The 72,089-nt window shown below is 35.6% G+C and overlaps 1 long non-coding RNA gene across 1 annotated transcript; it reads right to left on the bottom strand.

The window, feature by feature from the left end:
• Positions 1–18,381: 18,381 nt before the first annotated feature.
• Positions 18,382–43,708, bottom strand: LOC131802856 (uncharacterized). Its single transcript, XR_009342405.1, has 3 exons — positions 42,412–43,708; positions 29,933–29,962; positions 18,382–18,459 (listed from the first exon to the last, which is right to left on the bottom strand). It is a non-coding gene; the product is annotated as an uncharacterized LOC131802856 (long non-coding RNA).
• Between the last annotated feature and the right edge of the window lie 28,381 nt (positions 43,709–72,089).

Consider the following 72,089-nt stretch of genomic DNA (forward strand, 5'->3'; position numbering starts at 1 on the left):
TCTACTTAATTATAGCCTCGGTCGTTATGATCATTCATCATATATCTTTAACATTCTCTTGTTATTATAAAGCCATATTTGTTGTTGATACTGTTGGAATCTTCGGTGGAATGGAATGTTTTTTCCATAAAGTAGAGGAGGCCACTTACTGGAAAGCACGCACACACCCACATGCACATACACTTAAATATTTGCTGGTCTCCTTTTTACCCCAATGGATTTTTTGTGTGCGTGCCTTGCTACCTCGTTCTGGTGTACTGGTCCTTTTTCTCGTCATTTAATGCATTCTTTGCCCATATCGCGTTTATGGACTCCATTCATGGTGTTAACATTCAGCCATATTCATAAATATGTACATTTAATTATTTATTTAATAATTAAGTAAACTTTTGCTTTAGTCTGTTGCCAATGATAGCGAAAGAGTTCACATACACATAAACACACACACATACACACATGTACACGAAGAAACGCCAAACTACAGAGATATTCAATGAACGAAAACATTTCAATTTTTGATGGCTTGAATATTACATTTCCTCTATCAACTGGTTGTCGGATGATTCGCTTTGTGTGGGTGTTCTGCACTTTTTGTAACCAATGGCAACTAGGCCATGATTTTAAGCAGATCCTTCGATTTTAAAGATATGTATATGACCGAGCACCTGCATGAAGATTATTATGTTAATCGTCCGATTCATTTCATGTGAATAATCAGAACAATTTCTCTGAGATTTTCTCCATACATTAATTCCAAGCGGATTTACGACTGCCTACTGTTGCTGATGACATATTATGCACACATACGTAGAGCTTGATAATTCCATTAACTGGTAGGTGGTGGTGTTCAGAGAATTTATCTGAAAATAATAACAAGAGAAATAAATTATTCACTTTTATTGTTCGAGCATTTAAAAAAATACACATCAATAAGATTATATTTTTAGAAGAGACAATGCAATGTAATAAATGTGTCTTTGTCGGTTCTAATTAGAGGGTATTCACGGTAAGAATTTCGTAGAAATTGGGGTTGAATATGGAGAACGTTTTTTAAAGAGATGTGGTTGTAGATGTTGAAGCAGATCAGTAATAGACCGGACGGTAATGTGCTGAAGAAGTCTCTCTAGATACTCTGCAAATACATGTTGAGTTAAGACAAATTAAAAGAGTAGAAGTTATCTGAAAATATGTGTTTAGGCAGCTTTTATTTTTGTTTTTCATACCAAATGAGAAATCAATATCCGATATCAGGTTTTGCATATCCTGATATTTTGGACTATTATGTCTCATATAAAAAGAATCAAGTACTCGATTTAGTTCAATTTTTTTCCATGGAAAGTATTGGTCCACGGATTTTCGTACCTCCTACCAAAAGTAAAAAATTGAATACAAATAATCTGCATATAACATGTGTTGTGTCTAATTTTCTTCAAAAATCACATAACCCAATTAGATAACATTACATATCGCAAGATTTTAATAATCATAACTCTAATATCTCATTTAAAACGAAATTATTCTCTTATTAGAACACCAATCGAAACTTTCTAAGCTATTCGATTGGAAATTGGGATAAATCCTTTAAATATTCCGAAAATCAGGAGGTATGGAGTGCATACCGAAAAGTGTAACTATATTGAATATGTTTGTGCGACGAGTTGAACTACATTCCATGAACCCAAAATGTCGAAGCACTAACGGACGGATGGACTGCTAAACTGACATTTTTAAATCGGCATAAAATAATATACTTTTCTAAGTCTTCTATGAATATTTTGAGGTGTTGCAAAGGGAATGTAAAAAATGTAACATAACCATTCATTGTTCGATGGAGGCTATAGAAAATATTCATAAATATTGAACTTGTTGCATCATTCCAAAACATTTATGGACAAATTTTTCCTTCTGAAAATAAGCAAAAGCCAGTGATGGAGGTGGGCAATTCAGCCGGGAGCGATTGTTTGATTTTCTACGTCATTCTGTTTATTTACAAAAATGTATTAATGACTCTAGACTGATTTTGATTAAAATTCACTGAGTAATTGTTGCGGGTTTTTTAGATGACTCGGAAAACAACTCATACATAGTAGTTATAGATATATATAAATTGATATTCGAAAAATTCTACAGACTTCTGAATTCTGCCTCATATGATAAAATCATGGCTCTGACTTGGAGGAAAGTGCATTAACTTTGTCCTTCCATTTGTAACATCCCTAAATATTCATCGTAGACCTCATAAAGTATATATATTCATAATCATAAATAAGCATACAATTCTAAGTCGACATAATGATGTCCGTCTGTCTGTCTATCTGTTGAAATCACGATAAATCCTACACTATTCGACGTAGAACTTAAAAAAATAACATAACAACTTGCATTGTTTCCAGGATGGTTGGTATTGAAAATGATAGACCTCCCGACATTTGGTATTTTCATTATTAGTGTCACATTTTTCTACGGATTTGTCTAAAAATTGGTATTTATTGGTCATAATAGGTTCTAGCTTCGGTGGTGAATCAACAGGTCCACGTTTTCGTATAGCCCCCTCATTATGGTACCTCCGGATATTTGGTATTTTGATGAATTGTGCAACATTTTTATAAGGGGTTCTAGCCCCGGTGTCCCCGTTTTCGTAAACTCTTCTGTCCGTATAAGAGCGAAAAACTAAAGCTAAAGTATTTTATTCATTGGAAATCCCATAAAATGAATTCTATCCATAGAGGACCACATACATAGCACAAAAATATAGAAATATCATCAAAGTTACCAACAAAATACTTTAGAAATTCCCTTAATGTCTTCCTATCCACATAATTCCTATTATCCTATATCGCAAGGTCATGAACTAATAGAAAAATTCATAAATGTCTCTATTTGTACAAATTTATAAGTCCTCAAATCTGAAGAAAAATTCAAACAAGTTTTTTGTCTTTTGTATGGTACACTAGAAGACACTTAAAGGTCTTTGATTAATAAACTATCGCTAGGGTTCATAAGGGTCTTATACTACATTTAAACGTGTGAGCAAACGCGAGCAAAAATCTCCTTACCAAATAATATGTTTATTAAGTACATTTCGACACCAGCAACTACAAACCATTTATTCTAACATGGACATAACATAAGAAGTACAGGGTTGCCCATATTCGACGGACCCATCTGGCAACGCCATAACTTTTGACAGAGATGTCACATCGCTTAATGACATACCGCGTTTGAAGCGTCAGTCCAAGCAGATTTTTACTATGAACCAATACACGCCACGCGAAATAGTTGAAATTTACATTCAACAGAAGAAGTCAATTGTGAAAACTCAATGTGCCTTTAAAACATTAAAAAATGTGAGAAGTGCGCCTTCTAAGATCACCATTAAGCGTTTATACGAAAAATTTTCGACTGGTAAGGCTCTTTCTAATCCGAAGAGGCCATATAAAAGTCGACCAAGGCGATCGGCCGAGAATATCGCTGCCGTACGAGCCAGTGTTGAGAGGTCCCCAAGAACATCCCAAAAACTCGGTACACTTTACAACGGATTTTTCGCATTGATTTGCATTTGTTCCCGTACAAAATTCAATTGACGCAAAGAATGTTGTTTGCGGACAAGCCTCGTCGATTGGAATGGGCCCAAAGGTCCGTCGAAAATGCGCAACCCTGTATTTACATTCCCGACTGCCACCAAAAGCTAGCAAATAAGTTGAAATAAGAAGCCGAACTATTTTTAGAACACTCAAGTAGAATTTATATATAATTTAATGATGTAGGGAATGAACTTGGAACATTTTCATGGAAAGTTAGACACTCCATGAACTGAGTTACTGTTACGAACGTGAACTGTTGTTTACCGATGCACGTCGTATTTTCTTCTCTGTTTGCTGTCTCCGAGATTCTAATCTTTTCTGCCATTAGTCATTCTAAGTAACAACGATTCATTATTTTTTTCGCACTGGTAATATGGTGTCTATGTTGCTATCATTATTTTTGGCCTACTGGTGATGTAGTTGTCAGTAATAGTAGAGTTAAAAGTGATATATATGCTAACCAATATTTTGCTTGGTATGTACTTCTATTGTATTTATCACATTGCCTCATTCAGGTATAAGAATTTCAACATTCAACACAGCTTTTTACAGTATTTGATTAACATTAATAATACTATAAATTAAAAGGACATTCAAATTAGCATGAAATTATTTATTTAAATATTTATCATATTTACTTTTGTTCAATTTCCATTAAAAATACCAAATATAATAAATTAAATAAGCTATGAACAATTCCTATACTATACATTAAGTGGATAAAATTGGCAATCCTTTAAAATTGGAACTATCTTCAAAAATATTTTGCTACTGTTATTGTTGTTGACTCGGGCAAACAACGTGCAATTTGCATAAAGAAAGATATACACAGAACGATTGTTGGAAAATAACAACACATTGGAGCTGAACTCGATACATAGAAGAGAGCAACTCGGACAAAGGAATAGCTGCATTCAAAGATTCCCCCCCGCTCGCTCGCTCAAAGCTGTAGCAGTTGTGCAAGGATATGTAAACTCTGTATTGGTTTGCTGCAGTAAATTCCTTAAATGTCTATTGTCAATGTTGCAACAATGCAAGCAAAACAAAATTCATGATTGTGGTCTCTGCTGCTATTTGCCGGAGAAGAACTGTCGCATCTGCTGCTGCTGTACAGATCATTTGTTGTGTTAGTTTATTTGTTGCAAATGACTTCAAAATGTTGTTTAAAGTTGTTGCAGTTGTAATTCGTTTTTATTTGGGAGCTTTTTTCTTCGTTTCTTGAATATCGTTGATTTGTATTCTATGGTGCAGTTGTTGGTGCTGGGAATGGAGTTTCTTCCCCAATTGAAAAAATATGCATTAATGGAAAGGTTGCCAACTTTCAGAGTAAGTTGGTCACTACCAACTAAAATGCGATTAATATTTTATAATACCTAATATCACACTATTTCTCCCCAGTGTAAAATGTTCTTAAACAATCGTTCTGTCCATATATTTATTTACACAAATCGTTTGCCAGAATCAACAACAAATACAAAAGGAGTAACATAAATTTCTTGAAGATAGTTGTAAAGATTGTAAAAGGATTGCTCATTCTTTGAAATTAATTTATAATATAGCTATTGTTAATAACTATTAAAATTGATTATATTTGTTATACTTAATATAAATGAATAACTGCAAATATGAGAATATTTGCACAAATAATTTTACGCTTATTTGATTGTGGTTTTAATTAATAGTATTATATTATGGGAAATTAAATTTGACACATGTTTGGGTGTAAACGATATACACCCACCAGAATGGGTGAAAAATAAAATACACGTGAATAGATATCGAAAATACCATTTTAGATTCCACAAGGTATTGTCTTGATTATACCTTTCACCACAAGGTGGTCAGGGTATTAGTCTTTGTGCATTTGTTTGTAACAGGCAAAAGGAAACGAGATAGACCCATAGTTCCTTTTGATGATCTGCATAGAATCACATTCTGAGTTGATTTATGCATGTCCGTCCGTCCGTCTGTCCGTCTGTCCATGTATTTTTGTAAACAAAGTACAGGTCGCATTTATTGCCCGATCGAGATGAAATTTTGCACAGATCATTTGTTTGGTCCAAGGATGAACCCTATTGAAATTGGAGATAATCGGTCAAAATTTAGATATAACTCCCATATATATCTTCGTCCAATTTGCCTTTTATTGTGCACCAAACGTGTAATATCAGCTCGAATTGTATGGAATTTTGCATATACACCCAAATTCGGCCTGAAAATAAGTATGCCAAATTTGATCGAAATCGGTTCAGATATAGCTATAGCTCCCATATATATTGTTCATCCGATTTGTTATTTTTGCCCACCGCAGCCGTAATATGCACTCTGTAACAACAATATTTGGGGAAATATATCAAATACATCTCAGAAATACATTTGCTAAATTTTATCGAGATCGGTTCAGATTTGGATATAGCTCCCATATATAACTTCGTCCGATTTACCTTTTATTGTACACCAAAATTCTAATATTTGCCCAAATTGGATGAAATTCGGCACTTACGATCGAATTGAGTCTAGAAGCTAGTATGTCAAATTTGGTGAAGATCGGTTCAGATATAGCTATAGCTCCCATATATACTGTTCATCCGATTTGTCTTATTTGTTACCCACAGCTGTAATATGCACTCCGTAACAACGATATTCAAGGAAATATATCAAATATAGCTCAGAAATATCTTTGCCAAATTTTATCGAGATCGGTTCCGATTTGGATATAGCTCCCATATATATTTTTATCCGATTTCAAATTAATTGTCCACCAAATGGGTAATACAAGTCCGAATTTAAAAGATACAAATGCTTCGGCATATTTAGCCCTTTGAACTTTAAATTATATTATAATCATAGCATGTGTGATTGAATTCTCCCACAAAAACTTTTAATTATTATGCGCAGCTCTACTAAATTAGCAAAGTGGTGTAGGGTATCAAAAAGTCGGCCCCGACCGACTTTAAGACTTTCATTACTGGTTATAATATTAATCTAGCTTCCGACCGTAATGTTTTTATACAGTCCCATATAACGTAACAACAAGATTTACTGTGTTTTGGGTTAGTTCAAAATTGGTTTTTGGCTATCCCAAAAAATACCATTTCCCCAACGGAAATTATTTCAGTGTAGAATTGTATATAATTGTACACCAGATATTTGATCAAAATAGATGATTCTGAGGTTAAGTATACGAATTACCTTGTTACCTCAAATTTTTATTTAGAAAGGATGTCCATCGACTTAGCGGTAAAAAACGTAAACTTGAAAATTTCAATTATAATATATATACAAGTTTCGAATGTGATTTTCTTAATAATTGTTATGTCGAGATAAATAGCTTATGCAGAGGTTTATAGTGAAATGCTGTGTAGTTTTCTTTTTTGGCGCCGTCTGCAAAAAAAACCAAATTTTATGTTACTTTTATGAATTAACATGAAAGAAATCGGTGAAAAATTGATAACAAACCAATAGGGAAAAGTCAAAAGTCGGTTGATGCAAACATCGTTTGGAAAATTTCATCTCCATCGGATAATAAATTCGATCTGCAATTGGTTCACAAAAATACATGGACATACGGACGGACCGACGGACTGACATGCATAAATTGACTCAGTAAGTAATTCTATCCTCAAAAGTAACTATGGGTCTATCTCGCTTCCTTCAAACCCTAGAAAAAAATGCACATAGACATAATAACCTTACCACTATGTGGTGTAGGAAATAAAGAACCAGGAAGATTAATTTAGTGTTTTTTTTTTTTTTTTTTTTTTTTTTTTGGGAATTGGGCCGAAACATTCGAAGTTCCGAAATCGGGGGAACACTTATGTAGAGGCTATAATTTGACATGGTTCCAATATCAAACATCAAATTTTAACCTCCATTAAGATTTTAACTGAAGGATGGACATAGTTATTGAATTGAATGTACGAAATCGAAAGAGATTTCGATTTCATTCTGATCGAAGGAAGGTCTCCTATCTCTGGAAAAAATCTTCGTTGTAACTTTTCAAGGGTTCTTTCTATATAAATTTACGATCTGCAAAAAACCTGAGACCTAAAAAAGATCTTAAAAGATAAAGGAATCAAAGAGCATTTTTATTTCTAGAACTCTGATAGAGGTTGTATTTATAGAACAAACTTTGGATTTTTTTTTGCAGTAGCAACGCTCTGAACTGTGTTCTATCTTCTGAAGATTTCACAGAGGTTTTTTATCATTGAAAAATTATGCATATTTTTATCGATAGCTTTTAATAGAATACCTTTTTGTTTGTTGACACCTCATATAGGCCTTCTATCTAAATAGGTTTTCCATAACGAAAGTATACTTTAAACTAATATTAAATGTAACAATTAAATAGTTTCTGCCTATTTAATCATTATCTATCTCTTAAATAAGCAAACCCCTATTTACACTGTTTTTAATTTCGGGACATATTCCTATATTCCTTGTTCAAATTTATTACATATTTCCATGATGATGACACCTATGACTTCTTCTGGCGTTGCACGACAGTTTCAATATTAATCCAGAACCTCGGATTATTATTTACTATTCACTTAATATCCCAATTTTCTATTACCTTGTGAACTGAAATTTGACGTTCGGTTTTTGGTCGTTTTTTTTTTCATTATTTAAATTTGGTCGGCTTTCATAATTATTTTGGTCATAAGAAACAAAGTATAATACAGAACTAGTATATTCAATAGAAAATATCCATTCGCATATTTATGCTGACCGAATTTCCTCGCAAACAATGGTTAAACCAAAAAGGAACAGCACACAATGTGATCTATGAAATGACAAATTCATGGCATGGGCAAGGAGGCTAAAAAGCGGGACGCTGGAGTAAAACTAAATCAGTAAAATTGAATAAAAACTACGGGTGGTTTAGAATTTTTGTATTGTAATGTTGTTTGTCCTAAAACCCACAACCGAAAAAAATCATATACAGCATCCTATTTTTTGCAGTGAGGCGATGTTCGGTTTCCTGGCTAACTGCATGTGCGAAATCTTTTGTATTCGACAAAGAGAGCCATCGAACAAGTGAGAGAGACGGGAGAGAATTGTATTTTGTGGCAAACAAAACATCCTCAGCACCATCTCATCGTCGTCCTTAGGCATCTTTATTTGTTTGTATTGTTGCTGTTGTTGTTGTTTGTATGACGCGGCGAGGGCATAAAAAGCTTGTACTATTGTTGACTGGGTACGAGATGTTTTCTTTTTCTGCTTGTTTGTGTTGTTGTAGTTGGAACATTATTATGGTTTTTCATATGACAAAAATCTCAAGCTGTGTCATTTCTCTCTGTAACTGTCTGTGGGTTAGCTTCTCTACCAGTGCAAATGTTATGTGAATGATTTCTATTCTGGTTGTTTTTTGTGAGTGTGTGTGCGTTTTGTTATTTCGAATTGTTGTCTCGTTTTTGTGTGTGTTTTGCTGTAGCGTTTTGTTTTCTGTAAAAGAACATTTAAAATGCATTCATTTGTGTAAAATACCCACTCACCCATGCTGAATCGTACAATCACCAAACGTATACATACACACCTACGTACATTTAAACAGTAATTGCAGTTGGCATTTTTTCGTCGTCGTAGTCGTCTTCTTGTGGCATTGGAACCGAGTTTGATATGTCATGTTGGTCATGACTTCTACAAAAGGGGCCAAGGGCCTTTGTTTATTGTGCTCAATGTAAAAAATAATATTATATTAAGTGTCGGTATGCATTTTTGTATAGCTGGAAGACATCTTCAAGGTCGGCAATATAAAGAAAGATAAAGAAGTTATTTTATCTTTTTAAGAACTTTAAAAATATCTGGTCTCTGTCTTCGTTTGACTTTTTTTTAATAATTTCTTTCTACTTAAGACTCAATAGATATTCTCTATTTAAAGAAGATCTAATTAATATCCTTTATTTATGTAAGATCTCAGAGAGATCTAGCAATGCATGTCTCCCATCAGAGAGATAGCCTTTTATACCTCCACCATAGTATGGAGGGTATATTAAGTTTGTCATTCCGCTTGTAACACCTCTAATACACATTTTAGATCCCACAAAGTATATCTATTCTTAATCAGCATAAAATTCTATGTCGATTTAAGGATGTCCGTCCGTCTGTCCGTCTATTCGTCGGTGGAAATCACTCTAGCTTCCGAACTAATTGAAGTAGATTGATAAAATTTTACTCAAATGTATGTTATGTAGGTCCATGTTTTGGTATAGCCCCCATATAACGGTACCTCCCGATGTTCGGTATTTTGATGATTTTAGCGACACTATTTATCGGAATTGTTTCAAAATTGGTATTTGAAGTTCGTAATGAATACTACAGCCTATGACAGAAAATTATATGTGCAGGTCCCCGTCTTCGTATAGCCCCCATATAACCGGAATTGTTTCAAATTTGGTATTTGAAGTTCGTAATGGATACTACAGCCTAAGACAGAAAATGTGCCATATAGTCTACGTCTTCGTATAACCCCCATATAACGGTGCCTCCCGATATTCAGTATTTTGATGATTTTAGAAATATTATTTACCGCAACTATTTCAAATTTGGTATTTCAAGTTCGTAATGAATATTACAGCCTATGACAGAAAATTGTCTGTGCAGGTCAACGTCTTCGTATAGCCCCCATTTTAACGACATTATTTACCGGAACTGTTTCAAATTTGGTGCTTGAAGTTCGTAATGGATACTACAGCCTATGACAGCAAATTGTCTGTGCAGGTCCAAGTCTTCGTATAGCCCCATATAACGGTACCCCTCGATGTTCGGTATTTAAATGATTTTAGCGACATTATTTACTGGAATTGTTTTAAATTTCGCATTTGAAGTTTGTAATGGATACTACAGCCTATGACAGAAAATTGTCTGTGCAGGTCAAAGTCTTTGTATAGCCCCAATATAAGGGTACCTCCTTATATTCGGAATTTTCATGACTTTAGCTACCTTATTCGTCAATTTTTTTATTTATGTTTCGCATTTGAATATTGTAATTGTTTATGACAAAAGTTTCCTATGCAGGTCCACGTCGTCGTATAGACCCTAATATACGGCTACTTTCGGTATTTTTAAGATTTTAACAGAATTTTTAACGGATTTTATTTTATTTTTTTTTTTTTTTTGTACCAAGTGGTGGAGGGTATTCAAAGTTCGGTCCGGCCGAATTTACAGCTTTTTTACTTGTTATAGAACAACTCTTGCAGATTATCTTGCAATAGCAAGCCTTTAAATGGTTTCCTATCTTCTAAAGATTTCATTAAGACCTTTTCGCTGTGTCTCTGTGAATAAATAAAATTAAATCAAGTACATTTGAATTGCTATGCCATTCGAATAAGAGCGAACAAGCTTTGCTCGTTTTCGAGTGGAAAAAATTCTCTCGAAATTGAGTAGATTGTAGTCTTTCAGTACTCTTTTGGTTTTGTCATAACGTTATTTTACTTGTATGTAACAAAAACAAAAAGCATTGTCGTCAATCTCTAAAACAAAGCAAAGTGACTCATTTTCGAAAAGATCTCTTTGTAAGTTACCCACTAAAATTTGACATCCCGAACTTAATTCCTTGCAAGTGCCAATTCACGAGCGCTCCCACATAAAATAAAAAAGAAGAATAAACTAGTTTTACAACATTTATTCCTCCAGCACTGCTGTTGGCGAGTATTTTTCAATCTCGTGTAATATCGGACAAATCTGAGCTATGGTTTTAACTAACGAATAATATATATCAGCTAAATATTTTCTTTCACTTATAACAGCATACCTCTATTAACACTCTTCTTCATTTTCCATACATTTCCTAATTTTACTTGTTCAAACTAATTACATACTTCGTTAAAGATGAAATTTGACATTGGCCCCCGTTGACACATCCAATTTTCCCAAACAGACTAATGTCGAAAAATCCAGCACTGTTTAATGGTTTACTGCCTCTTAGAAAGATTTTTACTTCAATGGTTATGATATACCCAAATTACTGTTACTCTTGGAGTTGTTGGTCTCCCCCTCACTTTTTATACCCTACAACACTTTGTGTTGGGGGTATTATAAGTTTGATTGGGCCAGAATTTATGTAACACCTCGAAATATTGGTTTCCCATATAGGAAAGTATATATGGATCTTCCTAGCTCGCCGAGCTGAGTCGATCTAGCTATGTATGTCCGTCCGTCCGTCTGTCCGTCTGTCCATGTTAATTTGTAATCACTCTACAGGTCGCAATTATGGCCCGATCTTCACGAAATTTAAAATGTAGGTGGGGTTAATGTCAGAATAGAACCCTATTTCTTTTGGAGATGATCGCCAAATGTTTAGGGGTTGAAATGGACCAAATACTGAAAAAATGTCGGATTTTGCAGTGGCTATACAGGTCGCAATTATAGACCAATCGACGCGGAATTTCACATGTAGCTAGAGTTTAGGGCGGGGAAGAAGCCTACCAATTTGGGTGGTCATCGGATAATATTTAGCGGCTAAAATAGACCATATCTTTTTTGTTGAAAAAATTGAAAATTTTTCATTAAACCGCGAATATTTTAAATTCCGGCGAAATCACAAAGCCATAACAAGGTTACTTCTGATCTTTACATTGATGTTAAGATCCAACAAATCGAATATATAGCAAAATATGTGCGATATATATGTCTATCAAAGAAGATATGCTTGAAAGATCTATTTTATGTCGAGAACGGCTGAACTGATTTCGACAGTTCTCATTAATTCAGAATGGCCTCTTGGCAGGAAACATAAAACGTCTAAAAAAATCGCATAAAAATACCTCTCTAAAGATGAAAATATTGATTTTGTAAAATTTTCTCATATTTTTTCAATTTTGTCATATTTTTGGCATATTTTCATTTTGAATTAAACATTTGGTAATATTTCTACAGCTAACAAAACTAAGTAGTTAGGATATCAGGATATCATATACAGATCGCATTTATGGCCCGATCCTTACGAAATTTTGCATGGGGATAAGATGAGGGTCAGAATAGAAGCCTACTCTTTTTGGAGATGATCGCCGTATATTTAGGGGTTGAAATGGACCAAAAACTGCAAAATTGTCAGCAGGTCGTAATTATCGCCCGTTCCTCACGCACATTTGAATGGGGGTTACCGGACATTGCAAAAGCCAAGCAGTTTTGGATGGCCATCCAAAAATATTCAATGTTTGAAGGAGTTTGTCAACTTTTATAGACAAAATACGAAAATGTCCATTCCAGTGACTTTTTGGAGAATTCACAAATACAGGAAAGACGCACTTCTGACTATTTCGTTAACGCTGATTTCGTTGAAGAATATAGTCAAATGGCTGTATCTCATATAGATGTGTTTCAGTCAAAAACCAATAATAAATGTTAATCTTTTGCCACTTCTGAGAGATTATGGGTCTTTGGGAAATATTGGTTCCAGATCTAGGAAGACCATTTACGTGCAACATCTACCAATAAATTGGAAATGAGCAAATTAGTTTAAGTTGCTATTATTCGAAAATTAGAGAACGAAACCTGATGGTTTTCTTTTATTATTTGTCACAATATCTTGTGGAATTCTTTCGAGTATCTCGCCTATATAAACTGTATCGTTTATTGTAGTGTTGTAGGGTATTCAACGGTCGGCCCCCCTCGACTGTAGCCTTTGCTTACTTGTTTTGTACTTGTCAAGGATACAGAGGCAGGTACGCACATTTCATTCGAACAGTTTCCTGTATATGGTGCAGCACCCAACACTTAATACTCCGTTACATGTTGTTACACATACAAACATTAACACACACATACCTACATATGCATATTTACAAAAAGGGTGTAAGTCGCCTGCAAAAAAAAGAGGAACTCAAACAAAGATATTCACACACCGGAGAAGAACAATGGAACCGTAATTATAATTACATTTTAATGGTTTACGTGGTAGTGGTTAAACGTTAATGTTTTAAGGTGTACCAGCAGCGAACGACGTCTGTACCAAATGTTCACATTTGTTGGAATCTATCGAAGCTATGGACCACAACGACTTCAATGGGGGGCATACCATTTGGGATGTGCATTACTGAAAGCCTTTTTATATTGATGCTTGGGATTATAATTAGCTGGATCATTATAGAAGTTTTAGGGATAAACGGGGGAGAAAAAGAAACACAGATCTGAGGATGAATTTATTTTGAAAATAGTCAAATTATTATATAACACGGAAGCTTCGGCTTAAAGCGTCCGCTGCCGACACTTTGGGAAAGTTATTAGAGATCGCTACAAATAACCCAGGTCCATATCACAAGCACAAAGTGGAAGATAAAAGATCTACTGAAATTTTTCCTATTTTTGGCACAAAAAACTAACTCCAGTCAAACTCTTCTATTAAGATTTGTTCTGTTCGTCTTGGGAGTTACCCAAGGGAAAGGAATAAGGTGGAGCCAGCGAATAGTAAATATATGTAAGTGTCCTTTATGCATAGAAAACCAGTAGAGGGATCTCTAAATATCTGAATAGGGACCTCTATATGTTAATTTACATGATACAAATAAAAGGTCTAATATGCATGGTGACTACCTTAGGGTCTTCTATCTAATACAGATCGCTAGGGGGTACCCTGTATATAGTAGAAAACTAGAGAGCTCTCCATATGAAATACCACAAATTGGTTTATCTTAGTGTTATCGCTAGCGGGTACTCTATATTACTCTCTCTCTCTCTCTCTGTAGTACTCTCTATTGTTATGTGCAGAAGAAGTCTTTGGTCTTTTATGACGTCTAGAGGGTATTTTATGTATGGAAAACCTATCGAATATCTCCTAGGTATGGAAGCCCTCTTGATGGTCTTTGATGTATGCATGTTCTATGTATGGAGACCCTCTAGAGGGTCTTCTACGTATAGAAGACCTTTCAGGGTCTTCCATTTATAGAAGATCTCTAAAGGATCTTCTGTGTATGAAAACAACTAGAGGGGTTTCTATGTATAGAATACTTTTAGAGGGTCTTAAATGTATAGGAGACATTTAGGGGGTATTCTATGATGTGTTATGTATAAAACGCATATAAAGTTTTATATATACAGGATGAGATGGAAAAAACTGCAACCAACCTCAGACTGCTGTTATTTCTAAGCCACTCGTTCACAGCTCGTTCCAGTGACTCATTATATTGTCTACAAGGGTATAAAAATATTTTGGTGAGTATTTTCCAAAAAAAAGGTATTCGTGATGGAAATCAAGCGTGTGATTTCTTTATATTTGCCTGGAAAATCACAAGTGGCTATCGTTAGATTACTCCAGCATTTAAATGTGAATTAATCTTTTGTATCTCGTAACATCGCTCGTTACCGTGATGCTGGTAGCGTAGCCCGACGCCAAGGAAGTGAACGGAAGAAAACAGCAACATCTGTAAAAATGGTTCGAAAAGTAAAGAAGCGAGTTGATCGAAACCCGCGTCGATATTCCTATCGACAAATATTGAAAAATGAGCTCGGCGTAAAGCCATTGAAATTAAAAAAGTACAAGAACTTACACCGAAACAGAATGAAAATAGACTCAAAAGAGCTAAAGAGTTGCTTCGCTTGGCCGAAAGTGGTGAACTGCCGAATTTGGTTTACTCCGATGAGAAAACATTCGTTGTCCAGCAGTTTGTAAACAAACAAAATTATCGTATTTACTTGCTTTATATTTAAAAGAGGCCACTATGGGGATTCTAGAAGATAACAATGGTTCGATTCTTCTTCCGCTAAATTAGAAAATTGTCAACTCAAATATACACGACAAAATTAACCATATCTCTCGCTTCGTGTTACATACCTTTTGACTCACATACTATTTCTTAAAATTGTTCACGTAAATCATAGATTTTTTTTGGCTTGGGCATCCACAGCCAGCAACGTGCAAATGTTTTTTGACTTTGACTTTAACAAAAGTGAAAATTACTGCACGAATAACTAAGGGTAGCTCATGGTATGCACGCAAAGGTATGTAGCAAATTTGTTTTTTCGAAGTACTTTCCTGCATCGATACTGATGGCCTCCCCAGATAGTTGCGTACCTTAAAAAAAGTGAAAAAATGGGAGGGGGCGAAGGTGTAACACCGATTTTTTTATATCATCCTATTGCCCTATAACAAATTTGTGGTTTCATTGTTGCAGGGAGGTGTTTTTAACATTTTAATTTCGCAAAAAATGTGTATCAGTGAAAATTTGTATTAAATACTGCTGTATGCCTGCATGTGTATTTGATATGGTGGTTTTCATTTCATTTGTGGTGAGTATTCACATCATCATCAAATGTAATTTCATTTCAATTGAAGAAAATCTCTCAATATTTTATAAAAATGATTATCAACTGTTGTTGTTGTAGTTGTGAGCAACATATTCATAAAGTATTCATTACACACAAAAAAGAGCTATAAACATTTGTGGTCACATTTTTTTAAATGCCATTGTTTGAATAGTTCTATTGATTTTTTCCTCCTTTCTTTCTTCAATACTGTTTAATATAAGCATATGTTATGTCAATGGGCTTCATTAAATTTATTTGTTGCTGTAAATGTGTAAACATTAACTGTCAATTGGATTAATATTGAAAATAAATTTCGTATTATATGCCATTAAAATTATAATATGTTTTTATTATCTCTCATCGCATAATTTTCTGCGGATTATCATTCAGCGTGTGAGATTATAAGAAATTAGTGGCAATCCATGTGTTCCATACATATGTTTGCATATATGCAGAATTTTCAAATATTTAGTTCAAGAAAAATCAAAGGAACGTGGTATTTTCAAATTTTCAATGATGGAAGCCACGGGTGCATGAAAAAAGATCTCGAAATTTAGACTACTCTGATTCAAGTGTTTGTGAAACGGGTTTCAACCACAAACACAGCATATACAGGGTAAGATGAAAAAAAACTGAAAGTTTTGGTTTTCTCCGATGAGAAACATTCGTTGTCTGTGTTTACTTGCCAAAGGGGTCAGCTGAAAATGTAAACCTTCGATTGGCCACCAGAACTCAAGCGCCGACCATGGTGATGGTGTGGGCCGCCATTACAGCCGATGGTCGCTCTACGCTCGTATTAATCGACGGTGGCATCAGAATAAATCAGAATAAATGCCGAATATTATCGCGAAAACATTCTGGAGGGAGTATTCAAGCCCTCGGACACGCAAACATTTTGAGCACCTCAGCACCATCTCACTTAGCACGCGTCAGCCAAGAATGGTTACAATATGAGGTTCCTCGCTTCATTTCCAGCGCACAATGCCCGCCAAAATCTCTGGATACCAATCCGTTGGACTATTGTGTCTGGAGTATTTTGGAAAGCAAGGTGAGAGCTAAAAACCAGTAAAGAAAGTCTTAAAGTCAGGCGGGCCGACTTTATGATACCCTACATCACACTTAAGTAGAGCTGCGCATAACAATTAAAAGTTTATTAAATTAAAGAATTCAATCATACACGCCATGATTTCAATTATAATTTAAAGTTCAAAGGGCTGAATATGCCGAAGCATTTGTATCTTTAAAATTCGGACTTGTATTGCCCATTTGGTGCACAATCAATTTAAAATCGGATAAAAATATATATAGGAGCTATATCCAAATCAGAACCGATCTCGATAAAATTTGTCAAAGATATTTCTGAGCTGTATTTGATATATTTCCCTGAATATCGTTGTTGAGGAGTTCATATTACGGCTGTGGGTAACAAATATGACAAATCGGATGAACAGTATATATGGGAGCTATAGCTATATCTAAACCGATCTTCACCAAATTTGACATACTAGCTTCTTTGGTCGTAAGTGCCAAATTTCATCCAATTCGGGCAAATATTAGACGTTTGGTGCACAATAAAAGGTAAATCGGACGAAGTTATATATGGGAGCTATATCCAAATCTGAATCGATCTCGATAAAATTTAGAAAATGTATTTCTGAGCTGTATTTGATATATTTCCCCAAATATTGTTGTTACAGAGTGCATATTACGGCGGCGGTGGACAAAAATAACAAATCGGATGAACTATATATATGGGAGCTATAGCTATATCTGAACCGATTTCGATCAAATTTGACATACTTATTTTGAGATCCAATCTGATCGTACGTGCAAAATGCCATACTATTCGGGCTGATATTACACGTTTGGTGCACAATAAAAGGCAAGTCGGACGAAGATATATATGAGAGCTATATCTAAATTTTGACCGATTATCTCCAATTTCAATAGGGTTCGTCCTTGGGCCAAACAAATCATCTGTGCAAAATTTTATCTGGATAGGGCAATAAATGCGAACTGTACTTTGTTTACAAAAATACATGGACAGACGGACGGACGGACATGCATAAATCGACTCAGAATGTGATTCTATGCAGATCATCAAAAGGAACTATGGGTCTATCTCGTTTCCTTTTGCCTATTACAAACAAATGCACAAAAACATATTACCCTGACCACCTTGTGGTGAAGGGTATAAATACCATAGTGTCGATCACCTCAAGCAAGCGCTTCGCTGGGAATGGGCTAAAATACCGCGAAACAACATTCGGGCAGGTGTGACGGTTTCGTTGGCCGTTTGAAGACCATAATTTGTGCCAAAGGTTACCAATTCTATCAAACGTAAACTTGTTCTAAAATTTGATGCTATTTCCCACATTTTTTGCCCCCATCCAATAAAATTTAAAAAAAAATGTAAAAATTATGGCGTTTGACTTTGTTGCAGTTTTTTTTATCTCACCTTATATATGTATTTATTTATTTAATTTTTTTTTTTTTGAAAATTTCAATTTTATTATTATTATTATTATTTTACTTCTGCGCCAGTTACATACCTTTTTTATTATAATTTATATCAAATTTTGGGCAACGGATCTTCTACAATTCACATTATCGCCAAGCAAACAGAATCAACCTAGAATAAGAATTCTTCTATTAATACATGGCATTAATTTTCTTATTGCTACTTGAAAAAAAAATTAAATTTTTTTATAGCATTCACTCAATCTTTCCAAATCGTCCACAGCACTTCGTCACGAACATTCTGATAACTGCTGACTAATGTGAACAAATGTTAGACAAACAAAACATTAAAAAAAAAAACACATGTACATATGTACTTCTAAATATGGGGGTCAATTAAGCCAATTAAAATTTAATAAAATGAAAATAAGCGCGCTACTAAGCCAACAGTTATGAAATAATGACGCAGACACAATTTTACTAAATGGCAGCTCAACAAATAGAAGAAAGAGAGAGAGAGAGAAAAAACTCTGAAAACCAAGGAAAGGAAACATAGATAAGCGAATGACATTTGCATGAGACCTTACATGGCATAAAAAGGCATAAGGAAAAAGAACATTGTTACACAGTTCCAGTTAGGTTTTGATGGCTGACAAAAATTAAATTAAATTACAATTATGACAACAGGTTTAGGTCTTTAAGGGAATTTGTAGAATTATGGAAGGGATTCGTGAATAATTTTGAAACACAACATCTATTCATATAAATGATCTATTAAAAGTGAGGTGAAATAACTGACATACTGACCTAATTGTAACGCCCAGATCAAAGCCTAGATGAAATGGCTGAAGCTAGAATATTGAAATTGTTCACGAGACCAAGTGTTTTTGTTAGTTTGTTTTTTTTTTTTTGTTTGAAAAATCGTACGAAAAGTACTAAATTTCACAAAAAATGTAATACTTTGCATTAGACAAGCGAAGTGACATAGAATTCTGAAATTTGATGGAGTGCAAAAGTTGGATTTCAAGGTTGGAAAGTAAATTTTAAATATGAATGTAGTTTTGGAAATGTGTACTAAGTGTGCGAACTGTACTAAATGGTACTAAATTCAATACAATTTGGATTAGACTGAATGGATGAAGCTGGAATTTTCAAATTTTATATTGGAGTTCCTGTTGGGGGTATTTGCACGAAAAGTACATTTGGTAATGGGTGAAGGGAATTTTATAAAATTCTGAAGTTTGATATTTAGGTTATTGATGGTATCTGAGTTTGAGATTCGGAGTTGGTTTAGAAATAAGTCTTACCTATGTGCGAAAATGCACTATCCTTTACAAAAGGATATGGTTTTCAAACCGTTATCATAAGGTAAGTAAGTGAGCATTGAGATATTGCTAAATATTCCTGAGTAGAACTTAAAGAAGATGATTTAATAATCTTGTGGGATATATAATTAACAATTAAAACAAGTTAAAAAGCAGTAAGTTCGGTCGGGCCGAACTTTGAATACCTTCCACCATTTGGTAAGAATTTGGACATTTACAAAAAATAAAATACCGAATATAGCCGTTATATTAGTGTCACTACGACGTGAACATATATAGGCTTTGTTTGTCATAAGCCAATACCATATTCAAATTCGAAACTTGGAATAAACGGTGAATAATATAGCTAAAATCAACAAAATACCGTATATAGGGAGGTACCGTTATATCGGAGCTATACGAAGACCTGGACCTGCATAAACAATTTTTTGTCACAGGCTGTAGCATTTATTACGAACTTCAAATACAACATCTCAAATCATTTCGGTGAGTATTGTACCTAAAATCCTCAAAATACTAAATATATGGAGGTATTAATATACGAAGACCTGGAACTGCATAAACTGGAACTGGAACTGTAGTTCCCATTACGAACTCTAAATGTGTAATTTGAAACAACTCTGGTGAATAATGACGCTAAAATCATCAAAATATGAAGACGTGGACCTGCACAGACAATTTTCGGTCTGTAATATCCATTACGAACTTCAAATACCCAATTTGAAACAATTCATCAAAATACCGAATATAGGGAGGTACTGTTATATAGGGGCTATACGAAGACGTGTTCCTGCATAAGCAATTTTTGGCATAGGCTGTAGTGGCCATTACGAACTTCAATTACGAAATTGGAAAATATCGAATTTAGGGATGTATCGTTATGCAAGGGCTATACGAAGGCGTGGACTTGCATACACTATTTTTTGTTACAGGTTTTACTATTTATTACGAACTTTAAGTACAAAAATGGAATCAATTGGTTAATAATATCGCTAAAATCATCAAAATGCCGAATAACGGGAGGTATCGTTATACGGCGGCTATACGTTGATGTGGACCTGCATATGCGGTTGGTTCTTGTAGACTGTAGTACCTATTACGAACTTAAAATATGGAATTTGAAATAACTCCGGTAAAAATATCTTTGAAATCAGGAGAATACCGAATATTTGAGTGTAGCGTTAAATGGGGCCTTCATGAAAACATTGAGCTACATAGCCCATTTACGAACTTAACCTGCCTACTGGCAAAATACACATGTGCCCCTTCTATCTCAATTCTTTTTAAAGATAACGTGATTACAACAGACACACAGACAGACAAACGGACATCGCCAAATCTACTTAGAGTTTTACGCTGATCAAGGAATCACAAACGGAATAACTAAGTTAATATACCCAACAGTATGGTGGAGTACATAAAAACTGACAATGGCATGGATGATTTCATAGAAACTTGTGATATTGAATAAACTACCGAAATGCAAAGAACTCTGTATAAATAAAAAGCACGGAACAAAAACCCCGACGTAGTCAAACTAAACTTAAACTCGTACAATATTCTATAATGTTATTTAAGACGTTGCAATAGCGCCCGAGACACTAAACAATACACGTTAAAAGTTTCCAACAAGTTTTCATCACTCCCCAGAATGGCAATTGTAAGGAATCCAATGTCATCAGAAACGCTCTGATATGCGTCAATTAAATTGTTGGTCTTCAGGCCGTTTCTAGCCCATTGATGTTAGCAGCAACAGTTTCTATGAGTTGTGAGCTGTGTTTTTTCTCCCCCGAACCTAAACGACATTCATTAGCTCACTCATACAAGGGTGATAATTTTCCATGTAATATTACATACATACATCGTTGGCTACTTTTTCACCGCTCCCTCTAGTTGGGCCATTGCCCAGATTGTTTTGAAGTTTTTTTTTTTTTTTGTTCTTCTTCATTTCGAGGACTTTGCACTAGAGGCGAGAATTCGGTCGGACTCATGATGGCAGTTTACTGCAATGCTACATTTAGTCTCACCGGCATATAGGAGAACTTCGTTGTGGTGATACATATTGGTCGCCGGCATGAAGAAGCTGTTGCTACGGACGACTATGGTGATTCTATTGCCATTCGCATGTCCTTTTAAATATTCCAAGTACCTCTAGAACATTGTATTGTTAGTTAGAGCTGTTACTGGAAATGTGAGTGTACAATGGTGAGCGGGCACTTGGATTTTGGTACAACTTGTTGTAATGCCCTTACATTTCTACCCAGAAGTAAAAGGTAGGAGGTTTTTTCTTTGGTTAGAAACCAACTTACACAAGTTTTAACTTGGTGGTACATCCAAGTAACCATGTTGTCTAGAGAGTATTGGGTTGTATGTGTGTTTTTGTGTTTGGAAGGTATGTGTTTTCGGTACTGACCCACATCAAGGTGCTATGCGTAATTGGTCAACACTTCAGTGTTCTTAATGTAAAATGGTTTTGTCTTTGTTATGAAATGTTTTTAGGCATTTTCTGGTTGTTGTAGTTGTTAAATGAATTATATACAAAAGAATCTAGAAGAGTTCTTCTCAATTTGAACTAAATGAACTCAATAATGATTTCTGTCGTGTTGTTGTAACCAACTAACACAAATTCAATTTTAAGTGAATATCTAGTAAAACAGATTTTCTGTTGAACGTAGAGAAAAACAGTAGGAAATAACGGAAGATCTAGCTCTCCATAGAATTGATTATACCGAATTGCAGCCTAATTTGATTTGATTATTACTCAATTAGGACAGGGTATTTTTTAACATATTTAAAAAAGCCAAGTGCAATGCATTTTCCACAGGTCTATGACTCGATCCGCACGAAATTAAACATAGAGGTGGGGCTAGGGTCTGAATAGAAGCCTATTATTTTTGGATATGATCGCGTAATATTTTGGGGTTGAAATGGACCAAAAACAGAAAAATTTCCTGATTTTCCAGTTGATCTACAGGTCGCGATTATTAGAGTTTTTAATTAAGCATGGGTCTAGAGTTTAGGGACAATGGACCAAAAGCAGAAAAAAGCCTGATTTTGAAGTTGATCTACAGGTCGTGATTATAGACCAATCGACGAATTTAGGGAGCTAGAGTTTAGGGACAATATTTAGCGGGTAAAATAGTCTATAAGTATTATTATGTAAAAAATACGAAAATTTCCACTAAACCGCGAATATTTTAAATCCTGGCCAAATCACAAATGCCCGAAAGTGACACTTCTGACCGTTACATTGATGCTCATATACAAGATATCGCGTATATAGCAAAATAAATACAATCTCATATATCAATGAAGGTCATGTTAGTTAGGCCGCTTACAACTCAAAAACGGCTGACAATTCTCACAAATTCGTAATGGCCTCTGGCCAGAAAAGGATAAAAACTAAGAAAATTGCATTAAAATATGTCAACAAAAATTTCATTTAATTTTTTTTAATATTTTTCGAAATATTTTGTATCGCATGAAATTTTTCCTTATATGACTCAAAATGTTGATTTTATCAATAATATTTTTCATCGTCCGATTCTCAGGAATTTTGTAGGAATATAGAATTAGGGTCAGAATTAAAGCCTATTGTTTTTCAAGATTTATATTTAGTGTTTCAAATGCACCAAAAATTAAAACTTTCCTGATCTAACAGTGGCTCTACAGGTCAAAATTAAAACAGTAAAGAAAGTCCTAAAGTCGGGCGGGGCCGATTTTATGATACCCTACACCACTTTGCTAATTTAGTTGAGCTCCACTTAATAATTAAAAGTTTTTTATGGGAGAATTCAATCATACACGCTATGATTATAATTATAATTTAAAATTCAAAAGACTAAATATGCCGAATCATTTGTATCTTTTAAATTCGGACTTATATTGCCCATTTGGTGCAAAATTAATTTGAAATCAGATAAAGATATATATGGGAACTATATCCAAATCTGAACCAATCTCGATAAAATTTGGCAAAGATATTTCTGAGCTGTATTTGATATATTTCCCTGAATATCGTTGTTACGGAGTGCATATTACGGCTGTGGGTAACAAATACAACAAATCGGATGAACGATATATATGGGAGCTATAGCTATATCTGAACCGATCATCACCAAATTTGGCATACTACCTTCTAGGCTAAATTCGATCGTATGTGCCAAATTCCATCCCATTTGGGCAAATATTAGACGTTTGGTGCACAATAAAAGGTAAATCGGACGAAGTTATATATGGGAGCTATATCCAAATCTGAACCGATCTCGATAAAATTTAACAAAGGTAGTTCTGAGCTGCATTTGATATATTTCCCCAAATATTGTTGTTACAGAGTGTATATTACGGCTGCGGAGGACAAAAATAACAAATCGGATGAACAATATATATGGGAGCTATAGTTATATCTAAACCGATTTCGATCAAATTTGGCATACTTATTTTCAGGCCTAATTTGGTTGTATGTTCAAAATTCCATACTATTCGGGCTGATAGTACACGTTTGGTGCACAATAAAAGGCAAATCGGACGAAGATATATATGGGAGCTATATCTAAATTTTTACCGATTATCTCCAATTTCAATAGGGTTCGTCCTTGGGCCAAACAAATATTGTTTGCAAAATTTCATCTAAATCGGATAAGAATACATAGACAGACGGACGGACGGACGGACGGACTGACATGCATAAATCAACTCAGAAAGTAATTCTATGCAGATCATCAAAAGGAACTAAGGGTCTATCTCGTTTCCTTTTGCCTGTTACAAACAAATGCACAAAGACATAATACCCTGACCACCTTGTGGTGTAGGGTATAAACAATCCAGACGGAATTTAGCATGAGGTTAGCGCAGAAGTGTAGGATTTTGGACTACCCTTGAATTATATTTAGCGGGTTAAATGGACCACAACTTTTGTGTGAAATTGTTTTGGATACCTATCAGCATATTATAGTGTTGTAGGGTATCATCTGGACGGTCCCGCACGACTATAGCCTCTGCTTACTTGTTTTTTTAGATAGTTTTGTGTCTACTAAGTTTTGGGTATTAATAAGAAATAAATGCATTTTGCCATCTAATTGAAAATTAGAGAACCAACTTTAATGTTTGGATTGATTTTGTAAATAGTAGAATCCCAAAATCTTGAGAGATTCGTTTATTCTAGTCAAAACCCGTTAAGATTTATAGGAAATCTTCGCAAATTTTAGGGTGTAGGGTAGAGTAGAGTAGTAGAGGTGGAGGGTAGAGCGTTAAATGATCGGTCCCAGTCGACGTTATGCGTTTACTTATTATATTATTACCTAGCAATGGATGGTTTTCAATTTACTAGGCTATTTTTTTACAAGAGCTGTCACGCGTAGGAAGTAGCTTAACTATATGAGCTCGCAATTTTATGAACATAAAGGGGTTTTCAACGACGTGAGGATTTTTTCTTCGTATAACCCCACATTTTAATACTTTTGATTGCTTATTCGACTCATACAGCTGGACAAGTTTTACATGTTTAAGTATCGCCGATTGATAGGTATTTAGGTAAAAGTGTGGCATCATATATTATCACATGGTTTACTTAACCAAATAAAACATTTTTTGCTAATTTCAATTTTCAATACTTTAAGTAATTGGATAATATATATGTATGGATTAGATTCGTATTATGTAGTCTATATGTGAATATACATAAAGACTTTATCTGCTTTTGATATAAAAAAATTTTGTGTGTCGGCATTTTTTATATTGTCTTCTAAATAAAAACTAATTGAAGTATCCGACACACTATAAGTGCATATTGACATATTTACACAGAGTCATTCATACATATTACGAATGTGTGTTATGTGTGTAGGCTTTTCTTCTAATTCTATCGCATCATCATTGTGTGTGTCTATATCTGTCATTCAGTTGTTAGTTTAACATTTGCCAAATAAGTTCAATTGTCTGTGGCATTTATTGTTTGTTAATTAAATTTATCATTTGATCTTTTGATTTTTATTCTGTTTTGTTTTCTTGTGTAATCATTTTTATTATTATTTGCTAAAAATGACAATGTCAGCAATAAAGTGGCCATCATGATACAATTAGAAGCAAAAAAAATTGTTTTATTTATTTTGTTAGTCTTGGTAGGGAAAACTATTGTTTGTATGCTACAGTGGAGTAGTGATAAGATGTTCTTTTGTAATTCCATCAAAAAAGCTGTCAATGATTTACTTAAATTTGCACCTCGACCCGTGAATTAAAGCAACCTCAAAAAATATTTCTGTAAAGGATTTAGGAAAAAATCCCTAAATTGGAAGGTTTTCACCTCTTCTATATATAACAAGTAAGCAAAGGCTATAGTCGTGCGGGGCCGACTATGATATACCCTACAACACTACAATATGCTAGGAGCCCCCTTATGTCTAAATCCATATTGGAAGATTTCGCTTTCGAAATTAGGATTTTGACTAGGGACATTTGCCCAACATTTATGCACTCCGTCGAGCTGTTAGTTGTTGTACTATATTTGACAGCTAAATATAATCCAATAGTCATCCAAAATACTAGAATTCTTCCCTTTCCCTTACTCTCTTCACAGGCGTGAAGATTGGCTTCAATTGTGTGATCGGAAAAAAATTTATGTTTTTGGTTAATTTGAACCCCTAAATATTTTGCAATCATCTCTAAAAGCAAGAAGCCTCTCTGTATCTTAAAATTTAGAGTCATCGATATGCTTTGTTTGTCTACGATATTTGGCTATATTCGTCAACGAAATCAGCATAAAAAAGCCAGAAGTTCGCCTTTTGTGTATTTCGGATATCGCCTGTAAGTAATGTTGGTATTTTTTCACATAAAGTTGGTGGTCCATTGTACCCGCTGTCCTAAACTCTAACTTTATGCGAGATTTCATGTCCTTTGTTTGTTGGTCCATTTCAACCCCCTAATATATTGCGGACATCTTTGAAAACAATAGGCCTAGCCCTTCTGAGCCCAACCCTACCTCGTGAGGATCGGACGATAATGGCAATCTGTATATAATAACCACAAGCTGTGTTGTAAAGTGAAAAAATATTACAAAATATACAATTCAATATTATAAGTCAAATTGAAAAAATCGCATACGATAAAAAATATGAAAAAATAAAAAAATGTCACAAAAGCTATATTAACATCATTATATGCGATCTTTTATGTGATTTTTTTAGATTTTATACTTTTATGTTACGAGGACATTCTGAGTTGACAAATTTTGTCGAAATCGGTCCAGCCATTCTTGACATATAAGCATTCTAACTAACATCCCGTTCCTTTGTATATACACGTTGTATATATTTCGCTATATAGAACCGATATAGTTACTATCGTCATCTACGTATCGATCAGAATTGACCTGTTCGTCTATTTGTAATTTCGCCGGGATTAAAAATATTCGCTTTTTAATGGAAAAACTGACTTTTATTTAATACAAACGTTATGGCCTATTTCACCCACTAAATATTACCCGATAACCATCAAAATTGGATGGCTTCTGCCCAGCCCTAAGCTCTAGCTCCATGCTAACTTCTGCTTTGATTGGTCTATAATTGCGACCTGTAAAGCAACTGCAAAATCAGGAATTGTTTCAGTTTTTGATCCATTTCAACCCCTAAATATTATACGATCATCTCCAAAAGAAATAGGGTTCTATTCTGACCGTAGCCCCATCTCCATGGACAGACGGATGGACGGACACACATAGCTAAATCGACTCAGCTCGGCGAGATAGGAAGATATATATATACTTTCCTATAGGGGAAACCAATATTTCGTGGTGTTACATAATTTTTGGCCCAATCAAACTTATAATACCCCCAACACATAGTGTTGTTGGGCATTAAAATTCAAATATGAATCCCTTGAATGTTTCAACTTCTATGATAGAAAAACCTAATTTTCATAGGAGTAAAGGATTTAGGAAAATATAGATAAATTGGAAGGTTTTCATCCCTATATACTATATATATAATATTCAAATATGGCTCCCTTGAATGTTTTCACTCATATGAAAATGAAACCTAATTTTTTCCTAAATTGTCATATCATCCTAAAATATACAATTTGACACCGTATTATTTAAGAAACAAAATCCCTTAAGGTGTACATAATTTCGTTTGTTTTGAGTACAAATAACAACAACAACAAAATGTAAATAAAGTAACTGAAAAAGCAATTATGCATTTTGTCACGTTCTGATATATCTCAAATTCCAATAAAATATTTCTTAAAATTGCGCGAACACACACAGAAACACCACTTGAGAAAAAACGAAAACCCATTCTACCACATTTCCATGATTAATGTGGTTGTAAAGTCTTAAGTGGATATTTGGTGTATAAGCAAGCAGTCGTATGGAATATCACTACCTTTCAGGTTAAAATTCATATCCTTAGGCAGAGTGTTCGTTCGGTTTGGGATGATGGCATCTTTCTTACACACATTTGCACACAGTTTTGACTTGCAATAATTTATGAAAATAATCAGGATTCCTTTTATCCTTACATATTTGTTCCTTCATTTCTTAATGTCCCATCTCATGCCCTATGCATTGTGTGCATACGTACATATTTTACACAAGTCAATTCATAAAATTAACTCTGTACACAGAGACATAATAAATACAAAACAATATATTGCCACATACATGCACACATGAGTATATTTGTGTGTTGTGAACTCGAAAGTTTTGTTTTTATTTTCGATTGTATTGTCTTATTTTAATGTATAATTGCAGACTCGAGGCATTTTTATACGTGATCAAGATGATGGCAGAGGCAGGGAAGCAAAACGAGAGAGAGAGAAAGGGAAATAACAAAGAACTTCGCCTTTTTTACTGCATACAACATAATTAAAGTTACAATCGAAATTTATTGTTAATGTTGTCATATACAAATTCCAGCTGTAATATATGTGACTGCAGATTATGAACAATAATTACAGTAATATTTTCAACACGAATGTGTAAAACTGAAAAATGTACGTGTGCATATGCATATATTTATTTGCACATGTTTTTTGCAAATGTTATAAGTGTAGTATTGAATAGTTTTCATCGTCCACTAGGAATTGTGCTGAACGAAAATCGAAAAAATCTAAATCGCTCCGGAAAACCCAATTTATCGCCTTCGTTTTTGGAATAGATGATGCATACATTTAACAAAATCATAGAATTATAACTCAAATATGAAATTCCACATAATTGTTTGTTTAAATGCATTACCTTTGTATATTAGACCCATAAGTTTCTGGTTTATCTTTCATAAATTCTGATGCACTCATATAAAATGAAATTGAAATTAAAGTCGTGAACTTATGTACAGTGTGAGATGAAGAAACTGTAACTGTCATTTCAAAGACACAAAGACACTTATATTCTTTACAAGCGTACAAAAGCATTTTGGTGAGAATTTTCCAGAAAAAAGTTATTCCGGATGGAATTCAAGCGCTATTATATTTGGCTGGAAAACCACAAGTGGTTATTGTTAGAGAACTTCAGCATTAAAATGTGAATAAATCTTTGTGTCTCATACCATCGATCGTTACCGTGATACTGGTAGCGTAGCCCGACGTCAAGGAAGTGGGCGGAAGAAAACAGCAACATCCGCAAAAATGGTTAGAAAAATTAAAGAAGCGACTTGATCAAAAGCCGCTTCACAGTGGCCGAAAAATGGCTCGTGAGCTGAACATGTCACAATATTCCATTCGCAAATATTGAAAAAATGAGGTCGGGGTAAAGCCTTTGAAATTCCAAAAAGTGCAAGAACTTACACCCCAACGGAAAGAAAATAGAATACAAAGAGCTAAAGACTTGCTCCACTTGACCGAAAGTAGTTATCTGCCGAATTTGGTTTATTCCGATGAGAAAACATCCGTTGTCCAGCGGTTTGTAAACATGATCGTGTTTACTTGCCAAAGAAGTCAGCTGAAAATTGGCACCATCGGTTGGCTACCAGAAATCGCTCTCCGATCGTATTAATCGACCGTGGCATCAGAATAAATGCCGAATATTATCGCCAAAATATTCTGGAGGGTATATTAAAGCCTTGGGCACGCAAACTTTTTCACTTTTTTATTAACATATACTACGCGATTTTCTTAGATTTTATCCTTTTTTGGCAAGAGACCATTCCGATTTGATGAGAATTGTGAAAATCAGTCCACATGTCTTTACTTATAAGCATAAGGATTTTTGACAAAGTTTCAACAGTTACAGATCGAAGTTTTTATGTAGAGGTCTTTAGATCCATATTATATTTTGAGGTGGTATAAAATTTAAAATATTCTATTACTTTATATCCACAAACTCACCTTAACAAATAAACAACATCAATTTTGAAGCTGAAATAAAATAATAAGAAAAATATTACAAATTATGAACTTTTTTAATTTAATATTATTAGCTCAATAAATGCATGTTTGATTGAGTCTCAAATATTTGAAGATATTTAAAAATTTAAATCTGTTTTCGTGAAATAACGAACCCATTTCTCAAAAACTCTTGCCCCATTTCACAGCCAAGAGAAGTCACATTGCCATTTGCTCATTATTTTTCATTTTGTCATAATTTTCTTTGCCTAACATCCGCAGCCTGACAATGTGGTTTAACGTTTTGTTAATTCCTCTTTTCTGTCTCTCTAACCCCTCAACACACCAACCCCGAGACATTAACACTTGCATGCATGCAAATGCATAAGATGCAGATGAACATTGACTGGCATTTTTAGAATAAATATTGACAATCTACACCTGTATCTGTTAGCTACCTGAAACGAAATGATATGCTAAGATTAAATGACACATGGTATCATTGCGAATGTTTCAAGCGTATGAGTGTGTCTGTGTGAGTGAGCATGAGTGACATGGCAGGATATGGTGCAGCATGCACCATATGTCGCCAGAATGATATAGACACAATTCGGTGCAAACATAAAAGTATCTTGAAAATTGTATAGAGTTTGTGTGTGTGTGTGTGTGCACGCGAATGTTTGTAGCTATGCAAATCACTCTTGCTTATAAAACACCTTAGCACTCTTTGCTAGAGAAAATTTCCCTAGGTTGTAAAGAGGAATAGTGAAAAGAATATTCATAGGGATATGCAAAAGTGAACGCAAGACAAACATTTATACATTGCATCTCTCACTTTGGTACTTTTTAATCAACCATTAACACAGTGGGGAAAGATTGCTGTGGAAGCAGAGTTCTGAGCAAGAAATTAAGGCTTTAAAACTCTCAGATCTCTTTCATAATTCATATTGAGCTACAGTTATTAAGATTTATAGAAAAATGTAGACCGAAAATTATGATATTGTGTGAATAGGTCGAAAATGCGATCTTCGAGATGATCCTTCCCTACTCAGAAAATAAACTTGGGCCTGAACCCCAGAAAAAATTTACATGCTGTTTTCAGTCATTACTAAATTCATTTGCATACAGTTTTTTTATCTATCTAAAAAGATGCACTATTAGTAATTTTTCTAGAGTCCTCCATAAGGTCCAATAATTCTCCCATTGTGCACCATTTGAAATCATGTTGTTCTTTTTAATTTTCTGTTCGTTTCGTTTTGAAACAAACACAATTTCATTCTGACTTTAGTATAATTTTTGACGCCATCGTCACTGTCATTTTCCGTTTCGTGCTTTTTCACGTTTTCACAGTCAACAACGTGGTGGTATTCTGACTTTCTTTCTTGTTTGAATTTCAAATCCATTTCGCCACATTCATCTCCACTACACATACAGACACACACGAGCAATACAGAAATTTCCCCCATATCTTTTTAGCGGGCTTTGGTTTCATTTCGTCATTGTTGACAGATCTTTGCCTGTGAATGAAACAACTTTGTAGGAAGATGATTTTTTTCTCGGTACCACCAATGCTGGGAACTGAATGCGGCAGAGGTGAGAGTTTTGCCAGATGCATTTGAATATAAAATATACAGCAAAATATATATACATACATATATATATATTGTGTATAAGGCCATTGACGTAAAGGTACAAAGGGAGTAGACCAAAAGACACACATACACATTCACACACATACATACATGCATAAATATTCGTTTGCTTATTTGCATCCTGTGACACCCATAGCTAGAAATGTAGCAAGTATACGTTTGCAGGTGTATAGGTGTGAATGTATATTTTATTCTGAAAATTGTACTTGAAATGTATTTATTCATTCACATACTCCTGTGGACCCGCAAAAGCATAACAAATAAAATTGTAAAAAAATACAGGTCCCAAAATCCAATTTCTTTCTGAGAAAGGAAAATGAATTGAAAAATTCCGAATGTTTTTTTTTTGTATTTGTTATTTTGAGAAGATAATAAATATGGCCAGAGGTCAAATTAAAATGACACGAAAATAGAGGGGTCTAATTGAATATCACTGAATTTTATGTTTTGTGAATTATTCTTCTCTGGATTAATAGAGATTTGCAAACAATACTTCAAAAGGAAAAATGAAAATAAGGACTTTTATACAAGACTTTCTGGTCTCGTAGATGACGAGAAGGTAAAAGACTTTTTAAAAACGACCAGAAGATCTTTCTGGTGCATCGTAAGTTCTTTTCACAGAAGTCTCCAATATGTTCTTATGGAATGCCAGAGTGAAATCACATCAAGGTCCTTCTTAAAGAAGACCAGAGGGTCCATTTAAAGAAGACCAGAAAGCCTTCCGGGAGCTCTTCTCATAGACTACCAAAATGTCTTATTATAAAGACTCTGATGTGTTCATATGAAAGACCCGAGGGTACTCTAAAAGAAGGCCAGAGGGTCTTCACGATGAAGAAAATAAAGTCTTCTCAAAGAATGTTAGATGGTTTTCTCAAAGAAGATTAGAAGGCTTTGTCATTGAGGATTTTATCACAGAAAATTTGAAGATATTCTTATAGATGACTAAAAGGTCTTCCCATAGATGAGCATAGAGTGGTCTCATAGATGACCAACAGGTCTTCTCATAAATGACCAGAAGATCTTCTCATAGATGACCAGAAGGTCTTTTCATAGGGATTCTTCTCAAAGATGACCAGAAGGTCTTCTTCTCATAGATGATCAGAGCATCAGAAAATCTTCTTCCCATAAATGACCAAAAGCTATTTTTCTGATAGATGAACAGAGGGTTTCCTTCTCATAGATGGACCCGAAGGGTTCTTCTGATAGAAGGACCAGAAGTTCTTCTTCTCATAGATGGACCAGAAGGTTTTCTCATAGATGACCAGAAAATCTTCTCATAGATGACCTGAAATATACCGGTCCCGTTACCTCTACCCATAACTCCCTTTTTCATTCCGGTACCATCTATGAAAAGGTAGACCATTTCTAATTTAGTCATTTCGGTTTTGTTGTCATAACCAAACAGGCATTTCAAAATGTTTGCAACTTTTGTAATGTGGGTTTATTATTTTCACATGCATTTCAAAATGTACATGTTCACACACAACTACGAAATATGAAATGGAAAAAGCTGTTTAGCTCATTTTCAGGAAGTTTCAAAAATACGATAAATTTCATAAACAGGATATAAAACTTACACTTATGAGGCATACAATGTGTGTATAGATGTTACCAACAAACCAACCAACAAACAACAAGAACAAACTGCCAGACAATAATCAACAGTTGGATGGACAAAAGTTGCCCTGCAATATTCCTGAGAGCTGCATAACTAAACATGTATTCAAAAAATCTATGGACGGATGTTGACATCAAGCAGATTTGAATATATCCTTCTTGTACATTTATAAGAGTTATTATGCATAACAGGGCGAAAGAGGCTCTTGTAAAATATGCCCACCTACGGAGACACAAAACAAAAACAATACAGGCGTATCTGCTAGATTTCCCACAAGTATGGTGTGAACTGTTGGCTGCAAATGATGACACTATGAATTAAGTACTTGAAACAATTTTCTACTTAACTTTAATTGTAGAAAAATCCATTCAGGTTAGAGCTTGATAATTCTAGATTTATATTTAAACAAATGACAAAGAAATTCACAAATAACACCGACATACACACTGACTGCCTGCGTGAATACCGTATCGAAAGTCCTTGTCCACCTGTTTCAAGTGCATAGACAAATATGTACTTTCATCGTACATGCACACATACATGCGGTAAATAACCTTACAATTGTTATTGTGTCATGTGTCAATATTGTACCCATGTGTAAAATGTTGACATTGACCAGTCAACAAGACCCGAACAGGGAGAAAGCTTCCTTCTAGCCCGTCTTGTGGCAGTTGTGTTCTTTTCTGATGTTTTTTTTTTTTTCTTTCGTTGTAGCAAAGCATAGAAAAGGCATACAATTTTAAACAGCAATGCACCAGTCTCATATTGAAACTGAATTGTTTTTTTTTCCTGCTCGCTTACCGCACCCAAGTAAACAATAATTCTCTAGAACTTTGCTAGCCTTTCCGTATTTTTTTCACTTGATTCTACACGAACAGCATGTCCTCTTTAACAAAATCCAAGGTTTACCACATTTGTCCTCGTCACCGTCGCCATCACAGTCGCCCATGTTTGAATGTGTGCACTTTGTGTTAGCTTCTGTGATTGTTGAAATGTTAGGTGACATTTTGTCACGGGGTTATTAAACAAACGCCTGTATACACACACACACATACATGCGAGACGCTTTCACGATGATTGCAGACTAGAAAATTGCTATGGTTGGAACATTAAAAGGTAAATTGGTATTAAATCGATTTTCTCAAGTGGTTTGTTTCTTTTCTGCTGAGAAAAATTTATCGTGCACGGTTAAGTTGGATTTTGAGGTAATTTTTTTTAGTTCAAGTTCTTAATTTAATTTAAACTTGTACACAGTCAAACCATGGAAATCGTGTAATAGATATTTAGTAAGATTTGTACCCCCCCACTATATTGTTATTGGTTTATAAGTTTGATTCGGGCCCAATAGTTGATAATACCTCGATATATATGTCTCAGATCCACCGGGTATACGAATTGTTATACCCTACACCACAAGGTGGTCAGGGTATTATGTCTTTGTGCATTTGTTTGTAACATGCAAAAGGAAACGAGATAGACCCATAGTTCCTTTTGATGATCTGCATAGAATCACTTTCTGAGTTGATTTATGCATGTCAGTCCGTCTGTTATTATCCGATTGAGATGAAATTTTGCAAACAACATTTGTTTGGCGCAAGGACGAACCTTATTGAAATTGGAGATAATCGGTAAAAATTTAGATATAGCTCCCATATATATCTTCGTCCGATTTGCCTTTTATTGTGCACCAAACGTGTAATATCAGCCCGAATAGTATGGAATTTAGCACACACAACCCAATTAGGCCTGAAAATAAGTATGCCAAATTTTATCGAAATCGGTTCAGATATAGCTATAGCTCCCATATATATTGTTCATCCGATTTGTTATTTTTGTCCTCCGCAGCCGTAATATGCACTCTGTAACAACAATACTTGGGGAAATATATCAAATGCAGCTCAGAAATATCTTCGCTAAATTTTATCGAGATCGGTTTAGATTTGGATATAGCTCCCATATAAAACTTCGTCCGATTTACCATTTATTGTGCACCCAACGTCTAATATTTGTCCAAATGGGATGGAATTTGGCACATACGACCGAATTTAGTCTAGAAGGTAGTATGCCAAATTTGGTGAAGATCGGTTCAGATATAGTTATAGCTCCCATATATATTGTTCATCCGATTTATTGTGTTTGTTACCCACAGCCGTAATATGCACTCCGTAACAACGATATTCAGGGAAATATATCGAATACAGCTCAGAAATATCTTTGCCAAATTTTGTCGAGATCGGTTCAGATTTGGATATAGTTCCCATATATATTTTTATCCGATTTCAAATTAATTTCACCAAATGGGCAATACAAGTCAGAATTTAAAAGATACAAATGCTTCGGCATATTTAGTACTTTGAATTTTAAATTATAATTATAATCATAGCGTGTATGATTGAATTCTCCCATAAAAATTTTTAATTATTAAGTGGAGCTCAACTAAATTAGCATAGTGGTGTAGGGTATCATAAAATCGGTCCCGCCCGACTTTAAGACTTTCTTTACTGGTTACCCACTAAATATTGTCCGATGACCGACCAAAATCTGTCCATCCTTAAACTCTAGCCCCATAGACGCGAAGTTTACGTCGATTGGACTATAATTGCGACCTGTAGAGCAACTACAAAGTCAGGAAAGTTTTCTGTTTTTGGTCCACTTGAACCGCTGATTATTTTGCGATCATCTCCAAAACAATAGGTTTCTATTCTGACCCGAGGCTTCCAGCACATAATGTTGTATGGAAAAAAAATTAAATAGAAGGTACTATTTACTAGCATTGTTTGTAAAGATTTTGATAACAAAAGATATGTAGTTATTTAATCACATACTAAATATTCTGTTTATCACCGACATAACCAATGGTGGCCCGGCACCGTATCTCTCCCTGGAGTAGAATATTTTAATCAAGGTTCTACATTTTATATGGAAATACTTACATGAACACTTCTGAGATGATCCCAGATATCTGATATGATAGTGATGGCTATGCCTTCAGTATTACAAATACTAAACTCCGTATGCTATAAATCTCCATATATATACATATATATATATATATATATATATATAATATCCCAGCAAATATATTAATCTTAAAACAATTGCCAAATTAATTTCCCTTTCACATTAGTTTAACTAACTAAACGTGTCTTTTCACAGTAGGAATTGAATCAAAATAAAAATTTTGAATGCCTTACACAAAAACAAACATAAAATCAACTCAGTTTAAAATGATTTAAAAATTCCTATTGCCTAGGGACTGTTCAATCTGTTTCTTGCCTTAAGTTACTTAACTTGCTTGCACAATGGATTTCAATTTCAGTTTACTTCCTTGGTTTCTCCCACTTTCTTCGTTTCCTTTTTTTCCTTGCCATCCGTGGCAAGGTAATGCAAAGGGTGGAATGTGTGGATGGTAAAAGTCGATTTGAAGCAAGTATTAGGCACTAAAAATACTATAAATGCAAATTACCTTTAATGGCTGCAAGTCAGGTAAGCAATAAGACATTTTTTTAATACCTTTACACCAAATCATGCACAGACGAGCACACTCATACACACACACACTCACTCTCAGTCAAATATCCCTCAAAGCCATGTATAAACTTACATGATTCCTAAGCATAGCATGTGTGAGATTTTAGGTTTTTTTTCTGTGCCAATATTAGAAGTTTAAAGAACATGAAAAAACAAAACAACGAATGCTCGTAGAAGAAGAACAGAACTTATTGTTTAAGAATGCGGATGAGACGTACATGTATACACGTATGTATACTGTTCGGCAGGATTTGGCGAATACAGAGAGGTGTAAGGTATCACGGAATTTGCAAAAAAAAAAAACAAACATGATTGGAAATGGAAATAGATTTTAAAACGATATAACATATATTTCATAATAAAGAAATACATTTTGTTACAATTTTCCTTTACAATTTACGAGTGATTTCGGATTACATTTCTGCAAAGCAATGAATGATTCTATAAATTATTTATATATACAGTGCTTATTATTCCACCATAAATGCAAATTAAATTTTTTATTTACTTTTAAAAGTTCTCTCACATTTAATTTTGCGTTTTTTGTGGTTCATCTGTAGTTGCCGATGAATTTACCTCGGCAACAATGGATGATGTTATTCATCCGACATCCTTCAGTACAATTGACAGATAGAATGTTTATCATGTCGAACATGATGACAATGATATGTATGTAAATTTTCCAACAAATTGAATTGTTTTTGTAGGCCAATAAAACACGACAACAAAACAACTTTATCCATGATGGTGGGGGGAGAATGTCATTAATAACGTGGAATTGATACACAAAGTGGATTGGGTTACCTTATATTACCTCATATTATATTACATCAATATTTTTAAAGACATTTCGGGATTTTTTTTTTTTTTTAAAGTTAACTAAGTTTTATTAGAATTTGTTTAAAATTATGTTAACAAAATTTTTGATTTGGTTTCAGGCAGAAATATTATTTCCGAAAAATCAATTTAAAATTGTATTGGAAACCACACAAGTGAGAAAAAGAGTTTTGTTTAGAGAAACTCACGAGGGCTTATTACATAATTCAATGAGGGATTCTCAAATTAGTACCTTTAATACCAAAAAATCTGCTTATGAAAGGTCAATTATATTCTTATAAAGAGATTTTAAACCTAAAATCCTAAAATGTGTTTTGCACAGAACTGTATAAGAACTTAAACTATGGGCAAATCGGTTGTTCTCATATTTCTCGAAATTTTGCGGATATACATACATGGTTAACGTGCAAATATACCCAAGTACTTTTCTAGAGCACAATGAGTCTTCAGCTCCACTTCAGCTCGTCTTTAAAAGAGATTTCCTTTAGCTTCTTCTAAGAGAGACTCTATTTAGCCATTCTGTAAATATATTACCTGCAGCTTATCTTTAAAGACACCCTTCAATTTTAATTTGAAAACTCGTTTCAGCTCATCTATAGAGAGAGACTCGCTTCAGCTCATCTAGAGAGTGAGACTCGCTTCAGCTTATCTATAAAAATAGAGACTCGCTTCAGCTCATCTATAGAAAGAGAGACCCGCTTCAGCTCATCCATAGAGTGAGGCTCGCTTTAGCTCATCTATAGAGAGAGGCTCGCTTCAGCTCACCTATAGTGAGAGAGACTCGCTTCAGCTCACTATAGAGAGACTCGCTTCAGCCCATCTATAGAGAGGGATCGCTTCAGTTCATCTTCAGTGAGAGACTCGCTTCAGCTCATCTGTAAAGAGAGACTCGCTTCAGCTCATCTACAGAAGGACTTACCTTAGCTCATTATAGAGGGATTGGCATTAGATAACACTTCATTTTACCATAACCATCCCTGTACTTTCTCTGCTCCTTGTATTGAACTCACAGCCTTCTCAATTCTAGCTTAACTTGCTTTCAAGACTCACATATAAATCTACAATTCATTGCATTTTATTGTTTTTATTTGCTTGCCTACCCTGAGTCTCGAACTCACAGCCTTCGGTTTTGTAATCGGACGAGCGCAGTCTGTGCCATTTCTCCTTACTTGGTAATGAGAAAAGTGAAGTTTGTTGCCTTCTATTCTTTTTAAGAATAACCCATTATTTTCAACATACTGGTGATGCAGAAGGTAGCTTGTTTACATTACTTTTTAATGGGACATTCGGCTCACCAAGGATTTGCTTGGTAGGTCATTGGAAAATTTTTGGAACCGACCGATCTTTGGTCTTAAAAAATCATAAAATTTCTGCCAGCATTTTCCGAATATTTTCATATCAATTATTTAGAATACTATTACAATTACAATCGAAAACGGAAAAACGGTTGACATACCAGTTTACAATAATCGAGACAATATTTATTAGAAGGTACTGAGGTGAATCCTCTCTATGACGTATTTTCAATTTAAATTCTGGTTCATTTTCCATCAAATTTCCCACAGTAACTTTTTAGATAATTTAACAGATTTATTAAGAGGGTACCGCACACCATAGCTTTGCTTCAATTTTTTTTTTTTTTTTTTTTTTTTTTTTGTAGAAATGTAAATTAACATAAATTAAAATCAAATGGTACCCACACTTTACATGCACATACACACCTTCATCTAATCTTCATTTTTGTGTATGTGTGAAAAAATATGATTTAATTTCTGGCTGGACATTTTGGTTTGTAGTTGTAGTTTTGAAAAAAAAAATGCTTTCTTTGCGTTCATTGCTGTTGTTATTATAAAAATGTATATGGACATTGTTGTTTTTTGTTTAGTAAAAAATTCCCTGTTTCAACGCTGGCTGCTGGCTGGCCACCGGAAACGGGTAATAAAAATGAAAAATAATAATAATGCACAAGCAACAAAAACAACAACAACAACTAACCATCCACCATTTCATTGGAATTACTTTTGCATAAATAAGCAACAATTCTCGTAACATCCACTAACGAATTGCAGCAATGTTGGTTAGTCGCTCTTGCCATTCTTGTTGTTATTGTCGTTGTTTTTGCTGCTACTGCTGTCGTTATTGTTTTTTTCTTTATTAGACCGCACGTACGAGTAGTGGTGAAATTCCACCTACGGCAATTGTTTATTAAAACTATAAAAAATGCATTCTAACAAAACACTTTGTTTTTGTGGATTGAGGGGTAGGGCGGTAGAAGAACAGGGAACATGGCTGGGTTATAAAGAAGTGTCCGAGAAACCACTTCAATAAAATTCCATCCAATTATATACGGTAACGGGCGTCACAGTTAATAACATGGTTAGAGCAAATTGCCAATGGTTTGACTTTGAAATAAAAATAAGTCCTTACAAAATTTGCATTTAAAATATTTAATGTAGAATGAAATGCCGTCTTGTTATGAATATTCATCTTAAGCAGAACGATATTTGGCATTCCCAACATAAAATATTAGAATTATACAGATCGATGCAATCGCAACCAAAATATGACTAATTTTTTAAATTATTTTCTCAGCAGGTTTGTGACCTTCGCGATCACTAAAAACTTCTAGTAACTCAACAGTTGGAAGCCATAGTTGCATCCGCTTAATTAAACAAAGGTGGGAATAACAGTCTTGCCATCAATACCTAAGGATCACTATGACATAGAAAGAAATCAATTTTTTTAGTAAAAGTAATTCTAGACTTCATACGTTTAGTAAAATCATGATTTTTTACCAGGTGTTTTTACAGTAAAGATGAAGTCTAGTTAGCGCATTGATCACTTTTTCATGACTACAGATGTAAAGGAATCACATTTACCTATCCCAGCAAGAAATCTCATTAAAAAACCGAATTGTAGCCCATTAGCTTTACAAGCCAAGTCACACACAAAAGTGTTATTCACTGGCTATAAATAAATAGCTTTTTTAATAGCACCCAAACAGTAACTTCTTATTTGTCGACTTGCAGGGTGAGATGAAAAAACTTCAACCAACTTCAGACTGCTGTCATTTCTAAGCCACTTATTCCAGAGACAGCTCATTATATTGTTTACAAGCGTACAAAGTATTTTGGTGAGAATTTTCCAGAAAAAGTTATTCGTAATGGAATTCAAGCGAAAAGAAAACCACAAGTAGCTATCGTTAGAGCACTCCAGCATTTAAATGTGAATAAATCTTTTGCGTCTCGTACCATCACTCGTTACCGTAGCCCGACGTCTAGGAAGTGGACGGAAGAAAATAGCAACATCGCAGTGGCCGAAAAATGACTCGTGAGCTAAAACATATCGCAATATTCCATTCGGCAAATATTGAAAAATGAACTCGGGGTAAAGCCATTGAAATTCCAAAAAGTGGAAGAACTTACACCGTAACAGAAAGAAAATAGACTCAGAAGAGCTAAAGAGTTGCTTTGCTTGGTCGAAAGTGGTGAACTGCCGAATTTGTTTTTTTTTTCTGATGAGAAAACAGCTGTTTGTAAGCCAACGTGATCGTGTTTGCTTGCAAAATAGTTCAGCTGAAAATGTGCACCTTCGGTTAGCCACCAGAACACAAGCGCCGGCCATGGTGATGGTGTGGGCCGCCATAACAGGCGATGGTCGCTCTCCACTCGTATTAATCGACCGTGACATCAGAATAAATGCCGAATATTATCGCGAAAATATTCTGGAGGGTATATTAAAGCCTTGGGCACGCAAACATTTCGACCGCAGACCTTGGACATTCCAACAGGACTCAGCACCATCGCAATCAGCACGCGCCACCCAAGAATGGTTACAGAATGAGGTTCCTCGCACACAATGACCACCAAAATCTCCGGATACCAATCCGTAGGACTATTGTGTTTGGAGAATTTTGGAAAACAAGGTTGACAAGGTCGATCAACTCTATCAAGCACTTCGCCGGGAATGAGCCAAAGTACCGCAGAGCAACATTCGGGCAGAGTGAGACGGTTTCATTGGATGTTTAAAGGCCATAATTCGTGCCAAAGGTGACCAATTCGAACAAATCGAGACTTATTTTATAATTTGATGCTTTCAATAAAATTAAAAGAGAAATGTAAAATTGTGGCGTTTCACTTTTGCAGTTTTTTTATCTCACCCTGTACAAGTCGCAATTATCGTCCGACCGTCACAATATTTTCCATGGGGGTGGGGTTAAGGTCAGAATAGAAGCCTATTGCTTTTGAAGATGATAGCAAAACATTAAGTAATTTAAAAACGAAACGAAATTTTGCATGGGAATAGACAGTTGGATGGTGGAATGTAACAATGACAAAATTCTATTCATTGAATCAAAAATTAAAATAATTTTCTTTAAAAGTCCAGTTATATATCCTTTACAACATGGTGTTGTAGGGCATCACATGGTCGGCCCCGCATGGCTATAGCTTTTGCTTACTTGTTTTAATTTTACTATTTATTGAAGAGAGATACATGGAACAGAATGAAAGTTTTATAGAAACATAATCCTGTGAAATGTTTGGATCAACGATGATAAACTCTTTCGAATTATATGACACTCATCCGTATTTAAAATGTTGAAATGATGCCCCAGTATATATAGTTTTATGATATCTTTAGTTATCGTGAATCCATGAAGTTAGTTTTAAGATAGTAACTATTGGGTCCATGTTAAAATTATAGATAAATATTCCCCTCATATGACCTTTCGCCTTCCATCAACTTTATTTGATTAAAACTAAACTAAGGACGAACTTATTCCAATGCAAAAACGAATTTATTGGTGTTAAAATTAGTTTAAAATTCATATCTATTTGACTCACCGTAGATTCCATTAAGCTACGTATTAATGCGATGGGTAGGATCTGCAATGTCAAATGTCCACATTTCGATTGTGTTGTTTTCTAAAAGTTTATTTGAATTTGGTTTTAAAATGTTATGTCTGTTTTTACTGTCGATAGTTGTTGAATTCAATGGATTTTTTTATTAGTTATTATGGCATCAATAAATATAAATAAAAAACACAAAACTACTGCATTACTCGATTGTTTGGAAAATCAAATGAAAAAAATTGCATATCAATAAAAAATATTTTTAAAAATAATCACAATCGTTTGTTGAATAAAATGTAGAAAAACACGAAACGTCAGCGACGACAACAAGAAAACTTGATATCAGCTATAAACTGGCAGCAAACTGAACGATAAGGATTATCGCCACTGTTTATGGATGGGGTCGTAACCTTTATTTCTGTTGACTGGCTGGCTGACTGCTTGACTTAACGAACAGAACGAGAGCGAGCGGCAAATTGGGGATATTTAATTCTTATTTTTTCTATTGCAGCTTAAAAGTATTTTTTTGTTTAATTTTTTTTTTTTATTTCACTTTTATCATTTGCTATTTGTTTATTAGGTACTATGTAAATGATATTTAGTTTTTCATTTAGCTTAAAAAAATATAATTTTTTTTTTAATATTTTTTCGCTTGTTCTTGATTTGGGTTCTTTAGTTGTAGTTTTCTATATTTTTGTTTCTTTTGTGTTTACACATTTTCTTTGCTTTCTAAGTTCACTGATCGAGCTCGAATTTCACACTGATCAGAGCTCTGATCATACGCCCAAAGTCATTGGTTTTTTGAACAGTTGTTCTCGTATCATTTCGCCAGCCCTCCATCCAGCCAGCAGCCAGCCAGTCAGCGAGACTGTCCACTCATTAAGTAGTAGTAATAGCACACACAGTCTTCACACACAATCAAAATCCCCGCCTGCCAGCCAGCATTTCATCATAATGCGCCCCCATATCTTGGCACTAATCAGTACGAAGAGTGTAGTCACTAGCAATTTAGTCAATCACATACCATGGACAAATGAAACAAATGTACATACGTACACCCTCCATTGTATGTTTTATTGAATGTGAGTGCGATTGCGCATGTCATCCCAGATCGCATTGGAAATGAGCGTAAATGTAAGAATATTTGATGATGAGTGTGGAGATGATGTTCAATGCAAGCATGCTGGCCAGCCGACCGGACCAGTGCTATTTGGTATGGTTTTAAATGACTGACCATAGAGTTGAGCTATTTCCCCACACAAATACACTCTCACACACATTCACTTTAATTTGATTGAGCGTCCAACCTCCGAGTTCATTGAGATCACAGTCAACAAGATCTTCTTCACTACCGAATATGAAAAGAATTAAAAAATCAATTGATTTAATTAAAAAATGACCATACGGCCTCCGCTAGTTATTCTACTCAATACACTGCGGAAGAATTGTTTATGTCAAGTATTATGTGAAGTGGCATTAAGATGAATAAGGTACTCAGACAAGTTGCAACAAATTTTATGGGAATTAAACTAGTGTAGGTACGACGTAGTTATACAATCAGATTTAAGGATTAGAATCGGTTGACCTCCCATTTAGTAATAGCGATAGTTAGTGTAAATTTCATGTGGCCTGAGTTATACCCTCTACAACTATGAAGCTTTAGCAGAAGAAAATATATTAAAAAAATATATGAAAAATGAAAAATAGGTGTGTGCGTTGCGTCATTTAAATCAATTTAGTCTAGACTTGAGTCTTTTCGAAATTTAATAGTTTAATCCAAAATTAAACCTGATTGGACAAATGTAGCGAACTTTACATAGAATTAAAGAGAAATACATGTATCAGCCTTTTTTGGGTAATTTTAGATACTTGTTGCACAATATTCTTTATGTCGCAAGTATATGTGTGGTTGATATCCTTAAATTGGATTCGATTATCACCAATTTAAATAGGGTTCGTCCAAACAAATTTATATTGCGAAAATTCAACTCATTCGTACAATAAATGCTACCTGTATTTTGCTTACAAAAATAAAGAGATACGAACAAACGAACGGGCGGGCGTGCATAAATTGACCCAGATTGTGATTATATGCAAATCATGAAAATCCTATTAACAAAAAACTGAAACGTGGTCAAAGTCGAGAAACACAAATGCCTCCGTCCAATTTAGTGGAAATCGTGTAAATAGTGTAAAAACTTAATACGCATTCAAAAACGATCATAGTTGGCATGATCGACGATATAAATTCCAAATATAAATGTATATTTTTACAGATATATACACTACTTTCTGAACCCGCATTCAAAATTGTATAAACGAATATAAATTGGCTTAAAAAAATAAAACAAATTCAAAAATAAGCAAGTAAAAAAGCAGTAAGTTCGGCCGGGCCGAACTTGGAATACCCTCCACCATTTGGAACTAATTAGAAAATTTTCAAAAAAAAAAAAAATCCATTAAATGTTTTTTAATCTTTACAATATCTAATATAGGAAGGTGCCGATATATGGGGGTATATATGATTGTGGACCTATTAAGACAAACCTATGTCTGGGTGTAAAGTACTCACAAGGAACTCCTTGTGTGGATTTTCAGACAATCCCGTTGAAAAATGTGGGTAAAGTTATCAAAATACCGAATATCGGGGGTACCGTCATATGAGGGATATACGATATCGTGGACCTATATAGACAATTCACTCTCAGGGGTAAAGTATTCATAAGGAACTACATGTGAGAATTTTCAGACAATTCCATTGAAAAATGTGGCTAACATCTTCAAAATATCGAATATCGGAGGGTACCGTTATATGGAGGCTATATCGTGGACCGATATAGCCCATCTTCGAACTTGACCTGCATGCAGACAAAAGAGAGATCTGTGCAAACTTTTATCTTCCTATCTTAATTCGTTTAGACTGTAGCGTGATTACAACAGACGGGCGGACATGGCTAAATCGTCTTAGAATTTTACGCTGATCAAGAATATTCATACTTTGTTGGGTCTAAAATGATTATTTCGATGAGTTACAAACGGAATGACGAACTTAATATACCCTCCATACTATGTATGGTGGAGGGTATAAAAATGTATTGTAATATTTCATTGCGTAAATAAATAGCTCGGTCTACCAACGCGTGAACATGACAGGAACAGCTGACCATGAGAAAAGCAGGAACATGCCAAATTTTGTCCGCATAAACGAAGAGTTTATCATTCGGATTTATTAATTTCATAGCAAATGTCAAGCATGCAGGAAACTTCCATATTTAGAAGTTGAGTGGAATTTCTGTTGCAATTAGGAAATTCGAGGTAGCAACATAATTTCACGTAATAATCGTATCCTCAGTTAAATTGTTGTGTAGTTGTTTACTGTTAACCTAATACCATTGAAAATGCGTTGTGGGTCAATGCTTCTTAATAAAATCACATCCCAATCTGAACCGATTTCAATATAATTTGACAAAATTTACTATAACACCAAATTCCGTCACACTTTTCATATTTCATTGAAATTGGTGCGTCAAATGCGTGAAATTATTATTGTAACAAAATTCCGCCACACATTCTGAATATCATTGGAGTCGGCTTTTATATATATATACATATATTTGGTGCAAAACACATATGAAATCGGCCGAAATATATATATGGTAGCCATATTCAAACCTCAACAGATTTCACTATATTATGGCAATTTTTTTTGGGTACCAGATTTTGTCTCTATGTCTGAATTTCTTTGGAATTGGCCATACATATTGCGTTGGGTGCATCAAATATGTGAAATCAGCCGAAAATATATATGCGAGCTATATCCAAATCTGAACCGATTTCAATATGATTTGACACATTTATTTTTGTACCAAGTTTAGTCACTCATCTCGAATTTCATTGGCATCGTATCGTGTTTTGTGAGTCAAATATGTGAAATCGGCCGAAAATATGTATGGGAGCTAGCTATATCGAAATCTGAAACGATTTCAATATAATTTGACAAATTTATTTTCTGATCAAAATCCCGACACACATTCCAAATTTCATTGGAATCGAACATACATATCGTGTTTGGTGCATCAAGTACATGAAATCGGCCGAAAATGTGTATGTGAGCTATATCCAAATCTGAACCGATTTCAATGGAAGCTATAGCTTTATCTGAGCCGATTTTCACCAAATTTAATGTACTTGCTACTAGACTGCATTAAGTTGGATAACCCCAATTAACCCGAAATCGGATGAGGATATACATGAGAGCTATATCCAAATCTAAACCGATGCTGAAAAAATTTGGTACCCTTATTTCAGAGCTGTATTTGATATCTGGTACCAAAGATCATTGTAGTGGAATGCATATTACGTATGTGGGGGACTTATGATCCCAAATTGGATGAAACATATATATGGGAGCTAAAGTTATATCTGAACCGATTTTCCCCAATATTTATTGCCTTGCTGCTAGACTGAAGTGGGATATATCAAAATACAGGTCATTTGGACTTATATTAGCCATTTGGTGCACAAATAACCCGAAATCGGTTGAAGATATATGGGAGATCAGATTTAGATACAAATCTGATCCGTTTATCACCAATTTCAATAGGGTTCGTCCTTGGGTCAGACAAATATTCTTTGCAAATTTGCAAAATTTCATCACAAACGGATAATAAATGCGACCTGCATTTTGTTCACAAGAATACATGGACGGACAGGCGGACTGACATGCGTAAATTGACTCAGAAAGTGATTCTATGAATTTCCTCAAAACTAAGTATGGGTCTATCTTGCTTCCTTCTCCATGTTACAAACAAATGCACAAAGACATAATACCCTTACCACTATGCGGTGTAGGGTATATACACGTTAACATTTCTAATTCAAAAATCCTTGTTTAAAATTTGAATATGGTTCCCATGTAGGTTGCCTTGACTGTAGTTCTACTTAAATTGTTTGTCACAAAAGCCGCACTTAAAACAGAATCATGTTTGAGGAATGTGCTTGGGTGTGCGTGTATTCATGTAAACTCTTTAGGTATTTACACACACACACATTCATACATACTGGAAATATTCGTACACTTGTACAAGGTGTAGGTGGTGTGTATGCAGTTGTTCTAAATTGTCATTTGTATTCCACATCATCTTCTTAGTCTGATTCTTCACCATCACAATCTGCTCCGTCGTCTTCTTTTGTAATGCTCTCAACCTCAATGACAATTGCAAGATTAACACTAATGCACACAATTGCAATATGCCACTGCCATTGTGGTGGTTGTGGATGGTGGTGGTGGTGGTGGCGGTAGTGGTGGTACTCTACTTTTCTCCACACTTTGTGTTGTTCTTGTTGTAGTTATTCCATTTAAATCAGCTTACAACAAGAAAAGTATGACTGAGACTATTTTAAGCAGCTGTGAAATATTTTTGGTTGCTGGCTTCCATTTGCCACCGTCAGCCTCATCATCATCATCATTGCTACTGTCGCTTTCTTAAAGGCATTTTGATTGCACTGCTGCCTTCTACAAGTATCACAAAAAATGAGTTGCATCCTTGGCTTGTCTTGAGCCGACCATGATAGTCGTCCACATCGTGTGTACGGGGTGTGTGTCTGTTTTGATGTAATTGTTGCGGTCATGCAGAAGGAAGGGAGCAGGGTGGGTTTGTACTTTCGGCCGTCTGTCGGCCTTGCTTTCATGCACATAATATGAAGACTTTTTTCTGTTCATAATTTTTATTGTGTATTCATGGAGATAATTTCGTATTCAGTCAATTTAAATTAAAGTCTATAAATAAGTATCGTCTTTTTTGGGGCTATTGTATATAAATTCTCAGCGTCAACACGATAACACACAGAGGAATGAGTAAATGTTTGAACCTACTCATGTTTATTTAATACTAGCTGGCCCGGTCCGCGTTGCCGGCCCGTAGTTTTTGTCTATTATGCATATTTTCCCAAGCATAATTATTCACAGATATGACTGATATAAGTGTTCACGTACATGTCGATTTAAAGTGTTTTAAAATACCTGTACCCATTTTTAACCAGTGGGCTTCAATATTTAAACCGTGGGCTTCAACTGTGTGGATGTGCTATACAAATCTATTAAAAAGTATATATCAATCTTATCGCCATATAAGGGATCAAATTAATTTTTAATATGGTAAAAATCGTAGCAAAATCTTCCAGTCAAATGAGCAGTAATTTGGAATTTGCTGTATTTTGTATACTACATAATTGAGGGCTGAATGATTTAAGAATAGCCAAAGTTAATTACTTTTTTAAACCCATTAGCAACTTAGATTGTGCATTAGAGTCCTCATAAGTCCCCCTAACCATGTCAGTCTGTTTGTCCGCCAAAAGGTGGACTTGAGAGGGTATTATAACATGGATAAAAATTCTAAAATTTGTAGATATGTTGAAATTTTAGTATAAGATTTTCACCCCCCTAATACGCATTATTAGCCAAATTCTTTGAAATGTGGTTAAATTAGGAGGTACCTTCTTTATATAGGCACTACTCCGAAACATCGACCTACATTGACAACTTTCTTCTACCCCTTATAATCCAAGATGACAAATAGAGGCCAAATCAAAAATATAGCAGAACAATATAGCATGTCATAGCATTTCGCGTGATTTAAATAAGTAAAAATAGTTTTATCCACCTCATAATTGAGGGCAGAATGATAAGATGGGAATTAATTTTATTTGCCATTTAAATTGTAAGTTGGAGACCCCTTAAAGTCCATATTTTCATCATAGGATAATTCAATGATGATTAAACAAATATTCGGTCCCGTGCTACTTTCTTATATTTGTAATTTGTTCATGTTTCCACAATTTATTTCATATGGATGCACATCCCAAATCTACGTTCCCAACCAATATTCTCTTGGGGGTTAAAAATTCAATAGAATACAAAATTTTCTTTTCTGACCACACATTAGATGTGAAAGTGGACTTGGGGATACTCCAATGTGGGGACTTTACTTAAATAAATTGCTATGTGGCAATTATCTGTATGATGGTTCCCTACCCCAGGGTGGCATAAATAAAATTTTTTAGCCAAATCAATTGATGAATGTGATCAATACCAATATGGGCCCTACTCTGAAAATTTCAAATTTTATGCGAAGAGGTTATCTACCCCCTTAGAAACAAAAATGTCAAATAAGGGCCAAAAAATGAAAAAAGTGGCCGGCCAAGACCCCAAAAATAACTTAAATCATAGATGGTTATATAAATATGAAATCGGGTTGTTCCCTTATCCGTGAGTTATGATCGATATAAAGACCTGCAAAAGTGATTTTAGGTATTTTGAATGTTTGGGAAGAATTTCTGGAAGGATATAAAACCTTTTCTTACTAAAAGTCCCATTCGCTCTACTATTTTGCACCTTTTATTTCAATATTGGTATATTACTTATTATTTTCCCAAAGAATTTTGCATTTTGAGCTCTCATTGGACGGATCATTGCCACGCTTTGAAATGAGCCCCATTAAGCTTTTTCGGTCATTTTTGTTTGTTTAAATGTGTTCGCATCTTTCAGCTAACCCACGATGTAGGCCCTGGAGTTGAAAGGTAGATGTCAGTTAACATCCTATTTCGCACTTATTTCATTTTTTTAGTGAAAAATTATTCTTTGTTTTGTTCACAAAAAATCCACTGAATTCAATATGATAATACAAATTGAAAAAAAAAATTGACAAAAAAAAGAATAACAAATTGAAAAAGTCTTCAACTTTTTCGCTGATTTTTTACAGCAAATGTTTTAAGATCCTTCCTTACAAAGTTTGTCAATAGAATGTACTATTACTTTAAAATTCGATTCCATTGAAAATGTTTTTTTGATTTTTGCAATGAGATCTCTTTTTCATGATTTTTCAGCGATTTAGAAAAAGTAATTATCTTTTAACTTTGGTGTGACCGCGTTAAATTATTTCGATATCATCTATTCCGTTTCGCCACCACATAATTCGCTACTACACTTCCATGTAACCCGCCATTAATTTCAGTTCTCAAGAAATCAAGTCAATTAAATAAATTGGTATAAATATTCGAATTCAAAAATCTATATATATAAATGTAAGTTGTGTTAGTTACTACGCTTATAACTTAAGAACCGCTGGATTAATTTTAACGATTCACACAAATTCGGAGTTGTCTACTCTCCGAAAAGGATAATATCCAAAAAAATCGCGTAAAAATGTGATATATTAACATTTTAAATTTGACTTTTCAAATGTACAATAGTAATGTTTTATTTTGCATGATTTTTTTCCATTTTGACTTACTTTTTTCTAATGTACATTTGTAGTGTTTTTTTATATTTTATTTTTGAATTCGAATATTTATACCAATTTATTTAATTGACTTGATTTCTTGAGAACTGAAATTAATGGCGGGTTACATGGAAGTGTAGTAGCGAATTATGTGGTGGCGAAACGGAATAGATGATATCGAAATAATTTAACGCGGTCACACCAAAGTTAAAAGATAATTACTTTTTCTAAATCGCTGAAAAATCATGAAAAAGAGATCTCATTGCAAAAATCAAAAAAACATTTTCAATGGAATCGAATTTTAAAGTAATAGTACATTCTATTGACAAACTTTGTAAGGAAGGATCTTAAAACATTTGCTGTAAAAAATCAGCGAAAAAGTTGAAGACTTTTTCAATTTGTTATTCTTTTTTTTGTCAATTTTTTTTTTCAATTTGTATTATCATATTGAATTCAGTGGATTTTTTGTGAACAAAACAAAGAATAATTTTTCACTAAAAAAATGAAATAAGTGCGAAATAGGATGTTAACTGACATCTACCTTTCAACTCCAGGGCCTACATCGTGGGTTAGCTGAAAGATGCGAACACATTTAAACAAACAAAAATGACCGAAAAAGCTTAATGGGGCTCATTTCAAAGCGTGGCAATGATCCGTCCAATGAGAGCTCAAAATGCAAAATTCTTTGGGAAAATAATAAGTAATATACCAATATTGAAATAAAAGGTGCAAAATAGTAGAGCGAATGGGACTTTTAGTAAGAAAAGGTTTTATATCCTTCCAGAAATTCTTCCCAAACATTCAAAATACCTAAAATCACTTTTGCAGGTCTTTATATCGATCATAACTCACGGATAAGGGAACAACCCGATTTCATATTTATATAACCATCTATGATTTAAGTTATTTTTGGGGTCTTGGCCGGCCACTTTTTTCATTTTTTGGCCCTTATTTGACATTTTTGTTTCTAAGGGGGTAGATAACCTCTTCGCATAAAATTTGAAATTTTCAGAGTAGGGCCCATATTGGTATTGAACACATTCATCAATTGATTTGGCTAAAAAATTTTATTTATGCCACCCTGGGGTAGGGAACCATCATACAGATAATTGCCACATAGGAATTTATTTAAGTAAAGTCCCCACATTGGAGTATCCCCAAGTCCACTTTCACATCTAATGTGTGGTCAGAAAAGAAAATTTTGTATTCTATTGAATTTTTAACCCCCAAGAGAATATTGGTTGGGAACGTAGATTTGGGATGTGCATCCATATGAAATAAATTGTGGAAACATGAATAAATTACAAATATAAGAAAGTAGCACGGGACCGAATATTTGTTTAATCATCATTGAATTATCCTATGATGAAAATATGGACTTTATGCCATGTTTACGTTAGAACTTTTTGTAGGGTTAACCTACTTTGAGAGGATTTATTTGAAGTAAAAGTAATGGATATGACAATTTAAATCCAAATCCAGTGGGTTAACCCTCATATATAAACGTACTTTTAAGGGGTCTCCAACTTACAATTTAAATGGCAAATAAAATTAATTCCCATCTTATCATTCTGCCCGCAATTATGAGGTGGATAAAACTATTTTTACTTATTTAAATCACGCGAAATGCTATGACATGCTATATTGTTCTGCTATATTTTTGATTTGGCCTCTATTTGTCATCTTGGATTATAAGGGGTAGAAGAAAGTTTTCAATGTAGGTCGATGTTTCGGAGTAGTGCCCATATAAAGAAGGTACCTCCTAATTTAACCACATTTCAAAGAATTTGGCTAATAATGCGTATTAGGGGGGTGAAAATCTTACACTAAAATTTCAACATATCTACAAATTTTAGAATTTTTATCCATGTTATAATACCCTCTCAAGTCCACCTTTTGGCGGACAAACAGACTGACATGGTTAGGAGGACTTATGAGGACTCTAATTCACAATCTAAGTTGCTAATGGGTTTAAAAAAGTAATTAACTTTGGCTATTCTTAAATCATTCAGCCCTCAATTATGTAGTATACAAAATACAGCAAATTCCAAATTACTGCTCATTTGACTGGAAGATTTTGCTACGATTTTTACCATATTAAAAATTAATTTGATCCCTTATATGGCGATAAGATTGATATATACTTTTTAATAGATTTGTATAGCACATCCACACAGTTGAAGCCCACTGGTTAAAAATGGGTACAGGTATTTTAAAACACTTTAAATCGACATGTACGTGAACACTTATATGAGTCATATCTGTGAATAATTATGCTTGGGAATATATGCATAATAGACAAAAACTACGGGCCGGCAACGCGGACCGGGCCAGCTAGTAAAATATAAAAAAACACTACAAATGTACATTAGAAAAAAGTAAGTCAAAATGGAAAAAAATCATGTAAAATAAAACATTACTATTGTACATTTGAAAAGTCAAAATGAAAATGTTAATATATCACATTTGTACGCGATTTTTTTGGATATTATCCTTTTCGGAGAGTAGACAACTCCGAATTTGTGTGAATCGTTAAAATTAATCCAGCGGTTCTTAAGTTATAAGCGTAGTAACTAACACAACTTACATTTATATATGTAGATTTTCTTATATATTTCACAAATATATAATAATTTGTGCCCCTACTTATGTTATATTTATATTTTGACCCAAATTCAAATATTTTTTATATCTATTGAATGTTGTAAATATTCTGTTACTTCAAATCATTTTGAAATACAATATGCATATACCTCCTTTTGCTCTATTTTAAGGAATTCTATAGCTAATTTGCAAAATTTTATAACATTTCCATGGCAAATAAATACTATTTTATGATTTCTTTCAGAGTCATCACAGTTGAAAATGTATTTTACATCGTCTTTGTGGACTAAAAATTAAAAGGGAAAATCTACAATTTGTATTGAATGACATTGATATATTACCCTTTAGTTGACAAACTAGATTACTACATACATACAAATATGTGAGATGAATTATATTTGGAGCCAGGGAAATTATGAACAATAGTATATGGTGTTTGTGTTGGTTCATGTAGGTGACATGAGAGAATGAACTTTCTTTATTCTATAGTAATGTTAAAATGATATGGAAATACTATTACATATGTACATAGTTTGGGTCAACAAATGTGGCAATTTGGCCGAAAAAAGAACTTCTTAAAAAGCCATTATACCCTGGATGCCAACGTCAAGCGCTTTGATAAATGGCTATGTTTTAACCTAAAATCTTTGTCCATACCACTGCCTACAAACATGTCACTGAGTAAGCCCATTAAACTACCAATTTTGTTATATAAATAACTTATTGACTGATTTAGAACCAACGCTTAGATAAAACGGCTGATGCTAGAATTTTGAAACTATGAACGAAGTCCGGGATTAAAGAACTTCGTACTAAAAGGGTACGAAAATTATTAAAATTTACCAAAATCAAGTTAAAAAATATCAGTCGGTATTGCCGCCAGATATATACCCTCAGCCTATGTTCGATTATTTAAATATATTTTGACTAGTGTTAAGATTATTCAAACATTTGACCCTCTATGGAGCAGATCCCGAAGGAATGGGCCAATATTGTCCATTTCCTATCGGACCCAAAAATATGATATAAATATTGCGACAGATGCGCCAAGTCTAAATGGAACCGGATGTTAGTTTGGCGTTTTATGAGCTTCATGGATACTCAAAATTCAATATTTTGTGGGGGAGGTACCAGAAGGAGTTGACCGATGTATACCCCCTTCACACCAGACCATGGGTTAATACAAATATTAGGATGTGTGGAATTTGAAGACAATCGGACCTTTATATCACATTTAATGAAATTGTAATTATTCAAATTTTTGACCATTAGTGGGGGAGGTACTTGATGGAGTAGACCGATATTGTCCATTTTCACACCTGACCTAGCACTGACGCAAATATTAGGATTTGCAAAATTGGAGCAAATTCGGATTATCCTTTCTCATTCTGTGCAAAAAATATATTTTTTGAAAAGTTCGACCTTTTGTGGGGGAGGTACCAGTTTGACAAAAATATATCGATGTACCCAATTTGGACCAAATCGGATACTCCCTTCGAGAGTTATCATGCGCACCAGCCAGCCAGACAGACAGACAGACGGACGGACGGACATCTGAAACGGATACCTAGGGTCTAAAACCGTTATTTCACTAGGCACGTTTTGGCCGTATCAAATGATATATACCCTCTGTAGCCATATGGCTGAGGGTATAATTAAATACTCGGTATGGGACAAGGGAAATAATTTGGAATGAGAGTCGCTGATAGAGGTTTTTTTTTGAAATTTGAACTTTTAGGTTACGATAAGTTCTAAAATGTTAAAAAACTTCGAAAAGGGTACTATTTGCTATTATGTGAAAAGAAAGAATTAAAAATATGAGAAAGTAAGTAAAAAATTGAAAAGAAAGTTTGATATAAGAAGGTGGGTTTTGAAATGTGTAGTAAGTATTGGAACTGTACTAAATGGTACTAAATTTCTTATAGTTTAGTTTAGGGTAAACATATGAAGCTTAAATTTTGAAAATTTGTATTGGGGTCCCTGTTGGTGGTTGGTTGATATGAGGTGATTGTGGTAAGTATAATTGTACCGAAAGTACTTGGTATACTTCGGTATTGGTATTGTTTTTAATTTAATATTTAGTATTAGGGTCGCTTTTCTTGTGTAGGCTGGACATATGGAGGTAGTTTTGAAAATGTGTACTATAATTGTACAAAAAGTACTGAATTGCACCACACATTTGGTATTGGGTGGAGGAATAGAGACACAATTGTATTAAGGTCACTGATGGTATCTATGTTTAGGATTTGGCAGTGGTTTGGAAATGATTCCTATATTTGTATGAAAAGTACTTAATTGTACTAAATTTTGTATTGGGTGAAGAGATAGGGCTGGAAATGGAGGTGGGATTAGGATCAGCATAGAACCCTATTATTTTCTGATTTTGCAGTTGCTCTATATTCCACAATTATGAGCCAATTGATGCGGAAATTTGCATTGAGTTAGAGTTCAGGACTGCGCAGAAGCTAACCAATTTGGATGGTAATCGGAAAATATTTAGCGGGTAAAATAAACCATAATTTTTATGTCAAAAAATAAGAAAATTTCCACTAAACCGCGAATAATTTTGAGCCCGCCCAAATCACAAATACATTAAAAGGTCACTTCTGACCATTGCAGTGATGTTAACAGCCAAGACATCGGATATGTAGCAAAATAGGTACAATATATATGTAAAACAATGTTACTTATTCTGCTTATAAGCCCAGAAGCGCTGGATAGATTTTCACAATTCTCATCAATTCGGAATGGTCTCTTCATAGAAAAGGATAATATCTAAGAAATTCGCGTAAAAATATGACAATAAAAAAGTGAATATTTTTTGTTACATTTTTTCAAGTTTTTTCATATTTTTATATCCTTCACCACTCTAGGGAGGGTCCACGTCTTCGTATAGCCCCCTATAACGGTACCTCCCCATATTCGGTATTTTCATGATTTCAACGACATTATTTACCGGAATTATTTCAAACTTAGTATTTAAAATTCGTAATGGGTACCACAGCCTATGACAAAAATTTTCGAATGCAGGTCCACGTCTTCGTATAGCCCCTATATAATACGGTACCTCCCGATAGTCGGTATTTTGATGATTTCAGAAACATCATACTCCGGAATCATTTCAAATTTCGTATTGGAAAATCTTAATGGGTATTACAACCTATGACAAAATTTTTCGAATGCTGGTACATGTCTTCCTTTAGTCCCCATATAACGGTTTTCAATTAAGTGGTAGCTGTCAGATATTAATTATTTATTTATTTATTTATTTTATTTTATTTTATTTTATTTTATTTTATTTATTTATTTATTTTTTTTTTAAGATTTTCAAGATCCTTCCAAATGGTGGAGGGTATTAAAAGTTCGGTCCAGCCGAACTTAGCTTCTTTTTTACTTGTTCCAATTGGCGCGGAATTTTGAATGAGAAGAGAATTAAGTACAGGGAAGCATTTTAGATGACCATTGGACTATATTTTGCTGTAAAATGGACCACAACTTTCGTGTGAAATTGTTTTGAATACCTAACAACACGACGGAGTGCGTAAATATTCTGGATATTCCCCCTGTCAAAAAGCTAAAAGTAGGGCTCTATGACATCATATCAAAAACTAAATCTTCCAAAATGGACTTGAACATATTGTAGGGTTGTAGGTTATCACATAATCGGGCCCAAAGTAGCCTTTGCTTACTCCCTAATTATGTATGTATGAAGTTTTGTTCAGATTTTTTTTTCCAAGAAATAATGAAGACATTGTGCATTTGAGTGCTAAAATGTTAGTAGCAGACGAAGTAGCAGGCAATAGTGATACTATTATCATGTATTCGCCTCCTGTGTGACCTGTTCATAGTCTGTCCTTGTAAAATTCTAATCACTCTACAGGTCCAATTTAATCGAATCTAAAAAAAATTCACATGCGATCCGAGACATATAGATCAAGTCCCACGAAATTTGTATAGTCTCAGGTCTCCGGTTAAAAACCAAAATAAGCCTTGGGTATGATCATATGAAATATACAAGATTTAAATGTACCACTAAACATAGTATATGCACTACTAAACATATGAATAGGATATTTATTATGTTACGGATATCACTACTTAGAAAACGGGTTTTGATTACAAAAACTTGTGATCCTTCCGCTAGAGCAAATCAGATGTACTACTTCCGCCAATCCGATGGAATATTAAAATATTCTGAAATCGCAGCGCGTTAGAAGACGAAGAGTGGAATACGTGGATTGGCGGTTTTATGCATCACTTGGAAATATAATAATCCAAGTTTGTTTTTTTCCCTCCTCAGTTAAATAATTGGTTATGATTCAAAACAATAAGTCTGTGTGACGTACGAATATGTTCGAATTCCATCTCAAGAAATGACCTTTAAACTAAACGATGAATCAACGTGCTACAATGTTCTTAACATTACTAAGAATTACTTTTAGCTGTGACCATTTGACATTTGAGGGTATTTTGGGATCTCTCTCTCACACACACACACACACATGACGGACAAAAGGCAAGAAGAGCTACAATTTCAATAGAAATTGCAATGGGACCAAATGAAAGCATAGAAGTGGCCATTACATGTACATGAATAGAGCGGAAGGGTGTGTACATGTATGTGTGTGTTTCCAGCTTGTGAAAACATCTCATGGAACACAAATGTCAGTGTCACCATGAGGGTCAGCTAAATAAATGAATGAATGAAATTGAATGGTCTGGTCATAAGCATGTGAGAGGTGTCTCCTTCATTTATAAGGGCACTTTTTATGGCTTTGAAAAAACAACAACAACAACTGCAATACTATTAAGTGCTAAATGCGGTCACACTCGCTTTTTACACATATTTTGTTGTAATTCTATTCAAAGAATGAAATTTACACATTTAATTTTCGATGATTGGCCATTGTGCGTGTCTCTGCGTATTTGACTGGAGTGGGGTGCATGCATGGTGGATCATTTTTGAGGTTAAGATCTTCTTTGTTTCGAAAAGTAAATCTTTTAAATTGACATGCGGGAGTTTAATGAGTATTTTTCGAAATTATATTTTCCCTCGTCTATTTCAATCGTCAATGCTAAATTAACTAGAAATCAACCGAAATTGCATTTACTAATTCCTGAGAACTGATGGTCAATAATTTTGTATTTATGTGTACTTTGAAATCACTTAAAGGACGATGAGAATGGTACGAGCCCAGTTATAAACGTGGTTACACGTTGTTATAAAAATATCATCTTATGTCTGTGGATACCCTCCAAATCATTTTTATAGTAGTTTTTTAATTTCTATTACAACACTATGTGTTGGGGGTATTTAAAGTTTGATTGGGCCAAAAATTATTTTCCTTTTTTCCTATCTCGCCGAGCTAAGTCAATCTAGCTATGTATGTCGGCCCGTCTATCCCTCTGTCCATGTTAATTTGTAATCACTCTACAGGTCACAATTATGGTCCGATCCTCACAAAATTGAGCATGGAGGTGGGATCAGAATAGAAGCCTATTGTTTTTGAAAATGATCGCAATATTGTTAAGCGTTGAAATAAACCTAAAACAGAACAAGTAAGCAAAGGCTATAGTCGCGCGGTGCCGACCATGTGATACCCTACAACACGACAATATGTTAGAACCCATTTATGTCCAAATCTATTTTAGAAGGTTTTGCTTTCGAAATTATGTCACGGAGCACTGCCCAGATATTACCCTTAGCATTTTGGCCAGGGACATTTGTCCAATATTTAGTTGTTGTGCTCCATGTTGCAGCTAAATAGAATCCAATGGTCATCCAAAATGCTAGAATTCTTCCCTGTCCTTAACTCTATTCTCATGCAAAATTCCGTGTTGATTGGTTTGAATTGTGTGATCAGGAAAATGTTTCTGTTTTTGGTTCATTTGAACCCCTAAACATTTTTAGTTGTTGGTCCATTTCAGCCCCTAAATATATTGCGGACATCTTGCCCTCCGATAATTGCAATCTGTATATAATATACCCAACCTGTGTTGTATGCTAAAAAATATTACAAAATGTATACTTCAATATTATAAGTCAAATTGAAAAAATCGTATGCGACAAAAAATATGAAAAAATAAACAAATGTCACAAAATACTACAAAATCTATATTAACATCATTACTGTCATCTTTTTATGCGATCTTTTTAGATTCTATTTTTTATGCCAAGAGGGCATTCTGAATTGACAACATTTGTCGAAATCGACCCAGCCATTCTTGAGATATAAGCATTTGTGATTTCGCCGGGATTAAAAATATTCGCGGTTTAATGGAAAAATAGACTTTTATTTAACACAAATGTTATGGCCTATTTCACCCACTAAATATTACCCAATGACCACCAAAATTAGAAGCCTACTGCTCAGCTCTAAGCCCTAGCCTCATGCTAATTTCCGCGTCGATTGGTCTATAATTGCGACCTGTAGAGCAACTGCAAAATCAGGAAAATTTTCAATTTTTGGTCCATTTCAAACCTTAGATATTATGCGATCATCTCCAAAAGAAATAAGGTTCTATTCTGGCCCTATCCCCACCTCCATTCTTAATTTCGTGAAGATCGGGCCATAATTGCGACCTGTAGAGTGATTACAAATTGACATGGACAGACGGACGGACATACATAGCTAGATCGACTCAGCTCTATATACTTTCCTATGTGGGAAACCAATATTTCGAGGTGTTACATAATTTTTGGCCCAATCAAACTTATAATACCCCCAACACATAGTGTTGTAGGGTATAAAAATAATTCTGATTTCACAGGCCACAATTATAGACCAATCGACGCGAAATTTTGCATGATTTTAGGACTGGGAAGAAGCTTGCCATTTTGGATGGTCATTTTACAATTTTTAGCCGGTAGGAGAGAATATAACTTTTATGTTAAAAGATATGAACATTTCCACTAAACCGCGAATATGTTTAATCCCACCGACATCAAAAATACATTAAAAGGTCACTTCTGGCCATCACAATAATGCTGATAACCAAGATATCGGATATAAAGTAAAATAGGTACAATACATGGTGAGATAAAAAAACTGAAACAAAGTCAAACGCAATAATTTTTATATTCATACCCTACAACACTTTGTGTTGGGGGTAATATAAGTTTGATTGGGCCAAAAATTATTTTCCTTTCTTCCTATCTCGCCGAGCTGAGTCAATCTATGTTTGTCGGCCCGTCTGTCCCTCTGTCCATGTTAATTGGTAATCCCGCTACAGGTCACAATTATGGTCCGATCCTCACAAAATTGAGATCAGAATAGAAGCCTATTGTTCTTGAAAATGATCGCAATATTGTTAAGCGTTGAAATAAACCTAAAACAGAAAAATAATTCTGATTTCACAGGCCACAATTATAGACCAATCGACGCGAAATTTTGCATGAGTTTAGGACTGGGAAGAAGCATACCATTTTGGATGGTCATTGTACAATTTTTAGCGCATAGAATAGACTATAACTTTTATGTAAAAAGATATGAAAATTTCCACTAAACCGCGAATATGTTTAATCCCACCGAGCAAGCCTTTAGCTCTTTTGAGTCTAATTTCTTTCTGTTGCGGTGTAAGTTCTTGCTTTTTTTTGGAATTTCAATGGCTTTACCCCGAGCTCATTTTTCAATATTTACCGAATGGTATATTGAGATATGTTCAGCTCGCGGCCACTGCGACTGTATATGCCAATAAAAAGTGAATATTTTATCACATATATTTTTATACCCTACAACACTATGTGTTGGGGGTATTATAAGTTTGATTAGGCCAAAAATTATGTAACACCTCGAAAAATTGATTTCCCACATAGAAAAGTATATATGGATCTTCCTATCTCGCCGAGCTGAGTCGATCTAGCTATGTATGTCCGTCCGTCTGTCCGTCTGTCCATGTTAATTTGTAATCACTCTACAGGTCGCAATTATGGTCCGATCTTCACGAAATTTAGAATGGTGGTCGGGCTAGAGTCAGAATAGAACCGTATTTCTTTGGAGATGATTGCATAATATTTAGGGGTCGAAATGGACCAAAAAAACTGAAAAAATTCCTGATTTTGCAGTTGCTCTACAGGTCGCAATTATCAATGCGGAAGTTAGTATGGGGCTAGAGCTTGGGGCTGGGCAGAAGCCTTCCAATTTTGATGGTCCTCGGGTAATATTTAGTGGGTGAAATGGGCCACAACATTTGTGTTAAATAAAATTCAAATTTTCCATTAGACCGCGAATATTTTTAATCCCGGCGAAATTACAAATAGACGAACAGGTCAATTCTGATCGATACGTAGATGCCGATAGTACATATATCGGTTATATATAGCGAAGTATATACAATGTGTATATACAAAGGAAAGGGATGTTAGTTAGAATGTTTATATCTCAAGAATGGCTGCACCGATTTTTTTGTCAATTCAGAATGCCCTCTTGACATAAAAGTATAAAATCAAAAAAAAAAAATCGCAGAAAAATATGCCAACAATGATGTTAATAAAGATTTTGTAAAATTTTGTGACATTTTTTAATTTTTTGTATTGTTTATCGCATGCGATTTTTTCAATTTGACTTATAATATTGAAGTGTATATTTTGTAATATTTTTGCACTTTACAACACACGTTGGGGTTATTATATACAGATTGCAATTATCGTCCGATCCTCAGGAAAAATTTCACAAGGGTAGGATTAGGCTCAGAAGGGCTAGGTCTATCGTTTTCAAAGATGTCCGCAATATATTTAGAGATTAAAATGGAACAACAATTAAAAATATTCCTCATTTTGCAGCCGCTATAAAGGTAACAAATAGAAACCAAAGAACATGATATCTCGCATGAAGTCAGAGTTTAGGACATCGGGTAGAATGGACACAAAAGGCGAACTTCTGGCTTTTTTATGCTGATTTCGTGGACGAATATAGCCAAATATCGTATACAAGAAAATCATATAGATTAGTCTAGATTTGGAGATACAGAGAGGCCTCTTGCTATTGAAGATGATCGCAAAATATTTAGGGGTTCAAATGAACCAAAAAAGAAAAATGTTTCTGATCACACAATTGAAGCAAATCGACACGCCTGAGAAGAGAGTTAAGGACAGGAAAAAATTCTAGCATTTTGAAAGACCATTAGATTATATTCAGCTGTAAATGGACAACAACAATTAACAGCATAATTTCAAAAACGAAGTCTCCCAAAATGGATTTGGACATAAGGGGACTTCTATGATATTGTGGTGTTGTAGGGTATCACATAGTCGGCCCCGCACGACTATAGCATTTGCTTACTTGTTTTCATATATTATTTTATATATATATATATATATATATATATATATATATTTTTTTTTTTTTTTTATATATCGACTAGCAATTTTGAATTTTGTGTCCCCGGTCAAAAACCATATGTAGCACTTGTGCGGGGCTGTATGGCATTACTTCAACAAGAAAATCTACCAAAATGGATTTGGACCTAAGGAATATTATCCGGAATATTTTAGTATTGTAGGGTATCACATGGTCGGCCCGTACGACTATAGTCTTGGTTAGTTGTTTATATATACCATTATGTATCGACACCGGTGCACAATAATTTTTCAGCATTAACCAAATTTCCACATCCGACATTAATGATACTTTCACAATTGTTTCACGCTTCCTTTGCTGGTGTGATTTTCCCATGATTACCATCAATATAAATCACATTTACTAAAAATGTTGCAACATTATTCTTCCAATACACATGCGAATAAATAGCAGCAGCAACAACAAAATTAACAACAAAGTGAACAACGGAAAGTATGGCAATGAAAAACAGAAAATCATGTGAAATTGGGGATTCCAGCAAGTGGAAGTACTTTCTGATGCTGCTTCTGTTACGATTTCCGTTTTTTTATTTTTCTACATTTTGTAATTGAAGTAGCAACAATTCATATTCAAAGCACGAGTATAATTTTTTCGACTGGTTATTTGGAGAAAAGTAGTCAAAGAGACTAGTTACAATAGAAACCATGAAAAATATATATTTATACCCTACAACACTATGTGTTGGGGGTATTATAAGTTTGATTGGGCCAAAAATTATGTAACACCTCGAAATATTGATTTCCCACATAGGAAAGTATATATGGATCTTCCTATCTCGCCGAGCTGAGTCGATCTAGCTATGTATGTCCGTCCGTCCGTCTGTCTGTCCGTCTGTCCATGTTAATTTGTAATCACTCTACAGGTCGCAATTATGGCCCGATCTTCACGAAACTTAAAATGTAGGTGGGGTTAAGGTCAGAATAGAACCCTATTTCTTTTGGAGAGGATTGTATAATATTTAGGGGTTGAAATGGACCAAAAACTGAAAAATTTGCTGATTTTGCAGTTGCTCTACAGGTCACAATTATAGACCAATCGACGCGGAATTTCGCATGTAGCTAGAGTTTAGGGCGGGGAAGAAGCCTACCAATTTGGGTGGTCATTGGATAATATTTAGCGGGTAAAATAGACCATATCTTTTTTGTTGAAAAAAATTCAACATTTTTCATTAAACCGCGAATATTTTAAATCCCGGCGAAATCACAAAGCCATGACAAGGTTACTTCTGATCTTTACATTGATGTTAAGATCCAACAAATCGGATATATAGCAAAATATGTGCGATATATATGTCTATCAAAGAAGATATGCTTTAAAGATCTCATATATTTCGAGAACGGCTGAACTGATTTCGACAGTTCTCATTAATTCAGAATGGCCTCTTGGCAGGAAAGAAAAAACGTCTAAAAAAATCGCATAAAAATATCTCTCTAAAGATGAAAATATCGATTTTGTAACATTTTCTCATATTTTTTCAATTTTGTCATATTTTTGGCATATTTTCATTTTGAATTAAACATTTGGTAATATTTCTACAGCTAACAAAACTAAGTAGTTGAGATATCAGGATATCATATACAGATCGCATTTATGGCCCGATCCTTACGAAATTTTGCATGGGGATAAAATGAGGGTCAGAATAGAAGCCTACTCTTTTTGGAGATGATCGCCATATATTTGGGGGTTGAAATGGACCGAAACTGCAAAATTGTCAGCAGGTCGTAATTATCGCCCGGTCCTCACGCACATTTGAATGGGGGTTACCGGACATTGCAAAAGCCAAGCAGTTTTGGATGGCCATCCAAAAATATTCAATGTGTGAAGAAGTTTGCCAACTTTTGTAGACAAAATAGGGAAATGTCCATTCCAGTGACTTTTTGGAGAATTCACAAATACAGGAAAGACGCCCTTCTGACTATTTCGTTAACGCTGATTTCGTTGAAGAATATAGTCAAATGTCTGTATCTCATATAGATGCGTTTCAGTCAAAAACCAATAATAAATGTTAATCTTTTGCCATTTCTGAGAGATTATAGGTCTTTGGGAAATATTGTGTAACGCCCAAAAGTCATGCTTTCGTTTTTGGGGTACATTATTATTGTCCCCTAGTAGAAAGAAGTATACTTAAAATACAACATTGGAACCCCTGGTGGCAAATGGCGGAACTACGCAAAACTGTCAGATTGGGATCAGCTGCTGTCATGAGAAAACAACAATCGTTGTCCAGCCAAAAAGGTATAAAAGGAGACGCATTTCACCCAATCGGGATCAGTCTTCTGTTGATGGCTGGTAAGTCAAGTGTGATTGGGAGGAAGAAAAGGCGCGCAACCTCGGTTGAATTGAGTCTTAGTAAGCCAAACAATAAGCCTTGACTATTTGTGGTGACTGGACTGGACTGAACGCAGGGTCAAGTGAGGGTTGTAGCAATACTCCCTATTCTTCGGGCTGCGTTGACGGCGACTGAACGCAGGGTCAAGTGAGGGCTGTAGCAATACTCCCTATTCTTCGGGCTGCGTTGACGGCGACTGAACGCAGGGTCAAGTGAGGGCTGTAGCAATACTCCCTATTCTTCGGGCTGCGTTGACGGCGACTGAACGCAGGGTCAAGTGAGGGCTGTAGCAATACTCCCTATTCTTCGGGCTGCGTTGACGGCGACTGAACGCAGGGTCAAGTGAGGGTTGTAGCAATACTCCCTATTCTTCGGGCTGCGTTGACGGCGACTGAACGCAGGGTCAAGTGAGGGCTGTAGCAATACTCCCTATTCTTCGGGCTGCGTTGACGGCGACTGAACGCAGGGTCAAGTGAGGGTTGTAGCAATACTCCCTATTCTTCGGGCTGCGTTGACGGCGACTGAACGCAGGGTCAAGTGAGGGTTGTAGCAATACTCCCTATTCTTCGGGCTGCGTTGACGGCGACTGAACGCAGGGTCAAGTGAGGGTTGTAGCAATACTCCCTATTCTTCGGGCTGCGTTGACGGCGACTGACGTACTCATCGGGCTGCTGCTGTGCCAAAGCTGCCGCCACCCGATTCGTCGTGCGAGTATTCATCGGGCCGCCGCTGTGCCAAGCTGCCACCACTACTACTCGCCGCTGACGTATTCATCGGGCCGCCGCTGTGCCAAAGCCGCCGCCATCCTATTCGCCGCTCGCCTATTCATCGGGCCGCCGCTGTGCCAAAGCCGCCGCCACCCTATTCGTCGCTCGCCTATTCATCGGGCCGCCGCTGTGCCAAAGCCGCCGCCACTCTATTCGTCGCTCGCCTATTCATCGGGCCGCCGCTGTGCCAAGCTGCCGCCACTACTACTCGCCGCTGACGTATTCATCGGGCCGCCGCTGTGCCACAGCCGCCGCCACCCTATTCGTCGCTCGCCTATTCATCGGGCCGCCGCTGTGCCAAAGCCGCCGCCACCCTATTCGTCGCTCGCCTATTCATCGGGCCGCCGCTGTGCCAAGCTGCCGCCACTACTACTCGCCGCTGACGTATTCATCGGGCCGCCGCTGTGCCACAGCCGCCGCCACCCTATTCGTCGCTCGCCTATTCATCGGGCCGCCGCTGTGCCAAGCTGCCGCCACTACTACTCGCCGCTGACGTATTCATCGGGCCGCCGCTGTGCCAAAGCCGCCGCCACCCTATTCGTCGCTCGCCTATTCATCGGGCCGCCGCTGTGCCAAGCTGCCGCCACTCTATTCGTCGCTCGCCTATTCATCGGGCCGCCGCTGTGCCAAGCTGCCACCACTGCTACCCGTTTATTAACATGTCGACTGAACTTTGTGATTTAGTGTTCTTCGTAAAAAGTTCTGAACGTGATTTTATTGTGTTTAGTGTAGTGTTTAGTGTTATTTAAGGAAATAAATTTATAACGTTTTAAGAAAATATTTTTGCTTCGCTCTCTCTCTCTCTCTTTATGTCCTAACAAATAAATTTTTGTGACGACTCTGGCCCCCGCTGAACCTACCCCAGCTTCAAAGTGAAAACACGTCGTCACAATGGCGCCCGAGCAGGGACTATAAAAGAGAGAAAGAATAAATAAATGAGTGAACAATAATTAGACAAATACAGATGAAATCCCAGTGAAAAAAAAAACAGTTAAAAAAAAAAAAAACTGAAACAAGTGAAAATAATAATAAAAAAAAAAAAAAAAAAAAAAAAAAAAGAAAATGTCAAACGAAAAGACAATGTTGAAGGTCTCCTGGGCCTATATGCTAAAGCAAGAAGACTTGGTAACATATCTTACTGAATTCAATCTTGATCCAGTTGGAAAAGTGGACGATCTCCGAAAAAGATGGGCTAAATTTCTCCACCACGACCATGAAGCCGATGTATACAGACGGCTTATAGAGTTGCAGAACAAACATGAAAGTACCAGTCCGACCAAATCGCCGACATTGCGAGCCGTCACAAAACAACCCCTTATAACCGTAACACCGTGTGGAGCAGAAGCAATAGTATTATCCCCAATAAAAACAGAGTACGCCCTTCCCCACATTTCCGCGGAAAGGTCACATGGAGAGTCAAGCACAGGGGTAACAAACGATCAAAAAGTACAGAAGCTGTCGCCAACAAACCCCGAATATGGATTTCAAAAAGATTCTCCGCCCAAGCCATCCAATAATTCGTCGTTACTCGTAATTCTCGACCAAATCCGAAAATGGAATATTACTTTTGAAAATGGAATGGACCCTATTGGATTCGTAGAACGTGTAGAAGAAATGGCTGAAATGTACATCGTGGAATTGAATCAAATAATTAAAGTAATGCCAGAGTTGTTACGAGGTAAAGCTTTAATCTGGCTAAGGAACAACAACCGACACTGGACTACCTGGAACGAATTTAAGAGTGATTTTCTGAAATTCTTTTTGCCACCGAGATACTTTGAGAAATTGGAGGATGAAATTAGGAGAAGGATACAGCGTAATAAGGAGCCGTTTAAGGAATATGTACTCTCTATACAGCATCTTATGCAGCACACCAATATGACCGAAGAACAAAAATTGGAACGAATTTTTAGAAACGCGCATTCGGATTATCAATGGTACATTCGCCGTAAAGACTTTACCACACTTTCGGAATTGATCTCCTTGGCAGACGAACTCGAAAGCATACCAAATAATTCTCGGTCAGAACAGCCTCGAAATCAACAAAACTATAATCGACGTGCGGACAACTCTAGAAATAACCTGTATTGCACCAATCAAGGTGACCAAGTGCTAAACGAAAGCTCATCCAATCCAGAAACGCAGCAGGATGAACCCCCGGCAAAGAAGAGTAACCAGAATATTACATCATTGCAATGTGAAGAATATCGCCTTACTGCAACTGTCTTAATAGAGGGGAAAGCTATTAAAGCAACTGTCGACACTGGTGCCACTAGCTGTTTTATAAAAAGAGAATTTGCGAAAAAAATCAAGAAAAGGGTTACTTATTCACGGCATGAGGCAAATGTTATCCTCGCAGACGGCACCACGGTGAACATCACAAGATCAACAGTGTTACCTGTTACATTTGGAAACCAAAGCTCAGATGTTACATTTCTCATCATGCCGCAATTCAAGGAAAACATCATATTGGGATTGGAATTTCTAAAACAGTTCCACACGACCATTCACTGCGCCGGTATAAGTGTCAAATTAAGTAAGCCAACCACATCAACGGAGCATTGTACCGTGGCTATAGGAGAGGAAACCCCATCAAAAGAGGTAATAGATACAATGACAGCTACGAATAGTGTATCCCCCAGAGCTAAATTCTTAAACGATGAATTGAGTAAAACGCAATGTGAGATCGTTGAAAATTTTCTGGCACAGGAACTCCCTAAGTTCCAACAATTAAATGGCCTATCGTCAATAGCTGAACATAAGATTGTAATGACCGACGATCGACTCATTAAATTAAGATATGCTCCGCGAAATCCTGCAATGCAAGCCGTGATTAATGCCGAAGTGAGAAAGCTCGAAGAACGAGGATGTATAGAGCCGTCTACAAGCCCATACTGTTTCCCCATCACATTAGTCAGAAAGAAAAATGGGAATTGGAGAACTTGTATGGATTTTCGCCAATTGAATAAACGTTCTGTTCCAGATGCCTACCCTTTACCCCGCATCGACACAATACTGAATCGACTACGGGATGCCAAATACGTGAGTAGCCTGGACCTTAAAGACGGATATTGGCAAATACCTATGGCGAAGGAGAGCAGAAAATACACGGCCTTTGCGGTAGCTGGTAAAGGTCTATATCAGTGGAAAGTGATGCCTTTCGGTTTGCATTCAGCACCGGCAACCTTCCAACGGGCATTAGATAGTGTGATTGGGCCTGAAATGGACCCCCACGCTTTTGCATACCTTGACGATATCATCGTCATTGGAAAAACGTTTGAGGAACACTTGCGGAACTTGAGAGAAGTGTTCAGAAGATTGCGATCAGCTAACCTGAGAATAAACATTGAGAAATGCGAATTTTTCAGAAAAGAAACGAAGTATTTAGGCCATGTTGTGAGTAGCGAGGGAATAAAGACGGATCCAGATAAAGTTGCCGCAATAGTGGAAATGAAACCTCCAACATCGGTAAAGGAGGTACGAAGATTTCTTGGAGTAGCATCTTGGTACCGAAGATTTGTCCCACAGTTTGCAACAATTTCACAACCATTGACTAGTCTTCTTAAAAAGGGAAAACATTGGAAATGGGGTCCCGAACAACAAGAAGCATTCTCAGACCTAAAAGCAAAGTTAACTGAAGCTCCCGTTCTGGCTTGTCCGGATTTCACAAAGACGTTCATATTGCAAACTGATGCCAGCAACTATGGCCTTGGAGCAGTTCTAACACAGGAGTTAGATAACGTGGAACGTGTCATAGCCTACGCCAGCAGACATTTAAAACAGGCTGAAAAGAACTACTCAGCGACTGAAAAGGAATGTCTAGCCATACTGTGGGGCATTAGACACATGAGACCCTATTTAGAGGGTTACCAGTTTATAGTTATTACCGATCATTTGGCCCTAAAATGGTTAAATTCTATTGAAAGCCCTACAGGTCGACTCGCACGTTGGGCTCTCGAGCTACAGCAATATAATTTTTTGATCAGATACCGTAGAGGAAAACAGAACGTTGTGGCAGATGCGCTTTCGAGAACACCTTTGGAAACGTTAGACCTAGCCACAGTAAAATATGACACCAGTCCGTGCCCATGGCTAGAAAAGTTGAAGGAAACCATAACCAAGAATCCGAAGAAGTATCCAGACTATACAATCATTGAGGGAAATGTTTATCGACATTTTCCCAAGCAAATAAACGATGAAGATTGCACACCATGGAAGCTGTGTGTGCCCACCGGATCAAGGATTCAGGTCCTTAGAGAAAATCATGACAGTGTCACCGGAGGTCATTTGGGAGTGCGAAAGACTAGCAACAAGGTGGCGAACCGATATTTTTGGCCTGGTATGTTCCAGGACATCAAACGTTATGTCCAGCAGTGCGAATGTTGCCAAAAATATAAAGTCAGCCAACAGAAACCAGCAGGGGAAATGTTGATAAGAATCCCGGAGGAACCATGGGCCACTATTTGTGCGGACTTCGTAGGACCCCTACCGCGATCTAAGCACGGTAACTCAATGCTACTCGTTATTATGGATAGATTCTCAAAATGGACGGAGTTGGTTCCATTGCGGAAGGCTACGACAGAGGGATTAATAAAGGCATGCAGAGAAAGAATTATTTCTAGATATGGGGTTCCAAAAATATTGATAACCGATAACGGAACCCAATTCACTAGCAACCAATTCGAAAAATTCCTAGCAGAAATGGGTATAAAGCATCAACTTACGGCTCCTTACACCCCGCAAGAGAACCCTACTGAAAGGACAAATCGGACAGTGAAAACAATGATAGCACAAGTTTCGAAACAACATAATACATGGGACGATATGCTGCCCGAAATAATGTTAGCCATAAACACTAGTGCATCAGAATCCACTGGATATTCGCCGGCATACCTGACACAAGGAAGAGAACCGCGGCTGCCCCAGGCATTATATGATCAGCTCACAACAGGAACTGGTGCTAGAATAGTCTTACCAGAAGACCGTGCCCAGGAGTTGAAAGAAATATTTAAGATAGTGCGTCGAAACTTGGCAAAAGCATCTCAAAACCAGCGGAGACAGTACAACCTTAGACGACGAGTTTGGAAACCAAAGATTGGGGAGCAAGTTCTAGTTCGTCTACATCCTCAGTCGAAGGCCGTCGAAAATTTCGCCGCCAAACTAGCGCCCAAATACGGAGGGCCGTTTGTCGTACAAAAATTCCAATCTCCAGTAATCGTTGTAGTCCGAGGAAAAGACAACATCACCCGCGTCGCGCACTTAAGTGAAATTAAGCCTTTTTATGAAGAACAAAATTAAATTGTAGACATAGAAGTAGAATGTTGATTGTAGTTCCACTTACGTTTATGTGATGCCATTTCATTATAATTTCTTATTTTATTTTTAGACATTAAATTGACAATACCCAAACTAATCAGTGTCCTAATATAAGCCCATACTTCAAAGACCATCGCAATTCTCAAAATTTCAACATCACGATGGAGCAAGATAGCCCCAACACGAAAAAATTCAAACGGGCGAAGGAGGTTCCTATTTCATCCTCACATGCTTTCGCACATTTAGAAGAAGACTCCAGGTCGACCGCAAGTAGTTTTGTGACAGTTTCCGAAGATCCTAGTTTGGAGTGGTGGACCCAATGGCAGACGCTGGTTGGAGTTCCTCCATCATCACCGCTATATAACATAACCGAACAAGCAAATCTGTTGCATAGTGATGACGTACAAATTCCATCGCAATCCAATGCTGCCGTCATATCGGACGATCACAGGTCCCCCAACGTGAAGGAAGATAAATCATTACCAGGAACGCCGGGACACGTTGTCGAACTGTCATCACCATCGATATCTTCCCGATCGTCATCCTCATCCTCATCAGCCTCGTCGTCTTCATCATCATCCACAAGCCAAACGATGACACCTCATCAGCCAACAGTGTGTAGCAGTCAACCTTCCATCGATGAAGTGTTTATACCCAGTAAGGAGAATAATAGCACACCAAGTACAATCAAATTGCCAGTCACTGAAATCCCAACTGAGTCAACGCCATCGTCCTCGACAGACAATCCCGTGAACAATAACACATTTCTCGAACTGCCAAATTATCCCGAAAACCTACAAAGCCGTATCGAGAAGTTTAAAAACAATTGGAAAAAGGGACACAAACTGAAGCGAATTGTTAAACAAGATGGCAAGCAGTACCGCATAATAATATCAGCAGACGGGGTAGTGAAGGTATCTCTCCGAACTTCTGCAATTGGTCTCTAACATACCTTCCTATTCGACCGAGATATAGTCGAACCAAAGTGCCCATGTCGGAGAAATAAAAGGTTACA

Source organism: Musca domestica, unplaced genomic scaffold (genome assembly GCF_030504385.1).
Source record: "Musca domestica strain aabys unplaced genomic scaffold, Musca_domestica.polishedcontigs.V.1.1 1, whole genome shotgun sequence".
NCBI classification, from domain to species: domain Eukaryota; kingdom Metazoa; phylum Arthropoda; class Insecta; order Diptera; family Muscidae; genus Musca; species Musca domestica.